This window comes from Rhinolophus ferrumequinum, chromosome 11 (genome assembly GCF_004115265.2).
Source record: "Rhinolophus ferrumequinum isolate MPI-CBG mRhiFer1 chromosome 11, mRhiFer1_v1.p, whole genome shotgun sequence".
Taxonomy (NCBI): domain Eukaryota; kingdom Metazoa; phylum Chordata; class Mammalia; order Chiroptera; family Rhinolophidae; genus Rhinolophus; species Rhinolophus ferrumequinum.
The window spans coordinates 78,826,250-78,898,338 of record NC_046294.1 but is presented as its reverse complement, the minus strand read 5'-3'; the positions used below and the strand labels follow the sequence as shown (position 1 = coordinate 78,898,338).

Below are 72,089 nucleotides of genomic sequence, written 5' to 3'. Positions count from 1 at the left end.
TTTTTTCCTTCTTTATCCTGTATGCTATGTTTAAGTGTATAGTGTCCTCTTTGGTTAAGGGTTACCATTGTCTGCTTCTGTCTGTTCGTAATACTACTCATGGTTTTGTATTCTTTTGCTTTTTTGTTTCAGATCAAATAGCCTCCTTTAGCATTTCTTGTAGTGCATGTTGTGTGTTAGAAAATTCACTCAGCTTCTGTATGTCTGGAAAGGTCTTTATTCCTCCTTCATATCTAAAGGATATCTTTGCTGAATATATTATTCTTGGCTCATAACTTCTGTCTTTCAATAGTTTGAATATTTGATTCCACTCCTCCTGGCTTGTAGAGTCTCTGCTGAAAAATCTGATGATAATCTAATGGGCTTTCTTTTGTAAGTTACTGTCTTCTTTTCCCTGGCTGCCTTGAGGATTCTTTCTTTGTCATTGATTTTAGACAGCTTCAATACAATATGCCTTGGAGAAGGCCTGTTGGGGTTGAGGTAATTAGGTGTTCTATGTGCTTCTTGGATTCAAGGATCCCGTTCTGTCCACAAGTTTGGGAAGTTCTCATCGCCTATTTGAATATACTCTCTGTTCCCTTCTCTCTTTCTTCTCTTTCTGGTATGACTATCATTCTTATATTGCTCTTTCTGATAGAGTCAGACAGTTCTTGTAGAGTTCTTTCATTTCTTTTAACTCTCAAGTCTCTCTCTTCTTCCATCCGTGTCATTTCCAGATTTCTATCTTCCATGTCACTGATTCTTTTCTCCATCTGGTCAACTCTACTACCTAAGCTGGCTATTTCACTCTTTATTTCTTTTATTGAGTTTTTACTCTCCAGAAATTCTATTTGGTTCTTTTTTAAATTTTCAGTCTCTTTGGGAAAATATTCATTTTGTATTTGATTGTGTTTCTGAGTTCATTAAACTGCCTGTCTATGTTTTCTTGCATCTCGTTGAGATTTTTAAGAATTACAATCTTGAATTCTCTGTCATTTAAGTCACATAGTTCCATGTTTTTAAGTTCATTTTCTGGGGACTTTTCATTTTCTTTCTGAGCTGGCTTGTTATCTTGGTTATTCATGGCAATTAATGAATTATTATTTCTCTTCCTAGGTATCTACAGGAGTGAGTTCTGCAAAAGGCTGATAGGAAGAGGTCTTTCTTTTGTTTTCTAGTAGGTGTTTGTAGAATGTTTTATTTTCTCTCCAACTGCAGCCTTTTATTCTCTCTCACACTGTAGTGTTATATTTTCTCTACACTGTTCTGGCTTCTCCCACAATTGGGGGATTTCTTGGAAGGCGGGCTTCTCTTCTGTGAACAGGTTGCTTGGGTCACAGGACACTGCCTCTGTGGGGGGATGCGGAGAGCTTCTGAAGTTCCAAAGCTCTTCCTGCACCAGTTTCAGAGCCAGTGTGTTTCAGTGGCTCTGTTTACTCCTGTAGGGATCTACCCAGATAAGTGGGGACAGGGGTGGGGTGGGTTGTGAGAGGTAGCCTAGAGCAATGGCGGCTACCACCAGCACAGCCAGTCCTGAACCCAAGGCTGCCTACCCTTCACAGGAACTACTTGGGCTGTGAGTCCATGGCTGCAGGCTACAGTTCTCAGAACTGCAAATAATCTGTTCTTTTGATCTGACACTGCTACCTTTCGGCTTCTAGCACAGGGCAGGTGGGGGTGGGGCGAGCTCTGGGAGGGTGGGAGGGAGCAGCTAGGCTCTCTGCCTAAGCCTTCCATCCTCTTCTTGGTAGTAAGGACTTAAACCACTGTTTTCACCCTTCTTCCCTCAGTTTTTGCTCCAAGGTCTCTGCCATGAGCGTTGGTTTTAGACGTGTTTTCTGCTGATCCCTCAAGTGAGACAGTGGGCCGTAAGCAGAGTACTAGCAGTCTGAGTTCTTCCCTTTCCTGTGACTGCAGTAGCTCCAGATTGCAGGGAGCTCAGATCTCTGAACTCCATCTGTGCTTTGAGGCCTGTGCCACGGCCCATGTCTCCTCACTACCCCCTTCCCTCCTCCCATACTTGCCCAATTTCCCCACCTTTAGAAGATTTCAATTGCATGTCTCTTAGTCTTGCCTACCTGCTGCGCAGGGAGCCCTTTGTGGAGTTATAGCTGTTCAATTTGTTGTAAATGACAAGGGGGATTTCAAGAGGCTCATCTCACACCACCATTTTTATGATGTAATCCTCCGTTTTCTTTCCCCATTCTCTTTTTCCACCTTTCCCAGTACCAGGTGATCTAATAATGATAAGGCCAGGTTTTAGTCCCATCTTACAGACTTGGGCACATCTATTAATGTTAGATGTTTCAATGAAGTAACTGATAACTTACTTAAGAGCTAATCTGTTTTGAGAAAAGTATGAGCTCATGGGAGCATCACCAGAACTCAGATTGATAGAACTGGGAAGGACTGGATGAAACATTCAAACCAGGAGCACAAGAAACAGAAAAGAGTGCAAGAGCAGGCTAGTGAGGGGTGAGTACTTCGAGCTGGGGCTGGGGGCCAGCTAAGCCTGGTGTCATAGTGCCTCGGGGACCTCCCTCATAAGAAGCTTGGATTTTATTCTTATCGAGATTTTTGAACCCCTAATGGAAATTAAGAGACACGACATGATTACTATTCTAAAAGATCACTAGCTGAGCTACAAAGAGCCTGGCTTGTAGGAGAGTAAAAATGGAAGCAGAGAGGCAAGTTAAGAGGCTGTTGCCCTTATCCAGAAGAGCTGATGGGAAAGATTGATTTCTCTGTACTTCCCTGAAAGCCTGTTTTAAAACTCCATTTCTCTGAATCAGTACATGTATTTAATAAGGGAGCAGTCTCAGACCACGAGATGAAAGAAGAAATGGCCTGTTTGCACCAGAGCCAGCTGTCAGATGTAATAAATTGCATTTACCTGAAGAGCCAAAGGGAAGTGGCTGGATGGAAGAAGAGATTAGCTACTTAAAAGGGCTTATTCTCTCCTCCCTGTGACCCCTCCAATTGACTTGGGCATGGTTAAAGTGGAAGAGGGCAAATATTATGGCTTCTATTTGTTGCCTTGGCAATAGCTCCTTCCAGCTTTTCTAAAGTTGAGGAAATCCTCTTCTGAATTGGAAAAGCAATCCTTGGAAGTATTGGCTAAATGCAAACTGTTACTAAAGTACTGGGAAAGCTTTAATGCTGTGTTTGAAGGAAAAACCTTCATCTTTGAAGAATTGCTGACTTCTGTTTTGAATGTCAAAACAGGTAGCTGCAGGCATTTCCCTTTCAGGAACCTTTTCCAGGGGCTTTACTCGCTAGTAGAAGCTGAAGGAAGGGAGAAATGAATGAGGCAGTCTGCCTACCCCAAAGATTAGGAGAAGTAGTGATCTAACCGAAATTGTGATGTCATTCCCCACTTCCAGACCCCGCTCCCACAGTGTATCCATCAAAAGGTCCAATCTGGACCTACTCCCCTGCATCCCAGAGGAGAGAGGCATGGGCAGGATGCTTCATACTTACCATCAGGAGGGGAAGGAGCTGGTGCCTTGCTGCTTGTAGATTTAGGATGTGCTATAAAAAACCAGAACCAAGTACAAATAGTTGAGAACCTACTACTGTTATACAAAAGTTACTGTGGAATGTGCTGGGATCAAGTGTTTAACAAAATTATGTCTGCTGTTGTGGAGCTTACATTCCAGTGAAGGAACTGTAAAGGGACAGTCCCTCAGGAATAAATGCTCTTGCCCCAGCTTCTATTCTCCATGCCACTCCTCCTTGCAGATGGAACCACCATGTCATACTCTTCTCTGACTCATTTGGGGTGGAGGGTGGGTTAACTTGACCGTCATGTGCTCAAACACTGATGGACCATTGCCTTGAGTAAACTGTTTGTCCAGAAACAGAAAGCCACTGCTCACCTGATTGTCAGCCTCTCCCTTCACTATGTCTCCCTGCTGGATTTAATCTCCAGAATGCCAGTACTAGGCCAGGTTCCCTCCCAGTTGTCCAAGCCCTTTGGCCCACCTGGTTGCCATGGGAACTAGTCCAGTGTCTCCCACCTGCATCGTACCATTACAGTTTTTCCCTGGTTGTGATGAAGTTCGGGCCTCAGTGTGCTTCCTGCTTGAGCCTACATTAAAATAGTTCCGGCCCTTGAATATGGTTTATCCATGCTAGGCCATCTACTTTTCCCTTTCTCTTTGGTTGTCAAGGGAAAAAAATTAATTCGACTAGGATTTTCTTTCTCAACAATAGTTTCTCTCTAAATGCAACTTGAATCTCACCATCTTCTCCCAGGCAGTGGATCTCAAATCTGACTACCATTAGAATCAACTGAGAAATATTATAAAAACACCAAGTCTTTTACCCTACCTCAGACTTGTTAATTCAGAATCAGCATTTTTTAAAGCTCCCCTGGGAACCTAATGTTCATCCATGCTTGAGAACCACTTCCCAAGGAGCCTGTGTGACAGCTGAGATGAGTGAGGGTGAGGTCTGGCAGGATACCGGGCCAGGGACAATCCCTGGATTGCAAAGGTGGGTAAGAACAGTGGACGGGCCAAATCTCAGCAGTAAAATCAATCAGAGTTTGATTTTCCTGACAGGAAACATATACACCATTGCTCTGCTACTGATGTTTTTTTTTAATTGTTGTAGAAATCCAATCCTGAGGAATCATTGAGTCTATACTTGGAAGTCCTAGCAGGAAACCAAGATGGGCCAGTGTCCTTTTGGACCAGAAGCTCTGGAAGGTGCACACAAGTTGCAGGGAAGAGGGAGAGGAAATCTCCCATCCCCCCATGTCCCCAAACTCCACCAGTCTGGAGAGCAGGGGTGTCACAGTGGTTTCACCTCAAATCTGGACTTTAGAGGTGGTATGACCTCAGCGGTCGTGTGGCTCAGTCATTCTCAAAACTGGCTGCACAATAAATAATTTAAAAGACCAGAAAAGAGGGGAAAAAAAAACTCCAATTCCCACCCCAGACCAACTGAAACAAAAACTCTAGAGTGAAGCCCAAGCAACTATGCTTTTGTAAAGTGCCCCAGGTGATTCTAATGTGAAAACCCCTAGTCCAACCCTCTCAGTAGATGAGAAAACTACAGAGCAGTGGATCAGACAATAAAAGGCATTTGACCAGTTATATGAGCAATTTTGGAAGAAATCAAATCAGATCCTCATCATGCACTATGTACCAAAATGAATTCCAGAAACTTAAATATAAAAACCTCAATCTTAAAAAAGAAGTATAGGGCCGGCCCGGTGGCTCAGACAGTTGGAGCTCTGTGCTCCTAACTCCGAAGGCTGCCTATTTGATTCCCACATGGGCCAGTGGGCTCTCAACCACAAGGTTGCCAGTTCAACTCCTCCAGTCCCACAAGGGATGGTGGGCTCCACCCCTGCAACTAAGATTGAACACGACACCTTGAGCTGAGTTGCCATTGAGCTCCCAGATGGTTCAGTTGGTTGGAGCGCATCTTCTCAACCACAAGGTTGCCGGTTCGACTTCCGCAAGGGATGGTGAGCTGCGCCCCCTGCAACTATCAATGGCAACTGGACCTGGAGCTGAGCTGCACGCTCCACAACTAAGATTGAAAGGACAACTTGACTTGGGGAAAAAAAATAGTTCTGGAAGTACACACTGTTCCCCAATAAAGTCCTGTTTCCCTTCCCCAATTAAAAAAAAAAGTATAGAAAAATATATGTGAATAGCTGTTAAAAAATTTTGAAGAAATCCTCTTCTACTTTAGTTAGAAATGAAATGTGAATTCAAGCCATACTGAAATGTCCTTTTCTGTATAAAACATAAATGGATTTTTAAAAGATGAAAGTTGAATGGTGTGGGTAAGACAGATACTCACACACTATACTTCTCCTCTTTCGTGAATTGTCAGTTCACATCCTCCCATACATTGCTGGGGGGAATATTCATTGTTAAGCCTTTTGAGAAGCAATTTGAAAATAGCTATCAAAAACTTTGAAAACATTCTAGCAAGAGAATGTTCTATTAGGGTTCTCCAGAGAAAGACAATTAATAGGATGTGTATATGTATAGATAGATAGATATTAGGTTGGTGCAAAAGTAATTGTGGTTTTTGCAATTATTTTTAACCTTTTAAACTGCAATTACTTTTGCACCAACCTAATAGATAGATAGATAGATAGATAGATAGATAGATAGATAGATAGAGATAGACAGATAGATATAGAGATAGATATTTATTTTAAGGAATTGGAGCTCTTGCAGTTATGGAGACTGGCAAGCCCAAAATCTACAGGGTGAGCCTGCAGCCTGGAGATCCAGAGAAGAGCCAGCACTGCAGTTCAAGTTCAAATATCGTCACTCTGGAGACCCAGAAAAGAGCCAGATGTTGCATTTCAAGTCCGAAGCCATCTACTGCAGAACTTCCTCTTGCTTGGGGGAAGTCAGTCTTATTTTTTTGTATTCAGGCTTTCAACCGATTGGACAAGGCCCACCACACTATGAAGAGCAATCTGCTTTAGTCAAAGTCCACCAATTTAAATGCAAATCTCATGTAAAAACACCCTCGCAGAAACATCCAGAATAATGTTTGACCAAACACCTGAGCATTAAGGTCCAACCAAATTGACACATAAAATTAACCATCACAAATGTATCTTAGGATTAGACCAACCGGCATTTGAATCCCAATTTTGCCACTTAACAGCTTTGTGATTCTCTGAGCCTTCCTTTATTTGTCAATCACAAATAATAATACAAACTTGCAGGGTTGTAAGAATTAAATTATGTAATGAATATAAAGTATCTGGCATATGGTAAGTGCTTAAAAATGGCAGCCATTTTTATTATCTTTACTCATAGATTCCTCTTTTGGTATAGTAAGGAAATAACCTGAAACATGAAAAAGGTGTTTATTGCTATACTATTCATAATACTGAAAAACAGGAAACAACCTAAATGTCCAACCACGGAAGAATGACTAAAGAAACTATAGTAGGAGAGAATATTAACCAACCATTGAAACTGATGATTGCAAAGTATTCTCAATATTATAGGAAATTACTCATGTTATATAAAGTAATAAAAGCAGACACAAAAATCATATACATTGTATGTGCCCAACTATATAAAAAAGGACAATGAAATATTACTAAAAAAAATACTCCAAAACATTGTTTTGCTTTCTTTTTCTGTACTTTCCAATTCAACAATGAATTTTCATGTTTTAATAATTAGACAAAATTAAAATAACTTTGTTTAGAAACATGCAGCATCCGATTACCCTCAGTGACAACATATTGCTCTTTGGCGTGTGGCAGAGGGGTGACTGGGAACACCCTCTCCCCAACCTGGACCTTTTCACTCGAGCTGGGCCTGAGCTGCCCCCGGGCAGACATGGTAGGTGCGGCCCAGGCTAGCTGCCAGCATTCTTTGGATAGTTTACAGCCAGGTCACCCCACAGAAATGCTCCAGAAATTTTTTCATCAGTTGGCTCCCTCACAGAGTAAGGCCACCTTCCCTACTCTGCAGCCTAGTAGCTCTATTTTCTTGATTTCTTGAGCAAAAGTGAAAGAGTGACCATTGCATTAGGGCTGGCTGCAGTTTACTAGCCTTGGAGGTGCAGTTAGTAGACAGAAGTTCAATACACTGAGTCTCTGGCAGAACATGTGTCCACATGGCCTGTGTGCTCTATCCACAGTACTGAGGTCTAATTACTATGACATCCAGCTAAAATTACCAATCTCTCCAGACGACAAAGGGTTGGCTTACCAGGGATCCGGCATCCAAGAACTGAGATAACTCCTTGCATTGCCTCATCTCCTGAGCTGCATGTGATTAGAAAAACAAATTACTCACCCCAGAAATCACAGAGGAAGAGAAGATCAGGAAAGAAGGAAAGAGGCAGGTTGTCTTCTCCCTGCAACTAAATATGTATAACTAAAGCATTAATGAGGATCATAATTTTGTCAGCGTGACAGAAGTTGGATTTCTGCTTGAGATGGAAGGTTAAGAAATGATTTGAGCAGCTTATTAATAATTTAATCATGGTCTCTGGGATTATCATGAATGAGCAATACCTTTCCTACAGGAGCAGGCCTCACACCAGAGAAAAATGTGTGAGTGGACAGCATGGCATAACTGGGCTTCCACGTTAGGGGTCTTCACATAAGATGGCACCAAAGTGATTTTCAGCAATAGGCTGGTTGAACCTGCCAACATGAGGCATTAGTAAATGCTTCTGGCTCCAGGTGCAATGGGAAAGTAAACATTTCCTTGGCATTTCCCATCTTCCCTGCAGCGTCCTCTTCAATTTTCACATCTCCTCTTTTATTCTCTCCCCTCCCTTTCTCCACCCTGGATTGCATTGCACTGTTTCCTGCTAAGGGCTTGGCTAGATAAGAGGTTAACTAATAGAAGTATATAGTGTGTACAACCACCTACCCCATGCAGAGGTATTCACTAGTAACTAAAGGATTCTTTAAAAAAAGAAAAAAAAGAAACTCTTTTCCATTATGAAAAATAATATTGTTAACATCTCTGTATAACCCCTTTCAGCCCTTACTCTAGGCATAATTTTCATTTGGTCTTTGCATATAGCCGAGGTGACACTGTATGAATGATTATGAAGCCTGCTTTATTTTTATTTAACAAGCATTTCACCCAAATTATTACAGACTCATAGGAAGGATCATTTTTTAAGGTGTGTATAATATTCCACTGAGAGGTTGGACTATAATTTCCTTAACCCCTTCTCTATTGTCATACAATAGTCGCTCCTTATCCATGGTTTTAGTTACCAGCAATCAACCATGGTCTGAAAATATTCAATGGAAAATTTCAGAGATAAACAATTCCTAAGTTTTAACTTGAGTGCTGTGCTGAGTAGCGTGATGAAATCTCACGAGTCCTGCTCCTTCCTGCCCAGGATGTGAATTATTCCTTTGTCCAGCGTCCCCGTGCTGTAGACGCTTCCTGCCCATTAGTCACGTGGCAGCCAGCTAGGTTACCAGATGGACTGTTGCAATATTACAGTGCTTGTGTTCAAGTCACCCTTGTTTTACTTAATGATGGGCCCAACGTGCAAGAATAGTGACGCTGGCAATTCAGGTATGCCAAAGAGAGGCCATAAAGTGCTTCCTTTAAATGAAAAGGTAAGTTAATACAATAAGATCTTTTGAGAGAGAGACCACATTCACATAACTTTTATTACAGGATATGTAATAATTGTTCTACTTCATTATTAACTGTTGTTAATCTCTTACCTTGCCTAATTTATAAATTAAACGTTATCATAGATATGTATATATAGAAAAAAAACAGTACATATAGGGTTCGGTACTATTTGCAGTTTTAGGCATCCACTGGAGCCTTGGAATATATTCCCCATGGATAACGGGGGACCACTATATTCCCCTTAGGGAAGGAATTGTCTGAACTTACAAAAATGCTTTTAAGTCCTAGAAGTAATAATAACAGCTAACATGTGTTGAATACTGACTACATGCCAAATATTAGGCTGGTGCAAAAGTAATTGTGGTTTAAAAGGTTAAAAATAAAGGCAAAATCCTCAATTACTTTTGCACCAACCTAATATTATTCTAAGTGTTCTATATTTTCTAACTCATTTGGCTCATACAGTAAATCTTATAAGAAGAGCATGTACTATTGATTCCACTGCCATTTTGTAGGTAAGGAAACGGGTATAGAGATGGTGAGTAACTACTGGCTAGGAAGTGGGAGGGCAGAGCTTGTGAATCCATGCACTTTGGCTCCAGAATTTGGGATCCGAACCATCAAATTCTGGATGGACAATAAGGCCAAGGAATGAGGCCTGAGCTAGAGTCACAGTTCAGGGATGAGGGCAGAACTGCTCAGGATGAGCGAAGAAAAGAAATTTGTTGTTGAAGCAAGAGAAGATGAGTGGGGAGAAAGAATGGAGGGGAGGACAGAAGTCAAAAAATGATGTGGGAAAATAAAACAAGAGAAGCACTGCCCCGTGGTTGGGAAGCCTAAAATAGGACGTTGGAGAATAGGAATATCTACACTGGATTTTTAACAACAGCTTTACTGAGGCATAATTGACACACTGTACATATATAAAGTACACTATTTGATTAAGTTGAAATCATCACCACGATCAAGATACTGAACAAATCTATCACCCTCAAAGTGTCCTCATGTCACTTTACAATCCCCCAACCCCCTGCCCACCGAGGCAATCACTGGTCTTATTTCTGTCATTGTAGATTAGTTTGTGTTTTCTAGAGTTTCATATAAACGAAATTGTACAATATGTACTCTTTTTCTGTCTGGTATCTTTTACTCAGTGTAATTATTTTAAGATTTATTCATGTTTCAGTGTGCATCAATAGCTTATTCCTTTTCATTTCTGAGAAACATTCTATTTTCTCGATATATCAAAATTTGTATATCCATTCACCTGTTGATGGACATTTGGGGTGCTTCCAATTTGTGGCTATTACAAATAAAGCGGCTCTGAATAGTCCTGTTTGTCTCTGTATGAAAAAAAAATACTTTCATTCCACTAGGAGTGGAATGGCTGGGTCATATTTTAAGTTTAACTTTTTAAGAAATTATTTTCCAAAATGTTTGTACCAGAAATGTGGGAGATTTCCATTCCTTCACATCCTTTTTAACACTTGTATCATCAGTCTTTTAATTTTTAACATTCTAAAGATGTGTGGTAGTATTTCATTGTGAATTTAATTGGCATTTCTCTAATAACAAATTATGCTGAGCATCTTTTTATGCACTTATTTACCACGCATGTATCTTCCTTGATGAACTGTCCATTAAAATATTTCCCTATGTTTCTTATTGAGTTGCTTTATTGACTTTTGAGAATTATTTATATATTATTTGGATGCAAGTTCTTTATTAGATATGTCATTTGAAAATATTTTCTTCCAGTCTGTGGCTTGACTTTTCATTCTATTAACAGTGTCTTTTGAAGCAGAAATTCTTAATTTTGTTGAAGTCCAATTTATCTGGGGGGGGGGGGAGTTTCTGTTTGTTTTTTGTGGGTTTTTTTTTTTTTTTTTTTCCTGTTATGGATCATACTTTTGGTGTCATAGGTAAAAAAAAAAAACGTTGCCTAACTCAAGGTCACAAAGACATGATCCTATCTTTTTTTTCTAGAAGTTTTATACTTCTAGGCTTTAAATTTAGATCTATAATCCATTCTGAGTTCATTTTTGCACATGGAGCAAGTATGGAGCACAGATCATATTTTTGCATATGGATACCAATTATTCCTTCAACATTTGTTGAAAAATTATCTTCTGCTGAATTGCCTTCATATTTTTGTCAAAAACAGTTGACCTATGTCGGTCTATCCCTGAACTCTATTCTGTTTCATTGATCCATATAACTATCTTTATACCAATATCAGCATGTCTTGATTACTGTAGATTTATAATACATCTTGAACTAAGGTCGTGTAAGTCTTTGAACTTTGTTCTTATTCTTTAAATTGTTCTGGCTGTCCTAGGTCCCTTACATTTTCATAAGATTGTTAGAATCACCTTGTCAATTTCTACCCCAAAAAGCCTCTTGAAGTTTTGATTGGCAGTGTGTTAAATCCACAGATCAGTGTAGAAAAAAATGGCATTTTAACAATATTGAATTTTCCAATCTATGAAATTGGTGTATATCTCTCCACAAAATGGATTTTTGAAATGTTATTTGGTATGTTCTGACTTCAGTACCCAGTTCTTCAGTAAAGTCATAAAATTATAAATATATGACTATAAATGATTTTGTGGGGTGTGTGTGTGTGTGTGTGTGTGTGTGTGTGTGTGTGTGTGTGTAAACTGTTGAAAGGATTGTTTCATGTTTGGATCAACATTGTAAGGGCCAAAGCAACCGGTGTGGAGCCAAGAGCCTAGGGCTGTAGGAGGATGAGTCCCTAAGAATTGGTAGAAATTTGACAGGGTCCTGCACATGTAGTAAAACTCTTATGTTATGTTAATAAGTTATGGAAATATATTACTGAAATCTCAGGGTCAAAAGTGCTTCTGGTGACATCTAGGTCACAGACTGAAAATGCCTTTTAGGAGAAAGAAATCCCCCTCACCATGCACTTGGATCTGGCCCCATTCTTTCAGAAGGATAAAAGCAAAAATCCAGCCTTAGCACTTTAGAAAATCTGTTCACCTCTGCTCCACATGATATGAGGCTCTATAGCATTGAATTGCAATTTCTTTTCCTAGCAACTAATGATACGTGTGCACTCAGCCACCTTGTAGTCATTCTCCGGTTTGGAAGGTCACTAGTTATGAGTTAGAGAAGCCTTTTTCTTTCTCTGCCTTTCTTCCTTCCCCCATTTTACTTCCTTTTGTTTTGAATTTCAGTCCCCTTTTGATAAATTGATAAATGTAAAAATCTTATATCTCCCTAAACATCCTTCCTCCAAGATTCTGGTATGCCCTCTGGTATGGCTCTTCTCACTTATCATTCACACGAAGTTGATGCACCAAGCTGAAAGTTCACCAATCTCTACTTGCTTCTTAAACGGAGAAAAAGACTGTTGACTTGTAAGAGTTGCTAAATTTACCTCTGCCTGTACTATTTTATGTGGCCAGTCTCAATCTCACAATCTCCAATCATCCAGGGTAAAGTTTAGAATTAAGATCTGACAAGTAAGTTTGTGAACTCATCCTAGAAAAAGTGCTACATACCTCATTGCTGAATATCACTACGGTCACCTTCAAAGTACTCCCCTTGGGAAGCTATGCACCAACACCAGCACCTAGTCCACCCTTCAAAGCAGTTTTGGAACTCTTTTTCTGGAATGGCCATCAGAACTGTCATCGTATTACCCTTGATGTCCTGAATGTCATCAAAATGTCTTCCTTTCAAAATTTCCTTTATCTTCAGGTAAAGAAAGAAGTCACTGGGGGCCAGATCAGGTGAGGAGGGAGGGTGTTCCAATACAGTTATTTGTTTACTGGCTAAAAACTCCCTCACAGACAGTGCTGTGTGAGCTGGTGCATTGTCGTGATGCAAGAGCCATGAATTGTTGGTGAAAATTTCAAGTCGTCTAACTTATTCACACAGCCTTTTCAGCACTTCCAAATAGTAAGCTTGGTTGATAAATTGATAACTGTTAACTGTTTGTCCAGTTGGTACAAATTCATAATGAATAATCCCTCTGATATCAAAAAAGTTTTACAACATCATTGCAACAAATTTGCAAACTTATTTGTCCGACCTCATATCCACAGGACAAGGATTCTACTTTATTTTCAGTAGTTCCTTTGCTACCTGAGGAACTTTCTACAGCTACAACCTTCCTTGTGTCCATTAGGATCTGAGCAACACAATGACAAAATGCATCTTCCAGCCGGGACTTGGAATTCACGAGAGGAATGGAATTAGCATATAAACTACAGCCGCCAGAAAGAAAACTATCTTAACTTATTTTTCATAATCCCTTCCTTCTAAAAATGACTTTGGTTACTTTCAAAAGAAAAGCATTCTACTTGCCCTGAGCCTGGTGCAGAATAACATTCCTTTAGGACTAGCACCCTGGCATTCCCTGAAAGTCCTGCTCCAGGATCCAGAGCTATCCTGAACCCTACCATGGAGCTGGATATTGGGAGTGTGAATAGTGGCTCTCTCTTAACCAAAAACATGAAGGAAGGTACTTCATGGTATACTCAGAACTCTTGTCCTGACTTCAATTTATTCAACATTTTTGTCAGTGATTTAACAGGAAAACACAGAAAATCATGGAATTACGATAGGCAATGTGGCAGAGAAAATCAGTTTTCACCAAATATTTTGTTTCCCAACCTGCCTTTCCCAGCCTCCCTTGAAGTTAGGTGGGCTCACGTCACTAATTCTAGCCAAGGGACTATGAGCCAGTGTCTTCTTCATCTTTTTCTTCCTTTGCATCAGAGACCCTGAGGGCCCTGCTATAGGATAGAGGGGGGTGGCCACACCGACATGGGACTTCACATGAATGAGAAATAAACCTCTTTGTATTAAGTCACTGAGGCTTAGGGTTTTGTCTGTTCAGGAAGCTACTGTTAATTATGTCAATCAATATAGCCAAACTTTTTAATACAGTTGAGAAACAGTCTCTTGGCATAATACCAAATCAGGATGAGTAGAGCTTTCAGTCATCAGGTGTTGTTAGCTAAAATGGTAAAAGCCACGAGGGCCACCTTTCTGTGTTAGGTTTTTGGGAACTAGCAGTGAAACTGATGTCACTGACACCACTCAGATAACTGGAACCAAAGGTAGTGGGAGCAGACTTGATGTGAATATATTAATGATGTCTTGAAAAATGCCATTCAGTTATCCCTCTAAATGAGAACTTTATCAGCTACTTGTCTCATGTGCTTTGAATTGCAGCTGTGGAGGTGTAGGAACCTCTGTTAGCCCTTAGGCAGAGCCCAGATAAGCAGACTTTCCTTGCAGAGACAGAATGTTTTCCCATTCATGCCAAGGGCTGACATCAAAACTTTTCTGCAACAAAGAAAAAGCAGTGTGATACTTGCCTGATCACCACTGACAATCTCTAGCTCATTATCAAGGAGGAAAGAGAAGCCCGTCCTCAGTGAAAAGACCAGAGATGGTTGCTTTCTGATGTAGTGTTTACATAATACTGCCACCCTCAGAAATTATATTGCGATAGGAATATTGGCAGCACTACCAAAAATAAGTAAATAAATAAAACTCTGGTTGCAAGCTTACCAGATTTGCTTTATAGCTATGACCAAAAATATATATGAGGAGATTCCATCAGGATTGGAGTCTTGTTCAAGAGAAACTTATACTAATCTACAGAATTAGGAAGTTGCAGCTTGATCATATTTCCTTTTATGCAAGGATTGCTCTTTGGAGCAATGGTGAACCAAGCTGTTTAGAGCTAATTGCTAAAGAAGCAGAGTGAGCTCTTGGAGAAAAGAAGAAAAGGAACTTTTAAACAACACATTAGTCTCGGAATAGCAATGATATCCACGTCTAAAAGAAGGAAAAATAGTCGGGACAGTTTTCTGCTCACTAAAGAACTCATATTTTAGAATTCTTCCAGATTTGGGATGTGAAAAACTTTTGACAACTTAGCCAAAATGATAGCCTGATGTGACAGGACCAAGTGACTATTTAGCCAAAGTGGCTGTGGGGTTTTTTGTTTTGTTTTTTTTGAAGTTTGTTTGTTTATTTGTTGCCATTCTGCCTATACAGCTGCTTAAAAGCTCATTGTTGTTAAAGTTCTGAAAAGGTCTCAGTGGCAGTTCCCAGAAGAGCATCCCAGTTTCTCTAAGCAATTGTGGCAGTTGCTGTGTAGACCGAATTTTAGGTCTGGAGGTAGGTTTACGCAGGGAGAGCCTGGTGTGGCTGTGGCCGGAGCAGTCGCCCCAGGCACCCTTATCCCGTTTATCGGCATAAGGCTGAGGCAGCAGGGATGAGCTCCTCTTCCGCTGTCGGCAGGCCTTTCGCTTGGCAGCAAGGTGCTTAGCCTCGTTCTTGCTCAAACTCCAGCGCCACCTGCAGTCTGAACAGTATCAGCTCATCAGTGGGCTGAGAAAGATGCTTCAGAAGTTAAAAGACTGGTAACAACAGGCAAGGGGTACAACTGTGCTTCCTGTCCAGAACCAGGATTGTTTATTTATAGTAGACTAATTCCAGATGTGGTGAAGCTACCAAAATGTTATAAAACATATTGACAGATGAAGTGACATTCTATTTGGGGTTTGCTTGAAAATTACCCAGTGTGTGGGTGGGATAGGGGTGGGGGGTGTGAGATTACAGATGAAACAGTGATCACTAGGAGTTGATACTTGTTGAAACTGGGTGATGGGTATAGGATGGTAATATTCTTCTTATGACATTCTTCTTATCTCATACAAGATAATGGATGTAAAGTACTCAGCATCCAGTAAGTGCTCAATAAATAGAAGCCATTATCCTCACTTTACACTTGAAGCTCAGAGAAGTTAAATAACTTGCCTGAGGTCACAATTCTAGGAGGTAGAGCTTTCTTATCTAAGCCATGCCTATTTTATTCCAAAGCCTGTGCTCTTAGCCACTCTGCTGTCTAATATATACTGTACTCAGTGCCTAGCAGAGTACTGGCTTGGCAAATACTACAGCTAGGTGCCACCCACTGTATTAAGCACTTTGTATGAATTACCGTATTTAATTATTACAAGCCCTATGATGTAAATGCTATTGGCATAGCCGTTTTACAAATGAGACTGAAAATATAGAGGATTTGAGCATTCTGCCAAGAGAAAGGTCAGTAGGGGTGGAACCAGGAATCAGGCCCTGGTACTCTGACTCTAGAATCCACCTTCCTAACCACGGTGCAGCATGTCAATGCTCGCTCTGGGTCAGGCTGTGAGCAGTGCCACTTAAGGGGAGGGTGGATCATAGAGATGGCCCTGGTGACCCCTGAGCTGTCTTTGGAAACTACCAACAAAAACTGAATTGTTTAGAAACAATCTGCACTTATTCCCTTCTCAATACTTTTCTTACCCCTGTCACTAAGGCAACTTCCTCTGGCATTCTCCTCCCTGTATGTCTCTCTTTCCTCTACCCTTTTTCAGTTTCTGTGGTTTCCCCCCAGTTGGCTCTTTTTTCCTTTCAAAGTTGCGTTTGCTTAATCCTCCCTTCACAAAGAGCCCTAAGTGGATCCAAGTCTGGTTATGAAGTCAAATTTCTCAATGATTCATTCAGCTAATATTTGAGTGACTGACACTGAATGAGGTGCTAGAGGTTGCAGAGATGAAGGACCCAGCTCTCAAGGAACTCACAGTCTAGTGTTTGCAGACAGAGGTTAATTGGTGAAGTTATTAAGGGCCTACCATGTGCCAGGTCCTCTTGCAGGATTCTGGGATGGAGCAAACATGAATGTAACACATGCAAGTTGCCTTGCATGCAAATTGAGGATGAGGTAGAGGTGACCCAGGAGAGTGGCAGGAAAACCAATGACGGTAGTAAATTTTGGTAGGTACTGCTCCTGTGTTAGAAGCAAGAGCAGGGCACTCCAGAAACACCAGGAAGTGATACCTGATTTGAATCTTAAAGCACAGGAAGCCTGGTAAGGAGGGTGTGCAGCCTGCAGGACAGTGTGTGGAGCCACAAGCCAAGGCCTAGAGTCATGCTTCAGGGTGGTACATATGGGTGTTATGTCTGCAACCAAAAGTGTGAGCAAGAAAAGATGGGATTTGAAGCAAAGTAACAGAAAATCCTGTGTGCAGTTTTAAGGTGCCTGGTCTCTACCCTGTTGGCCTGTGTTTCCTAAACTTGCAGAAAAGAATTACCCAAGGTGCTTGTTAAAAGCAGTTTTCCAAGTTCTACAACAGGCCCGCTGCATCACTCATCAGAGCAGAGGCTTTGAATGAGTTGTTTTAACAAGCCCTCGGGTGGTTCTAACAATCAGGCAAATTTGGGAACAGCCTGGAGGTGATGTGGGCCATGGGGACTTCATCTAGAGCAGTTCTTATCTGAATGTGAGAATCCTCATCCCTCCCCTTGCAGAACTCTAAGTCACTGAACCTCTACGAAATGTCTTCACAGTGAATAGGGGTTGGTATGCTGACCTAGCCTTTGGACTTCTGGGCTCATGAACTAACAAGGTTGTGTGTGATCTTTGCCACCAGAGGCTTCACTACAAATCAGTATACATATTTCCACAGGTAGAAATCAAACAGCAGACATGGAGGAAATGGCATATATTCTGTTTCTCCTTTTCACTCTTTTTTCTTTTTTTTTAATTAGGTTATTAAGGGCTTGTGTTTGTAACATACACTAGATACAGATAGACTGAATGCTGCAATGATAAAAGAAAAAAAAAACGGTAGAAAGAAGAGAAAGGCTGAATCCTGGAAGAGGGGCCAGAGTGGTGAATAGAAATTTTTATGGGTCAGAAAATTATGTTTGTAGCTATTTGGCAACTGTACTGGAACGTGCTTTGATGAAGAGACAAACATTATCTCCTCCTTCAGCATTCTCAGGAGTGCTGGCAATAGCTTCCTCAGAGAGAGTAGTGAGTGATTTGACAATATATCTATACATGCTACATATAGCGGTTTAGGGATTAGGTTTCATAATGCCAAGTTAGTGTTGCTAAAGCTTCCATAATGAAAAAATGCTCTCAATGTTCACTATCTTGGCTTCAAACTGTTCAGAAAGGATTAGTGAGAAATTCTATTGCAATTCATGGTTGATACAAAGAAAAGGTGGGGGGAAGAGGGAGGAGAGAAAAGAGAAAGAGAGACAATGCCAAAAAATGAAAACTCATTTTAGCTGTTCTATTAAAGCCAGATGTATTTTAAGCCCTGTTTCTAGGCAACTGCATAATGGTAATATTCTTGAATCCTTTTTTTAAAGACACACAACTGTCAGAGTTAGTAAAGGTCAGAAGGCAATTATAAAGTAATAAGGATGACATACGAGCAGCAGGATCACTCTAGCATTGCTTGGGAAGCAGTGACATTTTGTATTTTGCATTCATTTTCAGAAACTCTAAGATCTTCCTTGGGGCACTTGGCCATGGACCTTTGGCAAGACCAGTGACACAATCAAACTTGATCGTGACATTGGCATTTAACCGGACCATTCTATTATCACACGTCTCAAATCATCCATTGGGGGTTGATGACGGTCCCTCCATGTGCATAACATTCCACTGGTTGTTAAGAGGGTTTGACAGAGATCTAAGACAATGTAGAATCAATAAAGAACTTTCTAACTGGAAATTGCATTAAAGAGCAGTCCAACAAGACTCAATATACCAGGGGTGCCAAAAAAATGTATACAAGTTGACACTTTGGTTAGCGTTGCTCAAGCAGTAGTTGGCCGTAACCAGAAGTGTTTAGACAGTGATCGTAACCATGTTGAGCACTTTTTGTAATTGCAGAAGTCAATCATGACCTGTATTCATCTTTTGTTATCAGTATATATTGAGTATTACAATTTTAATACAGTTTTCCTTTCTTAAAATGTGTATACATTTTTTGGCACCCTCTGTATAAATCAGGAAACAGTGCAGAAATAGGAGGTGAAAAGGAGAGAGAAGGAAACTAATATCTATGAAGTGCATGGATGTATATATTTTAGGTTCTCTAAAGGTAAAGAGGTCTTCTATTTAGTGTTGATTCTGTTATTGTGTGTGAGACCTTGCGACAAAGAAGAAAATTAACATTTACTGAGTTGTTCAAATACTTTGCTAGGCTCTTTTTTACCATTTGATTTTCACAATAATTGTATAGGGCCTATATGTAACATTCCTATTTTACAAAGGAGAGGACAAGTCAGGGCTTACAAAGGTTGTCTTCCTGGCTTCCATATTTACTGTATATTTGACCTTGAAAAAGGTCATATAGTTCTCACCTGCAAAATAATTATAATACCACACACCTTGCAGGGTAATATACAAGATTAAATGAGGTAGTTTATATGAATACCTAACACAGAAAGCTGTGCATAGGCTAAGTCAGAGCATTATACTGCTTTCCTAAAAACCTTCCAGCAGCTTCCATCCCTTAGAAATAAAGCCAACTCCTTGCCGTTGCCTACAGGGCCTGCACTATCAGGAAATTCCCATACTCCACTCATTAATCTTTCTGACCACCCTACTAGTCCTCCTTGGCCCTTGCCTGCTCCTGAGGCGGCCCTGTCTACCCTGGCACAGTTTCCACCTCAGAGACCACTCAATTTAAAATTGCATCTCCTAAGAGATTTCCAGTCAAGATGGCAGAGTAGGTAAAAACTGTTTGCCTCCTCTCACAATGACGTTAAAATTACAACTAAACTACAGAAAAACCATCCTTGAGAATCACTGAAGTCTAGCTCAACCTAAATCTGACCTCTAAGCACATACAGAAGAAGCCAACTTGAGACTGGTAGAAGGAGCAGAGATGCAGAATGGGCTGGTCCAATGCCCACATGCGACCAGTAAAAATGGGGAGGGATATCTTGGCTGCAGAGGTCCCTCCAGAGGAATGAGGCGAACCAGCCCCACACCAGGGTCCCCGGCCCAGGGTTCCAGTACTGGGAAGAGAATTCCCCATAACTTCAGGCTGTGAAAACCAACAGAGATTGTGGATGAGTAAGACAGAGTGTGGCTGAAATTCCAGTCATTCCTCTTAAAGGACCCACACACAGACTTATTCACTGATGGACTTACTCGTTCAGAGCTCCAGAGCTGAGGCAGCAGCACCAAAGGCACCAGAGACATACAGGGAGGAACTGAGTTGTCTAGCTTTAAGGCAAGGGCTGGAGGAGCAGCTTACTCCTAGATAGAAGTACTGGCAGAATTCATTGTTTCTTTGTTGAGCCTTCCCCCATCCCACTCCAACCCCCACATGCAGACATGGGCACTGCCATATCTGAGTCTCCATCAACTTAGCTAACACTGTTTGCCCCATCCTGGTGATTCCCTGAGACTCTGCCCCACCCAAATTCTGGGCACACCCAAGCCACTTTCTGTGGCTTTTCTGTACAAATGACCTGTCTTGGCTCATACTCCAGACTTCACTAAAATCTCTCAAAGTCTCACAAAACCCAAACAAGCAGCATCTGGTTTCAGCATGCCTTGTACTTCTGACTGAGCAGCCCCAAGGCTGGCACTAGCAGCAGCCAGCCTTGGTTCACGGCTTGGCCTCTCAAGGCACCTCCAAGCCCAGCATGGGTGGTGGCCATCTGGGGATTGCTTTGTGACTTATTCCAGGTGGCCATGGGCAGGGCACAGGCTATGGCTGAACTTGGTGTGCAGCAGATCCCTCTCAGGAGACCCTGGGGCTGGCACCCCTGGTGACCAGCTTTGGGCCAAACTGGAGCATCACTTGGGTAACTCCAAGAATTCAAAGGGCAAACTGGGCAGGCACCAGAACCCTGCTAAAGTGAATCCTGCTCCATAAGGTCAGCCCCTGCACAACAGCCCTTCTGCTGTATTCACAGCCAGTCCACACAACCAATCAACCTAAAAGTCAATCTTTCCCATTAACATTCAAAGAGCAACCAAGACTCCACTGCATCAGAGGGCATACACAACCCACACTTGTAGCACCCAGATCAAGTGATCAGGAGATTATGCCACTGAGAACCACAGGATGTCTACTACATAAGGACACTCTACTAAGACCAGGAGACATACTAGCTGCATCTAATACATAGAAACAACCACAGGGAGGCAGCCAAAATGGGAAGACAAAGAAATATATCCTAAATAAAAGGACAGAACAATACTCTAGAAAAAAAGAAAAAAGAAAAAAAGTGCTAAACAAAACAGAGACGAACAATCTACCAGACACAGAGTTCAAAACATTGGATATAAGGATGTTCAATGATCTCAGATAGAATTTTAACAAAGATATAGGAAATATAAAAATGGAGATAGAGAACATTAAAAAACAGTCAGAAATAAAGAATACAATAACTGAAATGAAAAATACATTAGAGGGAATCAACAGTAAATTAGGTGAAACAGAGGACAGAATCAGCAATTTAGAAGATAAGGTAGCAGAAAACACCTATTCAGAACAGCAAAAAGAAAAAAGAATCCAATAAAATGAGGATAGTTTAAGAGACCTCTGGGACAAGATCACACGTAACAACATTCACATCATAGGGGGAAAGCGAAGAAAGAGAGCAAAGAATTGAAAATCTATTTGAAGAAATAGTGACTGAAAACATCCCTAACTTGGCGAAGGAAATAGATATACAAGCCCAGGAAGTGCTGAGAGTCCCAAACAAGATGAACCCAAAAAGACCCACACCAACACATATCATAATTAAAATGCCAAAGGTTAAAGACAAAGAGAGAATCTTAAAAGCAGCGAGAGAAAATCAGTTAGTGACCTACAAGGGAGCGCCTATAAGACTCTCTGCTGATTTCTCAACCTTGCTGGCCAGAAGAGATTGGCATGAAATATTCATAATGATGAAAAGCAAGGGCCTACAACCAAGATTGGTCTACCCAGCAAAGCTATCATTTAGAATCAAAGGACAGATAAAGAGCTTCCATATAAGAAAAAGCTAAAGGAGTTCATCAGTGCCAAACGAGTGTTACAAGAAATGGTAGAAAACTTCTTTAAGAAAAAGAAAAAAATATCAAAAATATTAATGATAAAATGGCAATAACTACATATCTATCAATAATTACCTTTAATGTAAATGGATTAAATGCTCCAATCAAAAAATAGGATAGTTGAATGGATAAGAAAGCAAGACCATTACATATACCGCCTGCAAGAGACTCACTTCAGATCGAAAGATAAACACAGACTGAAAGTAAAGGGATGGAAAAGTTTTATGAAAATAGAAAGGAAAAAAAAAAGCTGAGTAGCAATACTTATACCAGACAAAATAGGTTTTAAAACGAAGGCTAGAACAAAGGACCAAGAAGGACCCAGTAATCCCACTTTCCCACTTCTGGGTATATATCCAAAGAAACCCAAACACTACTTCAAGAGGACATGTGCATCCATATGTTCATTCCAGCATTGTTTACAATGGCCAAGATATGGAGGCAGCCTAGGTCTTCATGGATGGATGAATGGATAAAGAAGAGGTGGTACATATATACAATGGAATATTGCTCAACCATGGAAGGGAATGGATTTGTACCATCTGTGGTGGCATGGATGGACCTGGAGGGTATTGTGCTGAGCAGATTGTGTCAGACAGAGAAAGACAGATGCAATGTGATTTTGCTTATATGTGGAACCTGAAGAAATAAACAAACAAACAAAACAGAAACAAACTCATAGATACAGAAACAAACTCATAGATACCATTAATTTTGATGGTTACCAAATGGGAAGGAATTGGAAGAGTGGGTGTAAAAGGGGAAGGGATTAAGAAGTATAAATTGGTTGCTACAAAGTAATCATGGGGATGTAGGGTATAGCATAAAGAAGATAGTCCATAATATTGTAATAACTATGTATGGTGTCAGATGGTTACTAGATTCATTGAGGTGATGGTTGGGAAGTGGGTTCAAGGCAGGGTGAAAAAAGTGAAGGGATTAAGAAGTACAAATTGGTAGTTAGAAATGGTCATGGGATATAAAGTAAAGCATAGAGAATATGGTCAATAATATGGTAATAACTATGTATAATGCCAGATGGGTACTAGTCAAGGGAATCACTTCTTAAATTATACAAATGTCTAACCACTATTCTGTACACCTGAAATTATTGTAAAATAATATTGAATGTCAACTGTAATTGAAAAGGGGGGAAGAAGTTGAAGGGGAATAAGAGGTTCAAATTTCCAGATATAAAACAAATAAATCATGGAGATGTAATGTACAGCGTAGGGAATATAGTCAATAATATTGTGATAGCATCATACAGTGTCAGATGATTACCGGTTTTATCATGGTGATCATTTCTTTAGGTATATAAATGTTGAATAACTATGGTGTACACCTGAAACCAATATAATATTGTAAGTTAGCTATATTTTCATTAAAAATCCTTTAGAGAGATATTACCCATTCATAAGGTCCAGAGTTAGTGAGATTACATATACAGAAATGGGCATTGATACACTATTATGAGATTTTTGGAAGTCAATTTGGCAATAGCCACCAAATTTTAAATACATATTTCCTTTGGCCCAGAGAGTTTCAGTGTGTGTCCTAGGAAATACCTTTGTGTCCCATAAAATGTATGTACAGCAATGTTCATATTTAGCACTGTTTTTAACTGTGAAAATTACAAATCTAAATGTTCCAAAATGGGGGAAATATTTACTAAATTATGAGTTAAATAAATCAATCTGCAACTCCTCATCCCCCCGGCCCCTCTCACACACACACACACCTTCTGGTTAACACGAATATCCCAGCTTTATTGCTCTCCAAAGCACTTGCCATCATCTAAAATATCCTGTATTGCTATTTCCCCCAATGGAAAGTAAGCTGTGAAGACACAGATTTAATTGTTTTGTTTAGTTCTTGCTGGACTCCCAGCACCTCATAGATGTTCAATGAATATTCATTAAATGAATCAATGGATATTATCTTCCTTCCCTCCTGTTCCAAGGTCAGACAGAGCCTTCTCATTAGATCAGAAGTCTCTGCCTTTTCAAAATATTAATAAGACAAGATGAAACTTAGCTGAAACATATTTAAATGGCTCTAAGACAACTCTTTGTCCATACTATAACTCCCTCCTGACTTGGCATATTTAGGACTTTATATGTTTATTTTTTTAATTTTATTTATTTATTTTAGTGTTCACATGGGTTGTGCCCCTAGCATAAAAGCACCCACTCCCTGCTTCCCAACATTTGAATACAAGCATCTACTTACTGACTAGTTTGTGCCAGGCACATGCCCTGGCTTGTATACACAGGCTGAGCTTGTGGCGTAGTGGCAGAGACAAACACTGACAGCCAATCTCAGTATGTTCTAATATGGTAAATACTAATGTAAAACTAAATCTTGGGGGGCCTAGAAAGGGAGCATTTAACGCCAGCTGGGAGTTCAGAAAAGACTTTCCAGAGACATGTAAAAGAGCATCAAGAGTTAGCCAGGCACAGAAGGGGCAGGAGGGTGCTCCAGGGATCAGTGTAAGCAATCCAGAGTTACGAAACTGCCCAATAAGTGCAGGGAACTGCAGGGGTTCTGTGTTACTATAGCAGAACATATGAGGCTGAGGGTTTCTTACGTGCTATAGGAAGGAACTCAGACTTCATTGTGGAATGTGAAATGATCCACTTTGTTTTCAGATTGATCATCCTAATGGAGGATGGTTTTAATCCAGGCGTGTTAAAAGTTTCTTAGGTCTATTAAAGAAAGATTTGGTGAGATCTTGGATAACACACGTGGGCCTTTTCACATGGTGACCAAAGAGAATACAGACCCATCAGAAACCTGAGTAGCACTTTTGCATCAGGCAGATAGCCTAGATGGGCTAGGTGATCTACTCCAATCCATGATCAACCTACAGGCTTACCCCAGATCTGGCCAGCTTCCTAAGACCAGAGAATCCCTCAGCAGTTGAATCAAATTTGAGGATCCTTAAAAATCATATTCACTGAAAAAGACCCATGTTGACATTTCAGAGGATTCTGACTATAATGAAAGTCCTAATAATTAGAACTCAACTGACCCACCTCTCAAGGATTCTCTAGACCAGATGCTGCAAAGTGCCAGCCCAGTGTATCTATCCTTGCTATTTCATTCACCGCATATATTAAAAACAAACTAAAACAACTAAAAAGTACTTGCAAACATATAACAATTATATTTCACAGACAAATTTGGGTCCTAGCTTCTCTTGGGGAAAAAAAAAAAATCTGAAAATACTGGCCTGTCTGCCTGTTTGGCAACAACTGGCTGGAATGAAATTGCAGCAGCTACCACCCTCCTGTCCTCCAACTCCTCCTAGATGGGGCATGTTCTCATTTGCCAGTCCCTACATGGGACCCTACAAGTGACCCCTGAGTCTTCAGAAACTGATCAAAAACATTCCTGGATGTCTCCTCCTTATTCAAAATCATAGTCCCTCATCTCCAGTCTGGGCTTATCAAGTGACCAAACTGAAAAGTTCTTTCAAGTCCTAATGAGTCCTACTAATAAACTCTCTCCTGCTAATTACTTGATGCTCGTACTTGATTAGATGGGAAAGAAACCTTGGCAAAGGAGGACATAATAGGCACTACACTACACAAAGGGAAGAACAGAGATAAGGGTAGGGTCAAGTGAGGAGTGGGGTTAGGCGGACCGCTCAGAGATTCAGATCAGAGGGCTTCAAGGAGCTGGGTCAATATAAAAAGGAAAGACACGAAAGTGGGAGAGACTGGACAGAGGAGGAGCTAGAATAGAATTTGCATCTTCGCAGGATGTGTGAATTCCAAGGGGTAGGGAGGGATTCCTCTCCTTTTCAAGCCTCATGGACAAATGTTTAAAAGAAAAATATCAATAGCCATGCATTTCTAAGTTTTATTACTAATTAGAACTTAATATGCTTGGGAGTTCTGAATGAGGTGTTAAGTGCAAAATATGTTACCTTGGGCAGGGATAAGCTTTTTCCAGTTCAAAATTAATGTTCCTACAAAAAAATAATAATAATGGAATGTTTCACCCAGATGGTTTGGCTCTTTGATATCTACAAACATTTTGAAAACACTTAAAATATTTTCAACTTTTCTGTGCAGTTGCATTAGGTGATGACTGTTGGCTTACTTATTTCCTGTTTAGTTTTTCCTTTGCTCTCTCTCCAAACAACTTTTGCTTTGGAAGCCTGTAGTCCGTCCACAAAGTTGGACTCATGGCACAAAAAATTGTGTAATAATGGAGACACAAGCGCCAACAGGTGGTTTCATAATCTAATGCCTCCTGATAAGTTCTGTTATCCTGCCACTCAGTATGAATTCTGAGATTGATGATGGATATTTCGAGGTGTGCATATTAACCACATCAAGATGAGGCTCTGACCTCCAAAGGATGGGGTTTAACTGGGGCTATGGAAGAGCTCCAGGATTGTGCATGATTACTGCACAAATATAACCAGCCAGTTGGCTGAGAACTGGTGAAAAGTTTGGCTGAGAACAGTGAAATGGTTGGACAAACATTATAGTCCTTGGTAGAGGAAGAAAAATCCAGGAGAGTCAGCTTCCTGGGGCCAAACTCTCTTGTCCTCTACAACAAAAGAAGCCTCCTCCATACCCTAAAGGCATGTGCACCTCAGGACACACAAGTAGAAAGAAGCTGGTAGAGGTGGGTGCCAGGTAAAAGCGTGTCCACTGCACTGCTGTGTACATGAACACTTCAGTTTAGTAAATTCTGGCAGCATTCTTAAAATAAATAATTATTCTATCCTCTTGAAGAGTTCAACTGTCTGGCAAAAGTAATAGATTAAAAAACACTTGGAAGTTTTTCTCCTCATCATCCTGATAAGAAGTATAAACAAAGACTTTAACCTCAGAAGCTGTTGTTGGTATATAACCTTTCTGCTTTTGTTTGGTTTAGCCGACTCACTTAACATAATTACACTGACTCAATCCGAAACTCTAACTTGAGATTTTTCTCCTCCTGAGCCCCTGTGATTTTACCCCAGATTTACATACATTCCTATGTATCCTGACTCCTGCTAAGTTGCAGTTAGGGTACAGGCTCAGTATATAGGCCTATATTGAGCTCATGTAGTCTCACCCATTACAGGTGACTGTCACAGAGCAAAATACAAGAAGCATATTCCCTATAAGACTAGGTTTTGATTAATTCCAGTACGTGTTGTATACTTACTGGGGGCTACACACTGCAGTTACAAAGTTGAACACAACTCAGTCCTCACTCTTAAAAAGCTTAATCCAATATAATCCTTTTAAAAAGTGTGTTCTCAGGTATATGCCTTGTAAATCCATATACATGCATTGGCTATTATTAATAAAATTAATAATCATTTGAAAAAAAAAAGCTTAATCTACTGGGGGGGAAATGTAGTAAGTTTTAACTGTGCTTTACATAATGTCATATAACACACATGTAGCAAATGCTATAAAGGGCAGTCTGGACAGAGCACTGGGACAGATGAGCGATAAAGTCTACTGGGGTAAATCAAGTTGAGTGTTAATCGTTTCAAAAATAGCTAGTAGACAAAGGGAGCCACAAAGGCACAACGGCTCTGCTTAATTTTATAACATTATTGCTAAATTAAGTCTAAAAATTAGATGACAAATAATATATCCAGATAAAAAGATAAATGGAAGTCAAAAAGAAAGAGGAATAAGACAGTGGTTCGATGATTTATTGCTATCAGCTTTTTCAGAAGTAATGCCTCTCTGTAAAGATCTTTCCCATCAACTTCTCTCCTAAATTGCTTGTGGTAAATTTATCTTTTAACTCCCTGTTTCTGTTCTGTTATAGCCATATTTGTGCCTGGAAGTGATCATGCTTTCCTCCTTCCAGCTGGTTTTCTAAATTTCCAGTTTCTAGAAACATATAAACAAAAAATCTGATAAAAATAACTTGATATCATGTGATGTGTTGACACATTAAAAGAATCCTGTTATTGCTTAACCAAGATCTTATTTCTATTCTTAAATATTTCTCTAATAGGAAACACAGTTTATATGTAATGCTTGAATGTCTTTGAATGGTTTACACTTAGAATAAAGTTTCATATGTTATTTTTAGAAATGTACATACAACACATAATTTCTTTTTTTTTTTTTTAATTTACAAAGTGGTAAGTTATCCTATAAACAAGAAATCCACCTAACAAATGATTTACCACAAAATTTCAGGTAGTTTCAGGAAAGGAAAAGCAATTAAGAGTTGTAAAAAGGAAGAAAACGAAAATATGGGAAAACATAATGAATCTAAGTTTCCCTTAGAAAACAATCTTTCAAGTGAAATATAATTGTTCTAAAAAATGCTGAATAACCATTATAGAAACCACATGGATTGCCAAACTATACTTAGTTATAAAGAAAATAGAAAACTGCCCTTTAAGACAAAAATTAGATAACATTTTCACAGTGAAAAAGTTAGGCAAAAGGTTTTGAAAATTCTTAGAATTGTTCACTTAGAAAACAAATTCAGCAGTTCTGAATTACTTATGTAATTGCAGTTTGTTTTCATCTGTGAAAACCACATACAATATTATTAGCACATAACCAACAATTATATAGAATACTATATCAAAGGAAGATGCCTTTCTTGATGGCAAAACGGCAGAGAAATATAAATTAAAATTACATAGCATTGAAAGGGAGCCCACCATTGTACCCTCTGATTTAAATCAACTGTCAAGAAGAAAACCATTGGGAATTATAAAATAAAACAAATGAAACATCATAATAAAAAAGACATGAGAATCTTTCAAAACATAATACAAGAGTAAAATCTATCCCTTCTTTAAAAGTTTAGAACACTGTTAGTTAAAAGGCCCACATTCATAAGCAATAATATGTCAGTAAATCAACCCGAAAAAAATGGTTATTGTGGTGGCTTTAAAACATGTCTGGAGGGGCAGCCGGTTGGCTCAGTTGGTTAGAGCGCAGTGCTCGTAACACGGTTGCCGGATCGATTCCCACATGGGCCAGAGAGCTGCACCCTCCACAACTAGATTGAAAACGACTTGACTTGGAGCTGATGGGTCCTGGAAAAACACATTGTTCCCCAATATTCCCCAATAAAAAAAATTAAAATTAAAATAAATAAAATGTCTGGAGGAGATCTAGGATGGAGTAGATAGACTCCTGCTATCTACTGTGCCTGCTTCCTCTGTGAACACATTAAAATTACAACTAACTTATAGGAAAATCAACCTGGAGAACCATTGAAATCTGGCTGAACAGAAGTTTTATAACTAAGGATATAAAGAAGCCACGTCCAGACTGGTGGGAGGGATGGAGATGCGGAACTGGGTAACCCCAAACCTCCATATGGTGGTTGAGAACCGGGAGGGATATCTCAGCTGCAGAGGTTCCCCGCAGAGGAGCAAGAGAACCCCAGCACCACACCAGCCTCCCCAGCCCAGAGTACTGGTGCTGGGAAGAGGAGCCCCCACATCTGGCTCTGAAAAACAGTGGAGATTCTGACCATCCAGGTGGGACGGAAAGTGGTAGGAAACCCAGGCACCCCCTTAAACAGCCCACATGCAGAGACTCTCACTCCAAGGCACTCATCTTGAGTTCCAGCAGAGGGACAGTAACTCAGGCGAGACGGGGGCATTGGAGACATACAGGGGGCAGACTGAATTGTGTTGCTTTGGGTTGAGGACTGAAGGACAGTTGTCATTTTCATGTGAGGGGTCCTTTTCCCATGCAGCTGGCAGGCGTCATCTTTCCTGTGTTGAGCCGGACACAGGAATCCCCTCTGCTTACAGCCATTTCTGAATCTGATTGGTCTGGAGAGCTCCACAGCCCTCCCCTGCTGACTCACTGGGACCCCACCCCACCCAGCTCCCCCAGCGCTGGAGGCACTTTCTCCAAGAGCAGCCGGCCTTGCCCTCATTGCACTTTCTTGAAAAACAGAGTCTGACACACCCCAGGTGGGCGGCAACTGGCCTCAGTGTGCTCTGAGACTTTTAGTGAGTAGCTTCAGGCTCAGCACTGGCACCAAACCAGAATTTACATTAACCTATGGTGACCACAACTCTTCCACACTAGTGACTCCCTGAAACCCTGCCACACTTAACTTGTGTACCACATGAGGCTTTATCAGTGTCTAAAACTTAAGGTAGCCAGCAAGTGGCAGCAGGCCTCAGGATGTCCTGGCATTTTGCAGTTACCATGGGCCCAGTACCAGTGGCGGATGTCCTTAGTTCTCAGTGTGGCCTCTTGCATGTGCCTCCAGCGTTAGCATAGACAGGAAACAACTGCAGATCATTGCATTGTAGCTCATACCAGGTAGTCCCCGAAGGTCACAGGCAGTGTGGACCTGGGCCTGCACTGGAGGCCCTCCCAAGAGGCCCTGGAACCAACATACTTGGAGGTTGGCTTCAGGCCACAGCAGAGCACCAACCAATTAGCCCCACAAGCAGCACACTCAAAGAGTGGTCGCAACAGGTACCAGAGCACAGTGGAGCAAATCCCACTCAGTGGGGTAGTCCCCCCACACAACAGCCTGTAAGTTGTGGATGTGGCCAAACCCCACAGCCAATCAGACTGAGGGTCAATCCTACCCACTGAAGTGCCAATAGCAACCAAGGCTCAACTGTAACAGGAGGGCACACACAACCCACACCAGAAACACTGCTGGAGCACCTACTGTAGGTGACCAGGGAGACTGTGCCGCTGGGCCCCAAAGGGCACCCACTACAAAAGGTCACGTGGCCAACACTGGCAGGTGTAGCAGATCTATCCAATACACAGAAACAAATAGAGGCAGTCAAAATCAGGAAACAAAGAAATACACCCCAAATGAAACAGAAGAAAACTCCAGAAAAAGAACTAAAGAAAATGGAGGCAAGCAACCTACCAGATCCAGAGTTCAAAACAACAGTTATAAGGATGCTCAAGGAAATTAGTGAGAACTTAAACAAAGAGATAACAAGCATAAAAAGGACATAGAAACCATAAAAAAGAACCAGTGAGAAGTGAAGAATACTATAACTGAAATGAAGAATGAACGAGAAGGGGTCACCAGCTGACTAGATAAAGCAGAGGATCAAATAAGCAATTTGGACAACGTAGAAGAAAACACCCAATCAGAACAGAAAAAGAAAGAGAGAGAGACAGAGAGAGAGAGAGAGAGAGAGAGACAGAGAGAGAGAGAGAGAGAATCCAAAAAGAATGAGGAGACTTTAAGTGACCTCTGGGACAACATCAAGCATAACAACATTCGCATCACAGGGGTGCCAGAAAAGAGAGAAAGCAAGGGATTGAGAACCTATTTGAAGAAATGACAGAAACTTTCCTAACCTGGTGAAGGAAATAGACATACAAGTCCAGGAAATGCAGAGTCCCAAACAAGAAGAACACAAACAGGCCCACACCAAGACACATTATAATTAAAATGGCAAAGATTAAAGACAAAGAGAGAATCCTAAAAGCAAGAGAAAGGCAACTAGTAACTTACGAGGGAGCTCTCATGATATCGTCAGCTGATTTCTCAACAGAAACTTTGCAGTCCAGAAGGGATTGGCACAAAATGTTCAACATGATAAAAAGCAAGGAAATACAACCAAGATTACTCTACCCAGCAAAGCAACCATTTAGAATCAAAAGATACATAAATAACTTCCCAGACAAGAAAAAACTAAAGGAGTTCATCACCACCAAACCAGCATTACAAGGAATGTTAGAAGGACTATAGACTCAAAATGAAGGGATGGAAAGATATTTAATGAAATGTAAATGAAAAAAATAAACAAACAAAAAAATCTGGGGTAGCAATACTTATCCCAGACAAAACAGACTTTAAAACAAAGGCTATGAGACAATGAAGGACTCAGTAATCCCACTTCAGGATATTTATCCAAAAAACCCAAACTCTACTTCGAGGGCACATGTGCATCCGTATGTTTACTGCAGCATTGTTTACAGTGGCCAAGATGCGGAGGCAGCCTGGGTGTCCATCGATGGATGAATGGATAAAGAGGAGGTGGTACATATATATAATGGAATATTGCACAGCCATGGAAGGAAATGGGTTCTTGCTATCTGCGGTGGCGTGGATGGACCTGGAGGTTATTGTGCTGAGTGGAGTGTCAGAGAAAGACAAATGAAATGAGATTTCACTTATATGTGGAATCTAAAGAACAATATAAACAAAAACAAACTGATAGATACAGAGAACATTTTGATGGTTGCCAGATTGGGGGGGGGAGGGTGTTGGGGATGAGTAAAAAAGGGGAAGGGATTAAGTACAAATTGGTTGTCACGAAGTAGTCATGGAGATGTATGGTATAGCGTAAGGAATATAGTGAATAATATTGTAATAACTATATATGGTGTCAGATGGGTACTAGATTTTTGGGGGGTGATAGATGGGTGAGTGTAGAGACTGGGTGAAAAATGTGAAGGGATTAAGAAGTGAAAACTGATAGTTACAAAATAATCATGGGGATGTAAAGCACAGGGAATACAGTAAATAATATAGTAATAACTATGTATAGTGCCAGGTAGGTACTAGTCAGGGGGATCATTTCTTAAGTTATACAAATGTTTAACCACTATGCTCTACACCTGGAATATAAAATAATATTGAAAGTCAACTGTAATTGAAAAATTTTAAAAGGGGGGAAAGGTGAAGGGGAATGAGAGGTTCAACTTTCCAAGTATAAAACAATTAAGTCATGGGGACACAATGTACAGCATAGGGAATATAGTCAATAATATTGTGATAGTGTGGTGTGGTGCCAGATGGTTGCTGGACTTATGGTGATCACTTCTTTAGGTATACAAATGTTGAATAACTATGAAACTAATATAATATTGTGTTCACTATATTTTAACAAAAATCTTTAAAAAATAAAATAAACTGAAAAAAAAAAACCCAGCAAATTCTTTGACACCTCTTGCTTCATATAATGGATCAGGCTTAGTGCCTCACTTCTAAATGAAAAAAAAAACAGTCAGAAGTGATACTGTGTGATACAGTCAGAAGTGATACTTCCATGACTAGGTTATTAAGAAGATTCAGCTTCTGCTTCGCATGAAAGCTTTCTCAGGGTGCTGGCGCTTAGAACCCAGCCACCATACTGTGAGGAAGCCCAAGCCACACGGACAGGCCACCTGTGGGTGTACAGTCAATAGCCTCTGCTGGCCCCCCAGCTGACACCAGCATCAATGTGCCAGTCCTATGAGGGAATCATCAGTCTTCAGATGATTCCAGCACCTGGCCTGTAAGTCTTCTAGCTTAGGCCCTAGATATTGTGGAGCAGTGATAAGCCATCCCTGTTCTGCACTCTGTGAATTCCTGACCCATAGAAACTGTCTGAGACAGTATAAGAGATTATTGTTGTTTCAAGCCACAAAATTTTGTGGTAATTTGTTTTGCAGCAACAGATAACTAATACAGTCACCCATAATGCACACACCATTAAACATGGAAGGATTTTTTTTTCCAAACAAAAAAATAATCTTTGTACAAACCAATTATAGTATATATCCTCCATTTAATAAGTTTAGTAGGTTTTATTTAATACAATTAAACTTATATCAACATGAATTTTTCTAATTTGAAATCTGAGATAATTAGACTCTAAATTTTAGTTCTTAGGTTGAATGTCCTCATTAAAGTTCTGGAAAGGCGAGTTTAGGTAATCCACAGAAGAATACAAGGAGAATATTGAAGCTAATTAAGAGAACAAATTGTTATAAAGCACTTTATAGTCCTCTCCACACAAAAGTCATTTGATAGTTCCTAAATTTCAAATGAACATCAGAAGCCCTAAGTTCTCTCTAATCACTTTTTACATATTAATTAGTTTTATTCTTTTGGCAAATTGGTCAGTTTAGTTCAAGCAAATTATTTGTGCATACAAATGTTTGATTTTTTTCCTAAGAAAAGCTGAGCTCCCCGAGGGCATTCCTTATCTTGTTCATCTCTGTATTCCCCAATAGACATAACACAATGCTGTAGGTCAAATACTGTACTCAGCAAATATTTGTGCAAATGATCAAACTGCACAGATGTACCTGAAGCTAACTCAAGTTCACGTTTTTCTTTTTATTAATTTGTCCTGCCCTTCCCCACGATTAGTCCTAGCTAGTTGGTTTTATTATATTTCCAAAAGCATACATATTATTTACCAGTTTATTCATAGTAAAGATAAAGATACAAATGTTTGCCACACATAATTGGTCATAGTGCTACTCGAGCCAATCCCTCGTTTCTGGGACTATGCACGTTGCTGAGCTGAGCAGCTCTGTCCTCGTGGAGGGGCTGGCACCCCTGCCCAGCTGTGCAGTGTGAGAAAAACTAACCCATAAGATTTCCATTCTGTTACAGGCAGAGACTTAGAGATCAGCATTATTTTTGAAAGATTATAAAGACAGACCATTCTGCTTAGGATAGAAAAGAATAAGACATCTAATTTTGTTTATTTCTCCAGTTTAGTCAGAACTGAGACCAAACTTCTTTGACAGTGTTGTATTGACTGTGCTCAGACTTATATTTTTCACTCAGTTAAAATTTTGAAATATTTACTTATAAGGTAATAACTGTCTTTGAAATTAAGCAGTTCACAAAGCAATTATTTTCCATACACATTCACATTTATTACTACTATAAATAAGATATTCATAATTTCTCGAATTTCGATCTGAACATATAATTTGTGGCAACAAGATGTGGGTTCTAATACAGATTTTATAATTCACTGTATGGTCCTAGACAAACCATTCTGGATCTCTTCCTTCACCCACATCTAACAGGAATAATAATACCTTTTTAAACCTACTTTATAGGCAAGTAGACTTAAGATTTATGTGAAAACATTTTGCTAAAATTGTAACATTTTATCACATTAACTATTTTCTAATACTTGATTTGCTTTTCATAATTTAACCAAAATAAAGATTGCATACTTTCAGACCTACAAAATTCGGTAGTTATACAGGGTGAATTAAAATAGTAAAGCTAGTCATATAGTAAACCCATTCATCCATGTTCTCAATTACATTAAGAAATAGTAATTATAAAAATAGGTAAATTTTTGTGAAAATATTCCTATTTGTTCTGGCTTAGGAGTTCTTGCCCATATCAATGGATTGTCTGGCATCGGCCATGGCATCAGGTACTTGAACAGTCATATTGTCCATAGACTTTGTCAAGCAGATTTGGCAGCCCAACCGGGATCTGTATGAAAAAAAGGGGAGGTGTGGTTTAGTATTAAGTATATATTATTCATAAATAATGCAGGTGTTTAGGACATTTTCTTACCCAGAGCAGTTAGGAATTTATTTACCTTTCAAATTTCCATTAAGTTGAAAAAGATACATTCAACTGTCAACTAGAGGGTAACAAAATATAAATATGAAGAACAAAAGCCTACTGGGCCAACACTTCATTTTAGTCTTTAATTTCTATCACCAATTAATTGTTTCACCAGAACTACTGCTTTTTGGTGAAAGGGCTGACAAGAGATGGAATAATTAGAAGACACAACAGTAGAGAAAAGTACAGAGGTTTTAGCAATGCCAAGAAAATGATTAATCAATTCTCAGGTAATTAAAACCATACAGACTATTAAAGAGCTCCACTTTTAAAACTCTTGAAACCAAAAGTTTGGAATAAACACAGATATAAGTCATCAATTATCAGATGCATATTTCCCCCCATATTTTTAACATCTCTGAAACCAAGATACATCTTAAAATCAATGGCATGTTACAATCACTGCTACACTGTGAGGTTGCAGTCACATCAGAGCTGCAAACTTGGTTACAATATTCATATAGGTGTCTCTTCAAATGAGTTATAAGAAGTAAGTTAATACTACATGTGTTCAATTTAATTACTAGTCAAAATAAGTCCAAAAAGATTATAAAACAAAAAATTACGAATACAGAAACACAGCAGGATATAAATTTGATATTTGTATATATAATTCCATTTTCTTTATTTTTCAGAATTTCTACCAATTTTATTTATATTTTCCTTTTCTAACAGTGATGTACAAATCCATGTCTCGATAATTCAAAATAGTTCTTTCACTATGCACAAAAAAGGTTAAGTGATAACTGTGTCCTATTTTTATTAGCAATGCTTTTATCTTTCTTAGTGGCACATAAAAATAAATGTCCGTTTTACAATCAAATTGTCTTCGATTTGATGGAATGTGACATGCAGGTTTCACTAACGCAGCCATCAAACGTTTATAAAGACACAGTACTAAATATCAATGGGGGTACAAAGAACAGCAACTCACTTTAATCCTTACTGAACACCTCTTACATCCTGGGTGCCAGGGATGCAATAAGGAGGCAGCAGGGGGTTAGAACCTTACAGCCAAACAGACCAGTGGTCCAGAACCGAGCCTAAACACGGTGTGTTCACAGGCAACTTTCTTAATGCGCCCCCATCACTAGTTTCCTAATCTCGTCCTAAAAATGGCTCATAAGCAGGTTCCTCACTGGACTGCTGCGAAGATTGGTTGCCCATTAGTATTAAGGAGTGAACTTTCAATCAAATAGAAAAGATGAGACACATTCATAGATAATTAATATATGAGCTTCTGACAAAAGCCACAGAGAGATAAAGGCCAAAAGGTCTGAGGAGAAAGCACTTACTTCCGTCCAGGGGAAATGGTGTTCAGAATGGGCTTTGAAGGCTGGGTAGGATTTAGTATTTAATAAAAGATAAAGGAGAAAGGCATTTGAAGCTTCAAGGCCCAGCTGAGGCAATATGGGGTTTTAGCTTGGCTACTACGCAGGACAGACAAGGACAGGAGACTGACGGGCTAGAAAGATGGCCAGGCCACAGACAGCTTTGAACACCAACGAAAGTTTTAACTGGTGAGCAATGAGGAACCACTGAGAAGTTTTTGAGTAAGGGAGTTAAGTATAACCATGGGAAACACTGTTTGCTGATAGGGAAAAGAAATCCCCTCCTATCAATAGCTCCTATTTGTTGAATTAGAAACAGCCTTGACAATACTCAAGTAGGTATTAAGATCTGTCTGCAAGACAGAAAATGAGGCAAGTCAATTCAGACCAATTCATTAGCACTATGGAGAGCCATCGAGAGACAGCTGGTTATTCTGGGTTTTCACATAAAGTAGAATAATGCTAGTCTTCAAAGAACTTTTAATTTAGAAAGAGAAACAGCTATCAGTGACACAGGGCAAAATTCAGTAAGTGTGGCAACAGAAGAACAAAAAGTGTGTTATGGGAACATAGGAAGGGGGAGCACTGAGAACCCTGCTGGCTCTATGGCCCTAGAGGAGAAGGCAGTGGCACTATGTGGCTGTTGTCTCACTCTCCTACTTCTCTACCGTCCTAGCGGTCACTGGCTTTGAGGTCTACCCAGTGTAGAAAGTGTCTTACCCCTCCAGATGAGGAGACAGACGGCAAGTCTTCCTTCTCTTATCATTTGTCCCCCAAAACTCGGACATTTGTGCAAACCTTGAAGATCTTTTCTCCAGTCACCTTTGCCATATATACACAGAAATACACAGGGGATTGTGTTTACTTTACTTTTATGATTTGGTTTTCAGTTCAGAGATGCAGCTGGAAATACCGTTATTTCCCCAAAAATAAGACCTAGCCGGACAATCAGCTCTAATGTGTCTTTTGGAGAAAAATTAATATAAGACCCAGTATATGTATTTATTATATTATATTATACCCGGTCTTAAATAAGACCGGGTCTTATATTAATTTTTGCTCCAAAAGATGCATCAGAGCCGATGGTTCGGCTAGGTCTTATTTTCGGGGAAACACGGTGTCATACGGGAGACACTGCTCGCTGCGCCATGTGTCGTGCGGGGTGGCCTGCGGGGTCTCTGCTCCCGCTCCCCACATAAGAACGCAGGATATGGTGAGGCCAAAAAGGAACACGCACAGGAGCCATAAGTAGGGGAGTCATACCACTACGGTCTCACTGGAGGCTGGATCCACACCACCTGCAACCTCTGCCTGCCACCGACTGACTGACCAACCAACACAGCCGCGGCAGTTATATCAGTGGCTAATTGGCTAACTGGTTACAGCTGGTGGCCAATTAGCCACAGCTGACGGCCATCTACTACCCAAGCCAGCACCTTTCACGTGAGGCTGAGAGCCTGGAATCTGCTCTCTGGGACTCTGTCCCCACACACGGTAGTAAAAAATCAAGGGCTTGGCACTCAAATTCCTGATAACTGAACCTGGTTTTCCCACCTACAAAATGGTGATGATACTGCCTAACCCTGACGGTTAGAAATAATCTTTGTATAAAGTGCCTACACGTTTATATAAATTGATATGATTAGAGTTCTAATGCTAACTACTTTTTCATGAATGCTCTCTCCACCAGACATTGTTCTAAGAGCTTCACACCACAATCCTATGAAGTAGCTACTATTATTATCCTCATCTTACAAATACAAAAACTGAAGCCTCTGTGTAGATTATCCATGGAAACTGGTTGTAGCAAGCAATGACAATCATCAAATATAGATTTACTGCTAATTCCTGAATGTCTCTATCAATCAGTACTTCTGCAAATAGCTGGTAATGCTCTATCGTGAATCAGGCCCTGGAAATACAATGACGAAATAAGACGTGGCCCCTGCTCTAAAAGGAAAAAGGACACAAATAACCAGTACAATCACTGCCATATGAACCCATGTATCATCAATCCATCAATAATCAAGGTTAAGTACACCCTATAATAAACATTAAAATTACGGTGTTTTATCTTAAAAATTAAAGATATCTATATAGCATTTAACTTTAAAATAAATGTAGGAATTAAAAGACTGAATGTCTCTCTCTCTCTCTCTCCCTCTCTCTTTCTTTTTGGAACAGTATGGTACCCTAGAAATAGTTTACACAAGATTACTACCTTTGAACAAAACTATTTTCATTCCAAATATGTGAAATTGTTTTATAAATGCTACTTATAAAAAGCATTATCCTCTTTCCTCACAAAGCATTTCTACTAAAAGTCTGTATACTTAAGAATACCAGTTATAAAATGTCATAAAAGCTACTGCTTGCTCTCCTTTATCTTGTTCTAGAACTTCTGAATTTTATTATTGAAGTTCTTGGCTAGTTCACATTTACATTAGATCTTTTGTATCCTTTTACATTTGTGTATTTCTTGCTTTTTTTTTTTAACTTTGGAAGCACTCAGATTAAGTCTTTTATCTATCAGCTGAATAGACAAGCCTTGAACAAATATCGAATTCATCTTATGAGCAAGTAACCGCCTCTTCCCCAAATGCCCTCCCAAGACCTCTCTCCAAGACCTCACAGAGCCCCTCCCGATACCAACTCAGCCGCTGCTCTTCCGCAGGCCCACACTGGTCTGAGCCTTTTCTCAGCTCACAGGGTTAATTTCCAGGCTTTCAAAGTCTTCCCAAACTGAACTCCAGAGGGCACAGGCAAGTCTGATTCATCTGTGAGCCAAGTGCCTTGTACAGGACACTCTGTGAGCGCTGGACGAAGGCAAATGAGCCTGTTCAGACCCTGAAAAACCATTTACTTCGTTCCTCCATACTCAGTGAAAAAAGCGACTCTCTTCTAACTGTAGTTCTCCTCTAATTTTCTTTTCCTTTTCACTTAGATTATCTGTTTCATGCACCTATACATTTTATCTAAATAAAAGAGCAAGCAGTTAGCTATGATTTACCCCTCTCATTAGGAGAGAGATAAATTCTCATAACCAAATTAACACAATCACTGAATATATTCTGTATATTATTTATTCTTTATGAAACAAGGGTATTGATATGTGACATATGAAGATGTGAGGGGAGACAAGCAGATAGCAGCCATATACTGGTTTGCTTGAGAGTCTAAGGAAATACTATTTTCCCAGTTTCTTTTCCCAGGGTATTACTCTCACCTCCACCAAGAGGGAAATGAACTACAAAAGAAATAAAATTATTCTTCACCTCTAAATAAATACTAATGACCTGAACATTTTTGTGAGGATGAAATAAGACAGTTTGTTTTTAAATAACATAGTTTATGTTAAGGGTCTAACAAAATTGTAGTTATGTAATACACATGAAATAAAGCTATTATTATTACTATTACTTTAAATTTTTTAAAAATTTCTTTTTTCATTAGGGTCACCAAATTATAGTTAAACACCAAAGCCAACCTTACGTAAACCCTCATTATCTTGCTCCTTAAAACAGTAAATCAAATCAACTAGCTACTTTCCCTAACTCCAACCAAAACTAGATAATTTTAAAAAATAAGGCATCACTTGATATCATTCACTTGCTACTTTAGATCTTACCTCTTTTAAGAGTAATTCTACCTATTAATTAATAATAATAACCTCTGACTGATTTACTTTAACGTACACTTAGAAAGAGAACTATTCATTTTAACATAATTACTATTATATATTAAGTTTCTTTAAAAATTCTATTCTCATGACTTGAGCTTGGAGCTGAGCCGCCAGTGGGCAGCTGGTTTGCTCAGTGGTTAGAGCACAGTGCTCATAACACCAAGGTTGCTGGTTTGATTCCCACATGGGCCAGTGAGCTGTGCCCTCCACAACTAAACTGTAAACGACGACTTGACTTGGAACTGAGCTGCGCCCCCCACAACTAGACTGAAAACAACTACGTGACATGAAGCTGATGGGTCCTGGAAAAACACACTGTTCCCGAATATTCCCCAATTTAAAAAAATATGTATATTGCTCTCTCAAGTAGGTAGAACTTCCCATTATAATTTCGTTCAATTATCAAATCGGTCCTTCAATAGCATAAAAAGCATTAAATTTAATTCCAACTCATTACATTGTGATAAATATTAATTCCTGAAACAAAAATAGACTAAAGATTTGTTAGGATCTAAAACTTATACTTCCAATACCTCCAATTAATTTCTTTTTCACTTTTGTAAAAAAGAAATTTTCATAAGGGCTAAACTGCAGAATAGTGAAAAAGAGAAATATCACATATTTGATCATCAAAGTTTCTGGTACTATCTACGCCGGGAAAACACTACTACAACGCATAGGTCTGGTCTTAGACATGAACTAGTAAAACCTTTATCTTCCCAGATTAGTAGTATAACTGAAGTGGTCTGAAAATCTTACCTGTCTGTTAGCCCATAAGCCAGATCAAGCATGTCATTCTCCTCATCAGTGATTGCGTCTAACTTCTCATATATGTGCTTTTCAAAGATAAGGTGACAAGTAGAACAAGCCAAGGTTCCCTCACATGCACCTACGAAAGCAACAGACATTGAACATACTCCCCTCTACATTAAATACAATTCAAACCTGTTAAGAATTTGTTAGTTATTTCTAAATTTAGAATCAGCATTAGCATACACAAGATATATTTCCAAATAATAATGAGAATTTCCAAATAATAATAACTCTCCCATTCACAATTTGAAGTCATTTTCACATATTATTTCAAAAAGGTTCTGGAGAGCTCAACAGAATTCATGAGGCCCTGTGGTATATAAGAGGAATTAGAAAGCAACTAAACCTACGTCTAAATAAAGTTAAATATTCTTCCCTCTCAGTTTCTCCTTGTAATCAGGACAGAGTCAAGTAAGTCACTTTAAGAGTCACGTTTGTTTTAAAAAACCAAACAAAAAAAAGGAGTCACATTTGTTTTAAATAATGAGACAAGAATATTTCTCCTGTCCCATTTTTGTAAGTTATTAATTTACTTACTGAGTGCCTGTTATATGCTAGACCCTGTGAACAGGGAACTGAAAAGTCACCCAGTCCAACCACACCATGACTGACTGCTCTGCAATATCCTTTTGCCAGTGGTTACCCAACCTCTGCTGGAAAATCTCCTGACAAAGAAATCCATACTGCATAAAACCAGCCAATTCTGCATTCTACTGAGCTAAATAAAGTCTGTCATTCTGTAACTACGTCTACCTATTGGTCCAATATCATACCATGGAATCCCATCCTTTTTTTCCACAGCTTTACCAAGGTATAACTGGCAAATAAAATTGTAAGACATTTCAAATGTATGTTGTTCTGATTTGATATATATATACATTGTAAAAGGATTTCTCTCATCTAGCTAACACATCCATCACCTCATATATTTATGTTTTGTTTTTGGTTTTGGTTAGAACATTTCAGTTCTACTCTCTTAGCAAATATCAATTATGCAACACAGTGTTATCAATATAGTCACCATGTTATACTTTAGATTCTCAGGCCTTGTTCATCTTATAACTGAAAATCTGTACCCTTTTACCACCCTCTCATTATTTCCCCACCTCTACCCCACCCCCCTGCAACCACTTTTCTACTATGTTGCTGAGAATTTCATTAACTCTTTAGTGACTCCTTCTTCTAAACAACAGCTTTTCATACATTTGAGATTGTTCTTCCTTCTCCAGGGTGGGTACACCCAGGTCTTTCAAGGTTTCCTTATATAGCATTTCTAAATCCCTTCCCTCAGTCCGGGTGGGGTGTCTTAAAATATGTGTCCAGAGAAGGGTCTGACAAAACAGAATTGTGTTCTGGTTAAATTCTACCTCATAAATAGATTTTCTGGTTTGTTTTTTAATACTAATTTTTTAAAAAACATTAAATGACTTTAAAGATCATAGACTCCTAGGAGTTACTTCAGTTTTAGATTCTCTTTTGGTCAATAAACAACATAAAATATGCAACAGAACTACCATAAATGACGAATAACCTTCTTAATTTTCCTTTGAATGAATGGATCATTTTAACAAGAATTGTTCCCTCATAATTTAAGCATTTGTTATTTATATTGTATCACCTAAAAAAAAAATCAAGAAAGAAAAGAGAGGCTTCCTTACATGTTCATTTTTATTAAATCTACTTCAAAGAAGTAACAGGATTAAACAGAGAGAGACCATATAGTAGTGAAGTACAGGAGTTATGAGTGTGGGCTCTGAAGCCAGACTCCCTAGCTTCAATTCCAGCTCCACTGTTTACTAACGGCATACCCTCCATGCCTGTTTCCTCAATAGTTTTTTCTGCACCTTACATGGTAGTTGTGAGAATACACATGAGCGTGTAACTTAACATACATACTTACAACCATGATTAGTAGATAGTAAGCACTATATAAGTGTTGGTAATTATTATTATTTGAAAATTATAAAAAATCTTACAGTAATTCAACTTTCTTTTTATAAACATAACAGGAATTAAAACCAAGAAGTTAAATGAATAGACTAAGGTCATATCACTAGTTAGAGATGAATCATTACTTCAGCTAAGTTTCTTAATGCTGACGACAACTAGTCACTGCCATTCTATAATCTAAGTCATCTTACTTAAATATTAGATATATAAACATATATGTACATGTACATATATAATACAGAAATACATACACCAATTGGTTTTTTGAATAAATAGCTTACTTTTCTAATTTTCTGCAAATTTGAAATATCTCACGCAAAAAGATAAATGGATATATTTTACTTAAAAAAAGGGGGGCGATTAATCAAGTTCGAAAACCCCTGCAGTATAGTGTGACCTTGAGCTCTAGACAGACCTACCACACCATCTGCAGAGTCCTCGGTAAGCCTCTCAAGGGCTTCAGTTTTCTTCTCATCTATATAATGGGAGATGGAGGTAGATGATACCTAAGGGCCTGTTGGCTCTAATATTTTATGACTCCATAGAGAATTACCATTGTTAATGGATTTATTCATTAGTATTCAACAAATATATACTTATCTTGATGTCTACTTTTATCTTATCAATACCCAATGCAGACAAACTCAAAACTAATCCCTCCAGAGATACTGCGGGACAAAAAATCAGGAAATTTAGCCTTCTTTTGTCTTCAAAATATAAGTAAAACAATCCTTACACAATAGTCTCAGTGACTTTAATTTAAAAAACTTACAGTCCCTTCAGATGTTATTTAAAAAAAAAACAAAACACAAATCCTGAGACTACAAGCCATGTGTAACAAATGATGCAAGGAAAACAGAACTCCCGGTCCAGGGCAGGATGAGATGTGTGGGGGCTGCAAGGCAGTGGACAGAGCACGGAGAGCCTCCCGCGCATGTGCTCTAAGGAACTTTAACTTGTTCTATGAGCCCCCTTATTCTCCACCTTGTTTCCTGACAACACTGGGTGGGTAACTCTTGCTCAGGTAACCATCTTTCATGGTGGAATGCCACAGATATGACACTGGCCAAGAGGTTATGGCCACCTGTCATTCCACCTCTCCTCTCCCAGATCCAGCCCCTGGAGAGATGGTGGTTATGAACCTCCTCTATAGGTTACGGGAAGTTGCTAAAGAATTTTGAGCAAGAAAGTGACATGGCATATTTTATTTTGGAGAGCTCTCACTGGTGGCTGTGTGTGAAGAATGAATTTGGGATAAACAAGACAGAAGCAAAGGCCATGAGATTTCACCAAGGCTGAGGGGAAAAAAGGGAAGGAAGGAGCAGAGCAGAGTGAGCCAAGGAGAGACACACCCCCCGCCCCAGACAGGGAGTCAAAATAAGGATGCCCCAAATAGTAGAAAGAGAACCAGAAAAGTGCAATGTCAGAAAAGCTCAGGGAATAAGAGAGTGCACACAATCTGGTCTCAATCATCTTGGAATGGAAAGAAAATTAATTCCCCTGGAAAAATTTAGGACAATCCTTTCTGTACCACCTGGTCAGACAAAATGAAGAGTTACAAGCTATGTTCCAGCTCTTCATAAGTTTTAAACTCTCTCTTCCCCAGGAAACTTCAATTCTTTTAACCTTCTCTTAAAGGTTTTATTTTCATCCTCTAATATAATTTTTAATGCCCTCTCAGGAACCTTGCCAATTGTTTCCACATCTTGCTTAAATTGCCAACCTCAGAGCTGAAGAGAGTATTCTAATAAGAATTTGACAAATGTTGAGTATCTACAGAAGATTAACTTTTGGTTCCTACATGCTAAGGTCCTATTATACTTTTTAGTTCCATATTTATTCTTTAAATAAATGCATTACATCCATGATCGCTCCTGATTTTATGGTCCCTTACAAACTTTTTTCACCACAACTTGTCAACAGATATGATTTTCTTATTCTTTGTACTAGGAAGAAACTCAAATATAACAGAAACTTGAGGACTCAGAATGAAATCAACTCAGTCTGTGTAAGAGGGCTAGTACTGAACCAGAAAAACATAATGGTCATATTGTGGTCCAAGGACAAGCAAAGATTTATAAGACCCCATAGATGGCACTTAGAAGAAATAGACAATCCTACAAAACCCCAAGATAAGATAATCTGATCAATTTTCTTAGGTTTTTTTTTTTTTTTTTTGAGATTTAACCTATATATTCTGTAAAGAAAACCAGAAAGAATTTTAGAAAATAGTGAAGAAATGTCTCAAAAAAAAAAGGATTCAGGCAAAACAAGATTTTAAAAAGAGTCTAAAACTGCAACAAGAACAAAAGGCTATTTCAGAAAAAAAAAAGGTATTCTTTTTTTTCTTTTTTCATCTCATAAAAAATTACTTTTTCATGATGGCTATTTCCTCCAATTTATTAGTTTTCTGGTCATGTAGTTAGAGGTAGTCCCTAATTAATAAGCACCTCACTTTTGTCTTTTTGGTATACAGGTCTATAAATTTTAACACATGTATAAGATTTTGTAAGCAACAACACAGTCGGGATACAGTTTCATACCCCCTAAAATTCCCTTGGGCTGCTGCTCCCCCACTCTCAACCTCTGGCAACCGCCGATCTGTTGTCCATCATCTTAGAGTTAAGTCTTTTCTAGACTACCATATAAATACAATCATACAGTATGTAACCTTTTGAGACTGGCTTCTTCACTCAGCAAAACGCCTGAGATTCATCCAAGTTGTCATGCGTATCCACAATTCATTTCTTTTTACTACTGAGAAGTATTCCATTATGTGGATGTACCACAGTTATTTCTAGTGGGTATGTAGTGGTATCACATTGTGGTTTTTAATTGGCATTTCTCCAAAAATTGAAGAAGTTGAATATCCTGAGTTTTGGGTTGTTTTTCTTTTTTCTATTTTTCCTTTTTTTTTTTTTTTTTTTTTTTTTGGCTTTCCATCATTTTCCTCCAAAGCCATTTGGGAGAATGGCATTATCATTCATCTCTCATACCACCAGGAAAAAGTTCTAAATAGCACAGAGTTGCGCATTTTGTACAAGTTCAGGTCCAGTGCCTTTGACTATGTTTTTATGTGCTTATTTGTCATCTGTATATTCTCTTTGGTGAAGTATCTGTTCATGTATTATACTCATTTTTTAACTGGTATTTTGTTGTCTTACTATTGAGTTTTGAGCATTCCTTACATATTAGGAATACAAGTCCTTTATTGGAGATGTGATTTGCAAGCATTTTCTCCAACTCTATAGTTTATCTTTTCATTCTCTTGATAGTATCATTGACAGAGCAAAAATGTTTAATTTTGATGAAGTCCAATTTATACATTTTGTCTTTTATAGACTGTGCTTTTAGCATGATGTCTAACAACTTGTCTATCCCCAGGTCCCAAAGATTTTCTCCTAAGTTTTCTTTTAAAAGTTTCAGTTTTAAGTTTTATGTTTAGATCTAAGTCATTTTTGAGTTGAATTTTGTATCAAGTGTGAAGTTTAGGTTGAGATCCTTTTTTTCCTCCATATGGATGTCTAATTTTTCCAACATTATACCCTTTGTTGAAAAGAGTATCATTTCTTCATTAATTGCTTTAGTACTTTGGTCACAGCCAGAAAATACCAATAATCCAAATATCTATCAGGTAATGAATGGGTAAACAAAATGAGGTATAATCATAAAATGGAACATTAGTATTATTTAGCCATAAAAACAAAAGAAGTAATGACACATGCTTCAACACAGATGAACCTTAAAAATATTATACTAAAGGGAAGCGGCCAGTTACAAAAGACCACATATGGTTCCATTTATATGCAGTATCCAGAATAGGCAAATCTATAGATATGAAAAGTAAATAAGTGGTTGTTTAGGGGTAGGAAAATGGGACATTTAGGAGTGATAGCTAAAAGGTACAGGATTTCCATTTGGAGTGATGAAAATGTTTTAAAATTGTGGTGAGGGAGTGACAGCAGCAAGATGGCCAAAAAAGATGTCCCTCGATCATATTCTACTCTCGACAATTTGGCATCCATCCACAGATAAAAGTGTCTTTGTGGGAGCTGTGGGATCCAGGTGGAAGACTGAAACTGGTACAGTCCAAGAATGAGGAGAGCCATTTTAAGAACACATTGGCAAAGAGGCCGCTTTCTCTCTTGCTTCATCCATAGTAAGCTGTGGGCTGAACAACTGGGGCCAGTGAGATCTGCAGTTGGAAGATCAGTAGTCCGGGCTCGGAATGTATCAAAGGGATGTGGATCTTACTACCAAGCATGTCACAGACACCACCGGGACGCCCACCCATGAGGGCTGGGACTGCCTCCCCCAAAGACCTACCCAGTTGGCCTGCGGGCACCCCTAGCACTCCACACATTCACCCACACATCCCCCCCATCCAGTGACTGACTCCCTGTACATTTTCCCAGGTATAGCAATAGTGAGCTTAGGCAAGCAGCTAGTGAGATGCACAGAAAACCAGTGCAAATCTGCAGGCCTGGGAGAGACTGTCGTTGGGAAAGTAAAAGGGAGGTTGTAAGCACGCAACCTGGTGCTACAGAACTGAGAGAAGACATAGAAGCTTAAGAATTCTGCCACAAGAGGGAGTAAGTGTGGAGCAGGTGATTCCACGGAAAGCTTGCAAAAGCCTCACAACCCCTAGCAGGGCTGACAAAAGGTACTTCTCTGTCAAACTCAGTCAGTAAAGACTGGAGTAGTTGACTGCTACTTCAAATGCAGAGACAGCAACATCAGACTTCAAGGAACATGAAAAATCAAGGAAACACGATACCACCAATGAAACACAAGTTTTCCAGTAACCAACCCGAAAGACATGGAGACCTGTTATTTACCAAATAAAGAATTCAAAGTAGCTGTTTTAAGGCCTCTCAATGAACAAAAAAACACACACAAAAAAAACCCCACAATTCAATGAAATCAAGAAAATAATGCATGAACAAAATGATGTTTAACAAAGAGCTAGAAATCGTAAAAGAGAACCAAACAGAAATTCTGGAGCTGAAGAATACAATAAATGACATGAAAAAGGCAAAAGAGACCATCAACATCAGAATAAATCTAGCAGAAGAAAGAATCTGTGAATAGAAGGGCTTTTGAAGTTATTCAGTCAGAGGAGAACCAAAAAAAAGAAGAAGAAGAATGAAAGAGTGAAGAAAGCCTATGTGGCCTATGAGACATCATCAAAAGAAACAATGTGTGAATTATTGGAATCCCAGAGGAGAACAAAGGGAAAAAAGCTTACTTAAAGAAATAATGGCTGAGAACTTAACTTCCCAAATCTAGAAGAGATTTGGACATCCAAGTTCATGAAGCTCATAAATTCCCCAAACAAACTTGATCTAAAGAGATCTTCTCCCAGACACATTATAATAAAACTGTCAAAAATCAAAGAAAAAGAGAAAATCTTAAAAGCCGCAAGAGAAAAGAAGCTTGTAATTTACAAAGGAACCCTCATAAAACTGCCAGTGGATTTCCCAGCAGAAACTTTACATGCCAGGATGTAATGGGATTATATATACAACATGATAACAACAACAACAAAAAAAAAACTGCAAACCAAGAATACTCTTTCCAGCAAAGTTGTCCTTCAGAAATGAAAGAGATAAAAACTTTCCCAGACAAAATCTGAGGGAGTCCTTCACCACAAGACCTGCCTTATAAGAAATACTGAAAGGAATTCTTGAAGCTGAAATGAAAGGATACTAACTAGTAACATAAAAATATATGAAAATATACAACACACTGGTAAAGGTAAGTATCTAATCAAATTCAGAATACTAATACTGTAATATGGTGGCGTGGTTAAAGAACTATTAAAAAATAGGTATAGCTACAATAATTTGTTAATGAACACAGTATAAAATGAGGTAAACTATGACGTCAAAAACTAATAAGGGGGAGAGCATTTGAGACCTTGCTCCCTGGCATATGCTGTTCATTTGGCTCAAATACTCATAAAAATTCTCAAAAAAAAAAAAAAAGGGTATATCTTTTTGGCATACGGTCAAAGTTAAGTTATCAACATAAAATAAACAGTAATAATAGTTTAATGTAAGCCTCATGATAACCACAAAGCAAAAACCTTCAGTAGATACACAAAAGACAAAGGGAATCAAAGCACACCATTACGTAAAATCAGCAGTTCACAAAAGAAGACAGCAGGAGAGTAATAAAGGAAAATGGGAACTACAAAACAAAACAATGACCAGGGTAACATTAATAAGTCCTTATCTATCATAAATACACTAAATGTAAATGTATTAAACTATCCAATCAAAAAGCACAGTGTGGGGTGAATGGGTAGCTCAGTCGGTTGGAGCGTAAGCTCTGGGCAACGGGGCTGCTAGTTCGAGTCCAACATGGGCCAGCGAGCTGTGCCCTTCTGCAACTAGAATGAAGTCAATGAGCTGCCGCTCAGCTCCTGAGTGGCCAGATGGCTAAGGTGGTTGGAGCGCAGGCTCTCAACCACAAGATTGCTGGTTCGACTCCTCAACTCCCGCAAGGGATGGTGGGCTGTGCCCCCTGCAACTAACAATGACAACTGGACCTGGAGCTGAGCTGCGCCCTCCACAACTAAGATTGAAAGGACAACAACTTGACTTGGAAAAGTCCCTGAAGTACACACTGTTGCCCAATAAAGTCCTGTTCCTCTTCCCCAATAAAATCTTTAAAAACAACAACAAAAAAACCCCACAGTGTGGCTGAATGAATAAAAATACAAGACCCAACTACATGCTGCCTACAAAGGATTTGCTTCAGCTTCAAGGACACACCTAAACTCAAAGTGAAAGGATGGAAACAAATATTCCATGAAAGTGAAAACCAAAAGAGCAGAGTTAGATTTACTTTTATCAGACAAAATAGACTTTAATTCAAAAGCTGTAACAATGCATAACTAAAAATGCATAATTACATATGCACCCAACATGGGAGCACCTAAAAACAGTAAGCAAACAGTAATAGATCTGAAAGGAAAAACAGACAACACCACAATAACATTAGAGGACTTCAATATCCCAATTTCAACAACGGGTAGATCATCCAGGCAGAAAATCAACTGGAAAACGTTGAACTTTATGCTTTAAGCTAAGTGGACTTAATGGACATACACAGAATATTCACCCAACTGCAGCAAAATACACACTCTTCTCAAGTACACACTGAACACTGTCCAAGATAGATCATATGCTAGGTTACATTAACAAGTCTTAAAATTTTAAGACTGAAATCATACCAAGTATATTTTCCAACAACAGTGATATGAAATTAGTTGTGCATATAATCCCACTACCAGAATGGGGTGCAAAGTGGAGAAAGGAGTCCCTATAGTGTGTGGGCTGTGCAGTGTGTGTGTGTGTGTGTGTGTGTGTGTGTGTGTGTGTGTGTGCGCGCAGTAGGTAGGTCCAGGGAGTTAACGTGTTCTTGATGTGGCATTGGAAGTTAGAAGTTGCAGTACATTTCCTCATACAAACAGGCTGCAAGTGGTAATTAAGTTAATTACGAAGAAATAGGTACTGTGGGTTGGCCTGAAAATTTTGCCAACATATATAACACTATTTTCATGGGAAAACAAATTCTAAATGTCAGGTAGTTGTACACATTGGGAGGCAATCTATTAAAGGGAAAAGGATACAAAAGTAACAACCACTGCAGAGCCTTCAATCTAAAACTGACAGTTGATCAGAATATGAGTGTACTAACTAATAACACCTGTGGAGAGACTGAAGTTATGTAACTTATGCTTATATACAGCCCCAGAGCAATCACTACTGGTCAGCTTTTAGTGTCTTTGTAAGTGGCTGGTTATGTAACAGTAAACTAATGGGGAAATATGTGTATGTGTGTATATACATATGTATGTATAGATATCTATGTATTTATATATACAGATACACGCACAAATAAGCATAAGTGATTGCATTTTATGAGGAATATATTCTCAAAGGTTTTCAAAATTGTTTAAGTCTTATAATTTAGGAGTTATTTTCTCAATGACAAAATATGAAGTAGGAAGATGAGTTCTTACAGTTCATACATCTATAATCCTCATACCACACTTTTGTTTTAAAATATACTTGAGTAGAACAAACATTTGAAGTAAAACTTTTACAATATCCACCTTTCAAATAATTAAAAATACCACATGCCTTGGCACAGACACTAATTGGACTTAGGGACGCATTACAGCCATACTGATTTAGCCCCTGATGCCTGCATTTTATCAATCATCCTTACTTGGTTATACAACAATTTTCATGAACTTAAGAGGTACATATGCTTTAATGCTGCTTTTATTTTCTTGGCATTCTGGCTAACGATTCAGAGTTCTTTCTCCTACATTAACAATAATATGTATCAGACAGGTTTTTGGCTTTCTTCATAGCATCTAACTGCTAACTTCAAAAATAATTCATTTTCAGATGTATTTTTCGGCATTAGCATTTAATCAATGCTTGGCTGAAACTGTTATAGGCTTTAAAAATATTAAATTATAATCACAGTTTAAAATATCAGCACTAGAGTCAACAAAATTACAGACATTCAGATGTCTGTAAACAGCACAATTCATATACTAACAAAGAATGGCAGGTATTTCCTTACCAACTAAAGTGGTACCACTTTAACTTCAGTTACAAATGTAAAATTTACAATTCACACAGCCAACTTGAAATTATCAGATGCTTGACAAAAGTTTTATGTTTTCATAGTAGTTCTGATTTTGCTAGAGTAAGAACCTTAATAGTGTTAATGTACACAATTTCAAGTTTGTAAAATTTAAAAATTACATTAAGAATAAATAAGGTATGGTTACTGGTTAACTTCAAGGTAGGTAATGAATAAAACTTCTCCAGACTGAGTTTTTTAAAAAAAACAAGATTAGTGATATTAAGCTTTTGCTCAAATACTCAGAAATTCTTGCCATAAACTAATTCCCAGAGAAATTTAGATTTTTGCAGACTATTGCTTCTTTCCTTTCACGTAATTTGAGTATTTGCCAACAGGAAAGAACTGTTTTGTGTATGTGCACACATATAGTATTAAGATGATTTTCTGGCTCTATTCTGATGCTGACAAGACAGATGCCCCCCGCCCCCAACACCTTTCCCAAACAAAAATCCATTGGAGAGCTATGTGGGAATATTATACGTATATTAAAATGTGAAACTACATATAAATACAAAATCTAATTTTCTAAAATAACGTTTTATCTAGCATAGCCAGAAATAAATACATTATACTAATATGGAACCAATAAACATGAGAGGAATAAATACAGATTTATATTAACATTATAAGGACCTCCCAATTTGAATAATCTCCCTCAAAACAGACATATGAAAGATATAAGTAATATAGAAGGAAAAAAATGAAGCCTGAGATAATAAACTAGGTAAATTTGATCAGTTATAACTGCCCCCTAGTGACAGAATATTACAATACACTCTGAAAACTTACAGATCCAAAAGATCTATATATTAATATAAAAGTTGGAAATAAAAATACTTATAAATTTGGGTTGTTTCCAAAATTTACAGTTGTTTATTTTTACTTATTTATTCATTCATTACTTCACTTCATATACAGTAAGGAATAAAACAGGAATGATTTATCCTTCATTGCAGTCTCTCGGGAGAAAGATGCACAGTAAACAAAGAAACATATAATTAATAGATTGTGATAAATACCAGGACAGAAATGAACAGGATGCTGTGATGGAGAATAATGGGTACAGGGTAATGAGAGAAATCCTACTTTGGATTGGATGGTTGGGCAAAGCCTGGCTAAGGAAGTACCATATAAACTGAGATTAGACATATGACACTTGTACACAAGATTTTCAGGATGGGGGATAGGGGGGAGTGTCCCAGGTAGAAAAAAATGGAAAGTGTGTGCAAAGTCTCCAAGGTAAAAATTCTGGGTGAGTTCAGCTCTTGAGAAAAGGCCTGTGGGGCCAAAGTGAGAAAAAGAATGGAAGGGGGGGGTGGCCGGGGAGATGGGACCAGATAATGCAGAGCCTTTAGGCTACAGCAAAGAATATGGATTTTATCGTAAGTGGAATGGAAAGTTATTCACGGTTTTTAATCAGGAGATATGTATAATGTGCATTACGACATATCATCCTGATACGACATATCGTTCCAATTGCTGGGGCTCAAGAGCAGAAGCAGATCAGCACAATTCCAGGGATACCGTGACTTGCCAGCCCCAAGTAGTGACCACAGAGATTGAGAGAATAGAATATACCAGAGGCATATTTTGGAGGCACAAGTGACAGGAGCTGCTGATAGACTGGAGGTAGGGGATGAAGAAGAAGAATATAAGACGCTCTCCAGTTGCAAGCTTCAACAGCTAAGTAATGTTCATTACTGACAGAAAAGACTCAGGGAAGGACAGGTTTCAGTGGGGAGAGGGGTGCAGGGGCATCAAAAGCTGTTTAAACATGTTGACTTTAAAATGCCTGTGCACTTTCGAAGAAGAGATGTAAAGGAGGAAGTTGGATCTCTAAGTCCAAGGCTCAGAAGAGAGGTCTGAGCTAAAAGTGTACATTTTAGAGTTTATGGGCATCTAGATGAGGTTTAAGGTCACAGAAGGGGTGAGATCACCCAGGGAGAAAATGTAGAGACTCTGTACTTGGTCAGCCTCATTCAAGTATGGTGTTCATCTGTGAGTATGACTTACAACAAGAGCAGTATTTAAAGGGTCTCCTGTATTTGACTTTAGGAAGTAATGAAATAGTTGCCCCCATAATGTTACAATAACCTGTTCTCTATAAAGAAAGCATTTCATACTTCTTGATCTCTTTTCTTCTTTCTTCTAGAAAGTGGCTTAGACTTAGCTCTATCTTTTGTGAACCTAGTTTAGCTTATCTCAAGTTTATATCTACATGCCAAAATTCTGGACATGTTAGAATCCTTGATCTTTAAAGCTTCTCATCTAAGTCTACATAAGTGAATGCAGAATTCTTATCAAACTACTAGACTGTGTTGGCATTAAATTTTCTCTATTTCTGGTATACTAGGGGGAAAAGATTCTTTTAGTGATTATCTCTGTGTGATGAGACTATGGGAAATCTTTTTTAATGCATTTTTTAAATTTGTTATAATGAACGGTGAACCTGTATTAAAAACTATGTTAACAATAATAGCTAATGTTCATTTTAAGTACTTGTCTTTCACAGCTACTATAGTTCTGAGGCTTCAGGTTTTTTAAGGCTTTTGGAACTGGGGGAAGAGAATTAGAGCAGGCCAAATTAAAATGCCACAAATCCTACTAGTCTCAGCAAGGCAGGCACTGTGCTAAGTACTTTACTTCCAATATCCCATTTAATCTTTAAAGACCCATGAGGTTAGAACTATTATAATCCTATTTTACAGAAGAGGAAACAGGCATAAAGACGTTAAAACAGCTTGCTCCAGGTCTCATGGCTAGTGACAATGTTGGTCTATAAACCATAAGCTGTCTGATTTCAGTCTATTTTCCATTACTGTGCTATGTACTATTTTTCATTTGTGGAGGAATAATTCAGAAAAACTAAGTTTAGTTAAACATATACCTAAATATGAACTCATATATAAATTTTATAGAATATGTATTGTATATAAATTATCTGTGAGTTCCTTCACTAAATAAGTCACCTAAACCATGGTATATATCTGAATCATGTGGAACATTTCAAAAATAAACCTGCAAAACTCCCCTCTCTTCCTGTATTATCTAGGGTGGAACACAGATGATGTCTGCACTTATAACAGTTCTGCAGATTCTAATTCAATCCCAGACAAGAACCACTTCATTAGACTAAAAACTCCTTAAAATTAGTACTATATTGATATAGTACTATTTCATCACCTAATTCCTATAACAGTTCATACTGGAAAGATGCTTCTTGGAGAAAATGGCATGAAGGAAAAAGCAGAGGTTTAAAAGTCAGGGGCCAGTCCAGTGGTTCAGGTGGTTGGAGCGCGGTTCCTAATGCGGAGGTCGCGGTTTGATTCCCACATGGGCCAGTGAGCTGCGCCCTCTACAGCTAAGGTTGTGAACAACAGCTCTCCCTGGAGCTGGGCTGCCGAGAGCGGTGATGGGTTAGCGGTGATGGGTTAGCGGTGATGGGTTAGCGGTGATGGGTTAGCGGTGATGGGTTGTTGTGTGCTGCAGAGGGCTGCCCTGTGCTGCCATGAATGGCCGGCAGCCAGCGAGAGCTGCCGTGAGCTGCTGTGAGCAGCCGATGGGTGAACGACTGCCTCAGCCAGGAGGAGCGCAATGCTCATAATACCAGCATGGGCCAGGAAGCTGTGTCCTAAACAACTAGATTGGGAAACAATGGCTTGAACCAGAGTTGGGGGAGGTACGGAGGGAGGTGGTGGGAAGGGGAGGGAGGCAGAAGAAGGGGAAAAAAATAGTTAGAGAGCCTTAGGTTTGAATCTTAGCCCTCTCACTTAAATAAATTCTTAAAAGTGCACTGTAACTGTGCCTTGAAAGATGCTACATGTATGACCCAGGAAAAAATTAACTTCTCTGAACCTTAGTTTCTCCATCTATAAAATGGGGGTTTTTTAAAAAAATCTAACACTTAGAGTCATTACCAATCACAGATAACACATGCTGGAATGTAGTATGTGCTCAACTGATAGTTATTAGAATTCATCTTGAAACTGACAAAACGAGTATTAGATTTAGATATTCAGCAAATATACTGAGTGCCAACTCCGGACAAAGTATACCCTGTGAAATTACCTGACTGGTAACAGTTTTCTAAGAGTTCACAATCTAATAAGGGAGAGGGACATTCTCTCTAAAAAAGGAAAACTGTAATAAGCATTAACATAAAAAGGTTTATTTCATATATCATAGATAAATGAAAAAAGTAGTAAATGTGATGTAGAAATGGTTCTTAAACATACAATGTGAACTGTGCCTTGAAAGAAGCACAGTCAGATATGCTCCTTGGACCATATTCCAGACCAATGGTTCACAAACTTTAACATGCATCAAAATCACATGTAGGGCTTGTAAAAACACACATTGCTGGGCCCTACCCCAAACTTTTCGATTCAGGAAATCTGGAGTGGGACCTGAGAATCTGCATTTCCCAAGTGACAATGATGCTAATGGTCAAGGGAATCCTCTTGAAGAAGCTTCACTCTAGACAGAGAAAGTGCTTGGGCAAAACTGACAAGTGATATACAGGGTACCCTTGAGCTGTATACTACACAGCACCTGGGACGTGGGCTTTGTGTGAGTGGTTAAGGAATACGGTCAGGAGTCTAGAAACAAAAAACTTTCTCCATAAAACACTTCCTTACCTAATAAGAAGTCAATAAATTATCCTTCATAGGAAGGTGAGCTAATGTTCAAGACTAAGTTAAAACTATTTAACTACCCCTCGTGATATGACATGTATTATCTCTAACCTGTTATCTTTCAACTCCCCTTGCTATTCCTGGCTTTGCATCACATAGGCAAACAGTAAAGTAATGAGGCAACAGCAGATCTGGGGGCACATAGCTAATTAAAAGTACAAAGAATAGAAACAGTGTCACTCTTATTCTTTATAAATGAGAATATAACACTAATACATCCTGAATTTTAATATTTTATTTAGTATGCGATAGGTTAAAAACCTTCAAAAACACAGAGTTCAAACTTATTCAACTATAGATTTTAAGGAATCTTCCATACTCACCAAAACCATCAATATCTAGATTATTTTCAACCACAACATCTAGCAGAGAGTCACCGACTTTTCCTTTGGTTGTTAATATTTCACCGTCGCGGTTTAAAAAGTGGACTGTTATTTTATCTTCTGAGCTGGAAAAGGAAGCAATCCTTTATTATTTTAAGTACTTTCAAAAGATACTTTCAAATAATTGTTTTAAGAACCTGTAAGGTCAAAGAAATAGTAGGTGTGTGTGAACGCATGTGTGTGCATGCGCACGCATGTGTAAATATGTTCTTTTATAGTATTTTCTTTGCAAAGTTCATTTGGGAAGAAGAAACCACAAATCAAGGGCATGTCTATCTGCCCACCTACCAAGAGAACTATACCACCTCCCAGGTAACTCGGGGATGCAAAGTACACCATAGAGAATATAGTGAATAATACTATAATAACTATGTATAGTGCCAGGTAGGTACTAGACTTACCAGGGGGATCATTTCATAAGTTATATAAATGTCCAACCACTATGTTGTACACCGGAAACTAATATAATATTGATGTCAATTATAACTGAAAAACAAATTTATAATTTTAAAAAAGAAAATAACTACATCACTATCAAGACCATGTGTTTCCTATGTATCATGTGTCTCCCTAACAGTCATGGTCACGGGTCTCAGTCATGTGAAAACATTCAGCAATCATTATCACCCATGAAGTCTATTTTGCTCTCACACAGCTCTGAAAAACAAGTCTCTATGAATGAGTACCTAAAAGACTAGATTACTTTTGTGGTGAACTTTAGAAAGCAAATCATTCTGCTATCAATAAGGCAATTGGACAGGTGTCTGATAGGTACTGTTGCTGACAGGCAGCAGTTTGATAGTTTCTGAGTGTTTGAACATTTTACCGTGTTTCCCCGAAAATAAGACCTACCCAGACCATCAGCTCTAATGCGTCTTTTGGAACAAAAATTAATATGAGACCCGGTCTTATATTAAAATAAGACCCAGTATATATTTATTTATATTATATTGTATTATATTATACTATATTGTTATATTATAAAGACCCGGTCTTATGTTAAAATAAGACCGGGTCTTATATCAATTTTTGCTCCAAAAGACGCATTAGAGCTGATGGTCTGGCTAGGTCTTATTTTCGGGGAAACACAGTATTTTGGTCCACATTGTGTACTCAAAAATCAAAGGGACCTAGGGTAGCCGGTTGGCTCAGTTGGTTAGAGTGCAGTGCTCATAACACCAACGTCACCTGTTCGATTCCCACATAGGCCAGTGAGCTGCGCTTTCCATAACTAGATTGAAAACAACGACTTGACATGGAGCTGATGGAGCTGATGGACATGGAGCTTGACATGGTCCTGGAAAAACACACTGTTCCCCAATATTCCCCAGTAAAATTTTTTTAAAAATCAAAGGGACTGAAAAAGGTTGTTTGTTTGACTCTGTGGGAAGATAAATATAATACTTCCTTATGTGTTTTACTATAGGGTATTATATTATCTAACAGCTAGCTGACTTAAATTTTTTTCCCTTCTCATAAATATCACATCAAAATTTGGGGAAAGAAATTATACTAGCAACTAGATCCTTACCTTCCACCACTGGTCATTTTAATTTTTACCTAACAATAGAAAAGATGTACTTCAGCTTAAAATAATTAGTAGTAATTTTCACCATTGCCAATATGGTAATAGTCCATTAAAGAAAATTTTGTTAATATAAGTAAACCCAGAATTAAATAATTCCAGAGCTATAAATATCTTGCAAATTATCAAATCTAATTCTCATTTCACAAACAAGGCAACTGAAGCTCCTATCAGATAATGGTCTCCTTAATATTTCAACACTGAAAAAGAATTCCATTAATTCAAAATTATCAAGTGTGTGAAAATCCCTCAAAAGGGCCTGTGCTCTCCAACTTCTTTTCATAGCAAGAAAATACTTTTAAAACAACTATTCCAAATATTATTCATGATTTTCAGGGTAGAATGGCTGACAATGAAAATACTCTGGAAGCAGGGAGACCACTTTGTAAAGTTATTATAAGAGCATAAACTAAGCAAGGATGTAAGAGACATTGACTTCCGAGATATTCAGGAGGTAGAATTAAAAGATTTTGATGACCATTAATACAAGGTGGATTGACAGAGAGGTAAGAAATATTGTTAAAATTTCCAGCTTAGGCAATTAGGGGGTATAGTTTAATACAGTGTTAACAGACGAGGAGAAGGAACTTTGGGGAAAATGTAAATGAGTTCAAGTTTAGACCTGTTTTAATTTAATAATAGAAAAAACAGATGAGAATGTCCAGAAGCCAGATGGAAATATGGGTATGAGCCCAGCAGAGCACTCTATAGAGATGTGACATCAACAAACACCTGGTAGATAAAGCTACAAGTACAAGACAAAGAATTCCATCATTTACACTCAGTGCAGAAAACCAAAGGTTTTAGGGTTGCTGTTCTGGAGCACTCTGGAGCTAAGTTACAGCAAAGGAATTCAAACTCTCTTTTACATCAGACTCCTCTCTTATAAAAATGGGTTAACAGAGCATGCAAAATACATAACACAGAGTAGAGCTCAACAAATACTGATTAATAACTTTTATTTAAAGCCACAGTCCTTTTGTTGCTAAGAAGCCTGAACTGTTGCTATATATCAGAGGTGTATTAGCCCAGAGAAAAACAGCAGAGTAAGGGTAATAGTAAATTTACCAAAGGACAGGAGGGGAAGCAGAAATGAGAAAGGAAAGGTAATTCTGTTGTTGAAAATGTATGGAATGTAAGAATCAGAGATGTAGACTCTAACTCTGGTTCTGACATATACTCATTAAATGACCAGAGGAAGCCACTTACTACCTATGGGTAAGATGCAGATAAGTTATTTCTCCAAGCTGCTGAGAGAATTAAGGGAGAGAAAGTTTGTGAAAACTTTATTCCTTAAAGCATTATACACATGTACTTCACCCAAGTAATTCTATGCATTCACTATTAACAATTGTTGGTGGGTTTTGTAGCTTTATCCTCCCAATTCTAAGAACTAGCAAAAAGCTTTTAGCTGCTCCCAAGAAGGATAAGATTTCATGCACTGGGAAAAAATATGTTCCTTCCAAATCTTCTATCATCATCAATTAATCAACCAACACCACAAACAACTATGTCCTACACTTGTTACCCTTCACTCACTGCCACTTACTCTGCTCAACCGTAGCAGACATCTTAACGAAGCTGTCAGGGGATGCTATGGTCAAGTTCTTAACAGAAATCTAACAGGGAGGGGAGTTAACAGCTGCTGATGCCCACCCTTTCACCATAGCCGGGAACAGTTGGTCCAAGAAAAGGGCCAAGTCTAGGGCTCCTTATGTCTCAATCCTCCATAACTCTTCCAAATGACCCTATGGGCTAATGAATTATCAACTACTATGGTGCTCAAAAAAGAAACACGAGATGAATTTTAGTCCTAGTTTTGCCAGCTACTTAATGTGAAATTTTTATTCCCATTTATCTACCCTACCTACCTCATAGGATTTTAAAAGTCAAGTGAAATAATATATGGAAAGCTCTTTGCAACTTAAATCTACAAAATATAAAGTATTGTGTCAGGGTATTTTGGAGTTAAAGGCGTTTTTTCGGCTCTTTTAATTGCTGACAGCTTATCTAAATGTTAAACTTCAGAGTCAGAACTACAGCTTCTAGATTGCTCTGTCCAATCAACCTTTATGCACTGTATACCTGCACTGTCCGATATAGTGGCTACTGGCTACTGAGTACTTGAAATATAGCCAGTTAAACTGATTCTTTAATTTTATTTAAAAACTTAAATAATCACGTGGTTGGGCTGACCGTATTGCACAGCATAAATCTCAGATAACAAGAGCTGGAAAATCTAGTTGTAGTTGTAGCTCCAAAGACTGTGATAGGAAGCACAAGGCCACCAATAGAAACTGCCAACGAGGGGGAAAGCAGCATTATAAGGGAATAAAACAAATGTGCTTCCCTTTAAGACAACTTGATAACACCCAAATCTAAACAGTAAGTTTGGGGGAGATAATTCTCATTTACAAAAACATTTATGTTCCTTTTAAATACTAGTTACACAAGTATGTTCAATACATGTCCCAATTTATACACAATTTTTCAAGAAACCATCCATTGTAGAAAACGAGGCATCAGCGTAGAGGGATGTCAAAGGCAGGCATCCGCGTAGAGGGATGTCAAAGGCAAGGAAGTGTAGGGAAAATAGGGACAAATAAATCCAGCTTGCCTTCTCCATTACTCCCCTCAGAGTTAATGCAACAAATTTATTGAGCACTCACTATATATAATAAGATGAAGGGGAAAAGATGAGTAAGTCCTACACCCCATTTTCAGGGACCTCATCAAGAAGTAGAGAAGGCAGAATACAAATCCAACAGTTTCTCCCTCCAGTTCTTGCTTCCTACTACAAGCCAGCAGGGGGTCAGAGAGCAGTTCAGAGATCTGCATTATATGGGGCTCCAGCATGTTGCTATCCTGTGAAATGATGAGTACATTTGACCTCTATTATATTTAAGAAGACTGTGTCTTTTAAAAAACAAATATGCAGAAGAATATACAACTTCAACATATTTGGGGAAAATATTTTTCATATCCCTTTCAACATTTAATACAAAACAACACTGTGCACCTAAGGAGCTGCTGCTGCTAACAGGTGACATCTACAGAGCCCTGCTATTTGCCAGGCACAAGACTACCTGTATTACCTGTCTTCTCTCATTTATTCTTCAAATAATCCTGTGAGGCCTATGTTATTGTTTTCCTCCATTTAGAAATGGGAAAACCGAGGTTTGTAGGTTGAGGAAGTGAGAGAAGTTAGTAAGTGCCAAAGCCCAGTTTAAAACCCTGCTTCACCACTCCAACGCAGGGGCTTTTAACCCTTTATCCACTAGAAAACAGCATACAGGGAAGCACGGGGTATAGTGACTGTATTCTAAATGGACATTCCCCTGACAAAGAATCGGAAACAATGTCCTAACATAGCGGGAGAAAGGCCCGGTAAAAAACTGCTGGCGGGGACGTCAATGGGGTGCATTTTATGAAGGTCACTGCAGGCTTCAGGCAGAGCAAAGGTTAGATGCAAGCCAAACCACAGGGAAAACCAGCGGCAGCAACGTGCCGGCTTTCATGAGACCACCAGATGCCCTCGAAAAGGGAGATCGGGGGTCCAGGGTCCCCGTTTCCCGCCAGGCGTAAGTGATTCGGAAAGGAAACTGAGGCTCCATAGTAGGGAGACAGCGACGACACCGAGCGACAAGACAGGGCCGCGAGGAGCGCCGCGGAGAAGCGAGAGGCGGGCGGTTCTGGCCCGACACGCAGGCGTCCGAGAAAAGCCAGCCGAGCGACGAACCAGGCCCAGGGATCGCAGCCGGCCCCGGGCGGGGGATGACCCTGTGCCTGTGGGATCCCTACACAAATGCGCCGGTCCGCGCCTCACCCGCTCCGCGCCCGTGCCGACAGGCTCAGCGTCCGGATTGCCGCCGCGCCGCCGGCCAGGCCCGGCTCAGCGCTCCCGCCCGGGCCCCGGGTTCCCGGAAGGCCGCCGGCTCTCGCGCTGGCTCCGGCGAGAAACAGCCACCGACGGGCCGCGCCGCCGAGGGCCACGGAGGAGGCGCTCAGGAACCGGGCGCCCCCCGCGGCGGCCATAGCCGATAGCGTGGTAACTACCGGATGCGACGCAGGCCGCACCGCAGCGGCCGCGAGAGGCTCCCGAGTGCGGGCGGACAGCTGCGCCGGCGCCTGACGCCCGTGGGCCACGGCAAAGGTCACGGCAGCCTGAGATCCGGAGAAGCCCTGCTCGGTGCCTTCCGGGTGTCCTATAAATCCTGTCGCTCCCCAAGCGCAGCCCCACCCCCAATCGGTTCCCACGCCTCCCGGACGGGGTTTTTTTTGAGGGCGGGGCTAAGCTTTTTGTTTTTTTCACCTATCGACCAGGTTTTGTTAAGCTTAGTTCTTCGCGTCTAGAGTTGTCTCGAAGGAAAAATAAATTTTAAAAGATAGTTGAACGTCTAACGGAAAGATACAGTTAAATAATCCCCAGTTACCGAAGCCGTTTTCTTCTGTTCTCACTTCTCTCTTCTTCTTCCCCATTACAAAAAAAAAAAAAAAGGCAAATAAATGCTTCTTGGGTAGTGATATTTTTAAAAGACTTTTACAAAAACCAGAAAGATGAATTTAAAAATACACTTTATCATGGTTAATATGTTGTGGTGGAAAGAGTGTGGGCTTTGAGGTCAGAAATTGGCAATCCTCGAATCCAAGGTCTGCAACTTTTGAGCTCTGAGACCTTGGTTAAATTATTCTCTTAGAGGATCAGAGTTTCCATAACACTTTCACGGATAAGATGTTCTATCTCTCAGGGCCATTCTGAGGGTTAGACAAACTAACACGCATAACGCACAACAGGCATGGTGCGTCACAAACAGTGATCGATAACTTCCTGGGCCTTCCTCCCTAAGGTTACTCTTAAGGCGGCTAAAGGCCAAAGGCAAGTAGTAGACATTGCACATATGCTAAACACAAGAAAAGATACTTTAAAAAATATTCAGAACAGGAAAGTATAGACCTGAGTCAAGTCTCTCCAGACAATATATGGTAGACACTGAACCTGATGGCAGAGAGACGGCAGTCATTCGGTTCCTAAATGGCCTCATTTGAGGATAAAAAGACGTTGACGTTGGAAAGGACAAAACAAACCCTGGCAAGCAATCCGTAAGAGGAGGTTGTAAAAGAACAGTTAATTTTTCTTTTATATATGGAATCAAATCTCCAAAATCAGATCAATTAATTGTAGGAAGAGAACTGGAAAAAAAAAAAGGCAGATCTTCCCTCTCCTCTCAGCCCTCCTATAGCAATCCAACTCCAATTCGGTTGTGGCACTTACAGCTTTCTGCCTTGTAGGGTAGTTTGTATTCATCGTTCATCTTAGTAGCCCCCACACCACGAGGTACAGGGACTTGAGCATATCAAGGGTTCAATAAGTATTTGTGAATATATTACTGTACCTTCCATTAGCAATCATCAGAATTCATGAAACGTGCATGAAAATTAAAGATGGAAAAAATGGTCTCCAGATTTTCAAAGGCAAGTAAGGGTTGATTCCAAAGATCACAGATATCAATATTCATCAGTATGCCAGAGGGGATTTATAAACAAACGGGAATAAAAAAGCGGTTCATGAAGATAAAAAAGCAATATGGAATTATTGAGGACAAGCTTTTGCTTATATATTTCTCTGTCTTATAAAACTCTCACCCTTTCATTTTTCACTCCTGTCAAAAATCCATCCATATTTTGAAACTCCTCAAATTCTATCTTTCGCGTGGTGGTGCTGATTCATCCCAATAAATCATTCCTCCCTCTTTTAAATTCCTAAGACCTTTGTTTATTCTTGTAGAACTTGTAGTATCTATTGTTTTAAATAGCATAATGTTCATGAAAGTGTTTTGTAAACTATAAAATATCATAAAAATTCAGATTCAATGTTTATTGAGCACATGCTCTGAGCTTCAAGATACCAGGTGCTCCATCAGCATACTTTGTGTAGGTCCTCTAGACTGAAGCTCTCAAGAGTAGGGATGCTCTCTGTTCACTTTCATATTCCTAGTACCTGGCATAGTGCCTGGCACAAAGCAGCCATTTAATAACATCTTTGTTAAGAACTGTCTTAAGAACTTTCACAATTTTTATTTTATTACATCACAACAACTCTGGAAAGTAGATATGCCTATAATCACTAAATGCCTTTAATCAATAAATATATATTGCCATTAACAGTGTGTAAATCACTGTGCTATTACTAGAGACACAACAATGAACAAAAAAATCCTTGCCCTCTTAGTTTTAGATGAGGAAACTGAGGTGCACAGTAACTGTGACTTTCTTAGAATCATACTGGTCGTAACTTGCAGATCCAAATTTTAAATCAAGGTCTTCCTGGTCCCAAGTCCAAGGCATAAGCACAAGAAATGATCATTTTATTATTTTTATTATACAGACGGTCTCTGATTTACAATGATTCGACTTAACATTTTTTTCCACTTCATGATGGTGGGAAAGTGATATACATTGAATAGACACCAACTAGGCTAAGCTTTGATGTTCAGTTGGTTAAATGCCTTTCCAATTTATGATATTTTCAACTTTCAATGGGTTTATCAAGATGTAACCTCATCATAAGTTGAGGAGCATCTGTATTTTATTATATATTTACATATATTATTCATATAATTTTATTACATATTATGTTATTAATGTATATTTATATAACATATTTTTCAACTCTATATTCAATAGTAGATGCTTACGACTCCACATGATCTACATGCAGGCATACCTCAGAGATATTTTGGTTTGGTTTGGTTTGGTTCCAGATCACCGTAATAAAGTGAGTATCACAATAAAGTGGGTCATAATCTTTTTGTTGGTAGTTTTTGCCTTCAGTTTGTGAAAAAACATACCACCTGTGAAGCACAGTAAAGTGAAATGCAATAAAATGAGGTATAATTTAGGCATAATGTCAGAAATTATCATTATCTAAATTTTTAAAAAGGAGTATGAAATTAGACCTAAGTATATTTCACCCCAAGAAATTACTCACTCCATCCCCGGGTAATCTGTTAATATGGCTGATGACCTTTGTGTGTTTCCTAAATGTAAATTAAAGACATAACATATTTAAATAAATTGCTGTCTTTGTCTTAATTGATCTTCCTGCCTGTAGTCTTATCTCGTTCTAAAGCATCATGCATACTTCCAGTAGGTTGATCCTACAAGGTGTGATCAAAACATAGAGTGAATGTTTAAATTAAAAAAAAAAAATTATTATAGTTAAAGACATATTGCCATTAATCCCCTCAAAATATTCCCCCTCACTTTGAACACACTTATCCCATCATTCTTACCACTTTCTGAAGCAGTTCTGGAAGTCCTCTTTCGTGAGTGTCTTTAGTTGAGCTGTCATGGCTGCCTCGATGTCCTGAATCCATTCAAAACATTTACCTTTCATGGTTATTTTGACTTTGGGGAAGAGCCAGAAGTCACACGGTGCCAGATCTGGTGAATAAGGTGGATGAGGACACTGTAATATTTTTATTTGACAGAAATTGCTGTACCAGAAGTGATATGTGACACAGAGCCTTTCAATTGTTATCACAAAATTAAGTGAATGCTGCTGCCGACTGCCATACAATGGAAAGGCAGGGATCTTCAATATAGAAAGTGGTGAGTCGAACCTCAGTAACAGTGTGTGATAAGTTTCAACTTGTTCGGTGCAGTCAGTTGGGTGTGAGCTACAGTTGAGAGAAGGTGTGTTTTAAAGTGTACCATAAATTATCCTCCACCATGACAACACTGCATGTCACACATCACTTCTGGTATATGGCAATTTCTGTCACATAAAAATATTATGGTGTGCCCTCATCCACCTTATTCACCGTATCTGGCACCATACGACTTCTGGCTCTTCCCCAAAGTCAAAATGGTTCAGGACATCGAGGCAGCCACTACAGCACAACTAAAGACACACAAAAGAGGACTTCCAGAACTGCTTCAGAAAGTGGCAAGAACGATGGGATGAGTGTGTTCGAAGCAAGGGGGAGTATTTTGATGGGGATTAATGGCAATGTGTCTTTTACTGTAATACTTTTTTTTTTATTTAAACATTCACCATATTGCTTGATCACACCTCATACTAAAATACTGATGTGATCATGTTACTTTCTTGATGAAAATACTTGAATGACATTTCCATCACTATTATGTGATATTCCATTATCATTGGAATGACAGTGGAATAACATTCCATCACCATTTATTAACAGAATAAGACAAACTGGACACAAAACGCCCCTTTAACTCTTTCCACCACCCACAGAGCATCTGTCCTCTCTTATGCCAGCATTGGTCCTGCCTCATGCCTTTCTTCTCTTCAGGTTTTGTACTCCTATGCCTGCACCTGGCTAGTGCATAGCCAGCCTCCAGGACTCAGTTCAGTCCTTTGAAGAAACCATTCTCTGACATATGCAACTTTCGTGAACCTTGCACACTATAAATCCCTAATATATGTAAATAGAACTTGGATCAAGTGGCGTGCTGGGTTTCAGGTCGCATTTCTTTAAGATTACTTTTCGAGTACTTTTTAACTTTTTAACATGTCCCTCAAATGTTAATAGTTCATTGTCTCTTTTTGTGATGTTAGCCACTCCTGATGAACAGTTCACTCAGGGGTGCAAAATGCTAGTGTTCTAATTGTCATTTCTTTTTCATTGATTACCTAGCTTACTTCTATAAACACACACTTACCTTCATCTTGCATTCCAAAATCCTGAAGTAAAGCCTGTATAGGAAAGGTAGGGTAAATGCTCAATTGTTTCCCTTTATTTATCCATCATACTTACAGGTTTATTCATGTTTTCTATTTATTCAGAAGCTGATTTAGAAATTTATAATTTTCTATAAAATGATAAATTTCACCTAAATTTTCAAATTTTATCAGCATACAATTTTTCCTAGTATTTATCTTTTTAAAAACATTTCATACCTCTATAGCTATATTGCTTTTTATATTTCTTGTATTATTTTCTCAGTCTCCTCTTTTTGTTCCTTGTGTAGTCTTGCCAAAAGTTTCTCTTATTAGCCTTTTCAAATAACAACTTTGGGCATTAATCCTCTGTGCTGTACCTTTGCTTTCTAATTTTATTTACTTATCTTTGTAATTTCCTTAATTTTAAGTTCTTTGGATTTACTTTTTCTAACTTCTTCATCTAGATATTTAGCTCATTAATTTTTAATTTTGTTTTTTTATAAGAAGTATTTAAATTTCTCTAAGTATTTGAATTCTCTCTAAGTAGTATGTTTAGGTGTTTCCAGAGTTTGAAATGCCATAGTTTCTTGAGTTTAAATATTTTCAAATTTCCACTCTGTTTGTCCTTTGGTGTTGAGACATTTGGAAGTGTGTTTTAATTAAGGTTTCAAGACTCTCCTCAACAAATATTGTGCCTACCATGGGTACCATGTACAAAGATACTATGGTCACATGAAATTACCAACAAAATAATAAACATGGTAATAGCTAACATTTATTGAATGCTTACTCTGTTCCAAACACTCTTTTAGGTGCTTTACATATTCTCTTATTTAATCACAAAACCCTATAATGTGGGTCTCTGCATAATTATTTTACTGATGAATCAACTGAGGCACAGTTTATATTTAAATAAAATGAGGTTTCGGGTGTTATCAAAAGAAATTATACTCTATAGCCTTCAGTATAGTAGTTTTTATAACATACAAACACAGCAGGTACACTATATATTTTATATTACATTCTACCAAAAAAATGGATGTATTCACCTTTAGAGTCGAGAGGAAAACTAAAATGGAATCTACACGTTTCCATTTCTTTGAATCTGAAAGATTCTGCTGGTATGGTGTGTGTGTGTGTGTGTGACAGAAAGAGAGAGGGGGTGGGGACAGAAGGGGGGAATTTAACTGACTCAGTATAAAAATGGATTTCCTCCAGTTCTGTTTTTCATTTTGTTTGTACCATTTTTACTCTATGATTCTGTTCAAGACATTAGATGTGTATTATTTTGCCGTTGGAGCTATTAAGATGTAGGCCAGACTAGAGCCTAACAATAAAGAAACTTTAGTTAACAGTGCTATGGGACAGCTCAAGGCCAGTCTCCAGGAATGCAACATTTGATCTTTCTGGATTAAGATTGAGTAACTCGAGAGCAATTGCCAAATTTCCTTGAACTAGTTGACATAAGGCTTTAAGTTACAAAAAAAAAAGTTTTGTTTTGTTCCAATGTCAATTACTATGTACAGCAATTTCTGCTGCAAATCTTCAGCCTTCGGATTTATTTTGAAAAACCCATTTCTATCTAAACGTACCTTAAATTTTCACCAGCATTTCAATTTCTCAACTTTTTTTTTCTCAAGCATTTTTTAAAAGCTTCATTTTCATGAAAATTAAAATCACTCTGCATACCATTTCACTATCAGATTATTTAAAAATCCAATGTTTGACAACTTGATGTTGGTGAAGCTATGGAGAAGCAGGCACTTTGAAATATTCCTAGTTGGTGTGTAAAATGTCCAACTTCTACAGCGGACAATATGATAATATTTATAAAAATTACAAATTTACTTATTCTTTAACCTAAGAATCCCACTTCTGGGAATTTGTCCTACAGATACAACTGTGTATGATATGAAATGATATGTGTACAGTGTTATTTGCAGCATTGTCTGTAATAGCAACATATTAGAAATGCCCTTCAATGTCTTTCATTAGGAGATTAATTAAATAAGCTATGATACAGTAGTTCCCCTTTATCTGCAATTTCGCTTTCTGCGGTTTCAGTTACCCACGGTCAACTGAGATCCAAATATATAGAATGGAAAATTCCAGAAATAAACAATTTATAAGTTTTAAATTGTGCTGTCTGAGTGGCATGATAAAATCTCTCTCCCTCCCGTTCCATCCTGCCTGGGACGTGATGTATCCCTTTGTCCAGCGTATCCACGCTGTACACAGTCGCCTCTTGTCTATCACTTAGTTTATCAGATCCGACTGTCCTGGTATGGCAGTGCTTGTGTTCAAGGAATCCTTATTGTACTTGACAATGGCTCCAAGTTTCAAGAGTAGTAGTGCTGGCAATTTAGATATGTCAAAGAGAAGCCATAAAGTGTTTTCAAGTAAAAAGGTATGTGTGTATATAGTACAAGTTCAAAATCATATTTGTTATTTTTCTCTGATGATATCATTGATCTTTTCTTTAGAGTCAAAGGATAATCTAAATAAATGTTAAAGTATTTGAAGTTAAAAAAAAAGGTATGTGTGTATATAGGAAAAAAATGTGTGTATATATGAGTATAAGGCTCGGTACTCTCCATCGTTTCAGGCATCTGCAGGGCATCTTGGAACATATCCTCCACAGATAAGGGAGGACTACTATACTCCCCCACAATTAAATAATATGTAGCTGAAAAATGAATAAAGGAAAGAAGCTTTTTGTATACAGATGCAGGGTAATTTCCAAGACATATTGTTAAGTGAAAAAGACACAGTATAATGGTGAAAATAATGCATCATCTTTTGTGTAAGAAAGGGGAGAAGATAAGAATATACTCATATTGCTTGAACTTGCATAGATAAGCCCTGGAAGGACAAATAAAAAGAAATATACAAGGGGATGGGGTAGAGGGTAGAGGGCATGGCAGGGAGCAAAACTCATTGTATGACTTGTGATAGTATTTTGACATTTAGGCAATGTAAACTTAATACCTACTCAAAAGAAAACAAAACAAAATAAGCAAAACTTGCAAAAGAAAAAAGATTCCTCTTCCTGTTGTTCACAGATTTTTCTAAGCGTGCTACACTTCCTGATAATCTTGTGAATGAACTCAAGGCATTTAGCAAGAAGGAAACAAGGGTGGGAAATGCAGCAGTCTCCTAGAAGAGAGACCTTAGAGGCAGCATATGAGAGAAAACTGGATCCAGAAGATCATGAAATGACAAAATAGCATACGTTTCTAGCTGGAAGGATCTAAATGATACTTAATCATTTTTATAGATTTTTATAGATTAAGAAAACTGAGGCTCAAAATGTTAAGTGACTTGTCACTTAAACACACAGAAATCAGGACTAGAATTCCAGGACCCCTGATTAACAATCTCAATGTTTGTTTCTTTATATCTTGATGCCTTCTGTTGACTAATGATACCCCTCTAATCAAGTAAAACTAACGTGTAAAGTGCTTTAAGCATTTTAACATACATTAACTACTTTGATTATCTCATTACATTATCATGATAAGGTAGTATAATGTAATAGTTGAGGTCATGGGCTTTGGGGTTAGACTTTGAATCCCGGCCTCATCACTTAGTTGATGTGTGATCTTGGACAAATTACTTACTTGTACCTTCTCAAACCTCAGTCTCCTTATCTATAGGTTGGGATTATAACAGTAACCCACCTCAAAGAGTTGATGTGAAGAGTGATGAGATAATGCACAGTAAGGACACCTGGCACCTACTGTGTGCTCCCTGCATGTTATTACTGTTACTACTTTATTTTACAGATGAAAAACTGAGATCCAGGGGAATGATTGAGTATCTTGCCCAAGGACACATACGCAGTTTAAAAGTTAAGTGGTGAATCAAGAATTCAATCTTTGTTTTCTCACTTTAAAATCTCATACTCTTTCCATCCCTATATAATTCATATATTCAGTGCACTTGGTTTTCCTCTCACTCATTACCTTGGTTCTTGTACTTTGACTTGTACCTCAGTCAATATGAGTCATTTTACAGAAAAGAAAAGATATGTGTTTGGATGGGAGAAACGGAAAAAAATCTCTTGTATTCAATCAGATTTTATCTTGCTGTCATTACAGGATCTAACAGATCTAAATAAAAATTAATTATTTTGTGTGTGCTAACATTATATTCCCTGATATCTAATTTGTAATTTGAAAGGTTTTTCTCACATAAAGACACCAATTTCATCCAGATAAGATTAAATATATATTACATAATTATATAAAATTAGCTATGTATGATACAATAATTATGTATTTCGTATTATATATTATATATTTTAATTAAAAAGTATTTATGTATAATTACATAAACGCAGTTTACATATTGTATATAAGTATTAAGTATTATATAAATTATACACATAAATGGTATATAACATATTATTTATATATAATTATATAATATATATTTTATAAATAAATGTTTACACGTTTACCAATCATCTTAAAATGGTTGTGCTGGAATTCAATAAAATACCTTTGGATTATAAAAATATAAAGAAAAATGTAAACTGATATAAAGGAGTTACTGTCATTTTAATTAACTTATGTTTAATAGCTTTTCCTTCTGGACTTTCCAAAGCCTTTTCAGTAAACACATTGCAAAGTGTTCTCTGTCTCAACCTCTGAGTGTATTGTGCAGACATGAAAAATCAACCAGTTTGTTGTGTATCTGTAAATAGCCTGGTCACCGGACCATTTTCAGCCAACCATCATATCCAGTGCAACTTTGCATAGAAGACTTAGAGTGTGGTTTGTAAGTATGACCTATAAAATAACTGGGATGAAGAATTCCAATGTATACCTGTATTAAGCAGATTTTGCTAACTGAAATGTACTTTAAGAAAAGATAAAATCTGTAAATAAATTGATTTCTAAATTTAAAAAATATTTTTTTCATTGTTTTATTGAGATATACTTGACATATAACATTATATTAGTTTCAGGTGGACAACA

At 38.6% G+C, this 72,089-nt stretch overlaps 1 protein-coding gene across 1 annotated transcript; it reads right to left on the bottom strand.

Moving 5' to 3' along the window:
- Positions 1-34,380: 34,380 nt before the first annotated feature.
- FDX1 (ferredoxin 1) lies at positions 34,381-62,640 on the bottom strand. The gene is made up of 4 exons (XM_033121648.1): positions 62,242-62,640; positions 56,771-56,895; positions 41,077-41,206; positions 34,381-35,166 (listed from the first exon to the last, which is right to left on the bottom strand). Exons 1-4 carry the CDS (start codon positions 62,448-62,450, stop codon positions 35,052-35,054), a joined length of 579 nt encoding a protein of 192 aa, XP_032977539.1. The 5' UTR covers positions 62,451-62,640; the 3' UTR covers positions 34,381-35,051.
- Between the last annotated feature and the right edge of the window lie 9,449 nt (positions 62,641-72,089).

What these genes read in the sequence shown, in the direction of transcription:
- FDX1 (XM_033121648.1), bottom strand. Translation starts at nt 62,450, where the DNA reads ATGGCCGCCGCGGGGGGCGCCCGGTTCCTGAGCGCCTCCTCCGTGGCC. An exon ending in TCGGCACGGGCGCGGAGCGG is followed by an intron (nt 56,896 to 62,241) that starts GTGAGGCGCGGA and finishes TTCCTTTTCCAG; the next exon opens with CTCAGAAGATAAAATAACAG. An exon ending in TCTAGATATTGATGGTTTTG is followed by an intron (nt 41,207 to 56,770) that starts GTGAGTATGGAA and finishes TTGCTTTCGTAG; the next exon opens with GTGCATGTGAGGGAACCTTG.